The 69,861-nt window shown below is 47.9% G+C and overlaps 6 protein-coding genes, 1 long non-coding RNA gene and 1 pseudogene across 9 annotated transcripts; 5 read left to right on the forward strand and 3 right to left on the reverse strand.

The window, feature by feature from the left end:
• Positions 1 to 17,966: 17,966 nt before the first annotated feature.
• On the reverse strand, positions 17,967 to 20,259 carry LOC117858344 (small ribosomal subunit protein uS13z/uS13y/uS13x). The gene is made up of 4 exons (XM_034741400.2): positions 20,105 to 20,259; positions 19,858 to 20,018; positions 18,555 to 18,743; positions 17,967 to 18,262 (listed from the first exon to the last, which is right to left on the reverse strand). Exons 1-4 carry the CDS (start codon positions 20,105 to 20,107, stop codon positions 18,157 to 18,159), a joined length of 459 nt encoding a protein of 152 aa, XP_034597291.1. The 5' UTR covers positions 20,108 to 20,259; the 3' UTR covers positions 17,967 to 18,156.
• A 14,276-nt stretch (positions 20,260 to 34,535) lies between these two features.
• On the forward strand, positions 34,536 to 36,532 carry LOC117858499 (coniferyl alcohol acyltransferase). Its single transcript, XM_034741573.2, has one exon. The coding sequence runs from the start codon at positions 34,873 to 34,875 to the stop codon at positions 36,301 to 36,303; it is 1,431 nt and encodes a 476-aa protein (XP_034597464.1). The 5' UTR covers positions 34,536 to 34,872; the 3' UTR covers positions 36,304 to 36,532.
• A 9,115-nt stretch (positions 36,533 to 45,647) lies between these two features.
• Positions 45,648 to 48,951, forward strand: LOC117857879 (disease resistance protein RPM1). Of its 2 annotated transcripts, none has more exons than XM_034740776.1 (2): positions 45,648 to 45,801; positions 45,911 to 48,951. In XM_034740776.1, exon 2 carries the CDS (start codon positions 45,943 to 45,945, stop codon positions 48,691 to 48,693), a length of 2,751 nt encoding a protein of 916 aa, XP_034596667.1. In that variant the 5' UTR covers positions 45,648 to 45,801; positions 45,911 to 45,942; the 3' UTR covers positions 48,694 to 48,951. The 2 variants fall into 2 exon arrangements, with proteins under 2 accessions (XP_034596667.1, XP_072150231.1); XM_072294130.1 differs by having other exon boundaries at positions 45,731 to 45,819.
• A 1,616-nt stretch (positions 48,952 to 50,567) lies between these two features.
• On the reverse strand, positions 50,568 to 54,321 carry LOC117857880 (uncharacterized). 2 transcript variants are annotated; one of them, XM_034740777.2, is made up of 9 exons: positions 54,158 to 54,321; positions 53,943 to 54,085; positions 53,712 to 53,804; positions 53,004 to 53,088; positions 52,828 to 52,906; positions 52,312 to 52,351; positions 52,099 to 52,233; positions 51,442 to 51,579; positions 50,568 to 50,966 (listed from the first exon to the last, which is right to left on the reverse strand). In XM_034740777.2, the coding sequence occupies exons 2-9, from the start codon at positions 54,053 to 54,055 to the stop codon at positions 50,696 to 50,698; spliced, it is 954 nt and encodes a 317-aa protein (XP_034596668.1). In that variant the 5' UTR covers positions 54,056 to 54,085; positions 54,158 to 54,321; the 3' UTR covers positions 50,568 to 50,695. The 2 variants fall into 2 exon arrangements, with proteins under 2 accessions (XP_034596668.1, XP_034596669.1); XM_034740778.2 differs by having other exon boundaries at positions 53,004 to 53,082; positions 54,158 to 54,320.
• A 204-nt stretch (positions 54,322 to 54,525) lies between these two features.
• Positions 54,526 to 56,091, reverse strand: LOC140222940 (uncharacterized). Its single transcript, XM_072294131.1, has one exon. It carries the CDS (start codon positions 55,693 to 55,695, stop codon positions 54,691 to 54,693), a length of 1,005 nt encoding a protein of 334 aa, XP_072150232.1. The 5' UTR covers positions 55,696 to 56,091; the 3' UTR covers positions 54,526 to 54,690.
• Positions 56,092 to 60,424: 4,333 nt separating this feature from the next.
• On the forward strand, positions 60,425 to 63,459 carry LOC140222953 (uncharacterized). Its single transcript, XR_011898351.1, has 2 exons — positions 60,425 to 60,768; positions 62,063 to 63,459. It is a non-coding gene; the product is annotated as an uncharacterized lncRNA (long non-coding RNA).
• A 373-nt stretch (positions 63,460 to 63,832) lies between these two features.
• On the forward strand, positions 63,833 to 64,881 carry LOC117854832 (protein STRICTOSIDINE SYNTHASE-LIKE 10). The gene has a single exon (XM_034737084.1). The coding sequence runs from the start codon at positions 63,856 to 63,858 to the stop codon at positions 64,879 to 64,881; it is 1,026 nt and encodes a 341-aa protein (XP_034592975.1). The 5' UTR covers positions 63,833 to 63,855.
• Positions 64,882 to 65,536: 655 nt separating this feature from the next.
• LOC117854836 (coniferyl alcohol acyltransferase-like) lies at positions 65,537 to 67,851 on the forward strand (annotated as a pseudogene).
• Positions 67,852 to 69,861: the final 2,010 nt, after the last annotated feature.

The raw sequence follows: 69,861 nt of genomic DNA on the forward strand, positions 1-69,861 counted from the left end.
AAGTCGGACAGGATCTATGACTTGATCACATGACGTGGGCAGAAATTGAGGTCAAACTCACCGAGCTCCACAGACCACTTGACAACTCGGTCATTGATGTCTCTGTTGTGGAGAATTTCGCCGATGGGGACACCACCCGAATCTTGTGCGCTTGAAAGTAGTGGCGCAGCTTTCTTGATGAGATCAGAACCGTGTAGAGCAATTTCTAAACCTGTGTGTAGTGGATCTTGGAGTCGCTAAGGACTTCACTTACGTAATACACCGGGCGTTGCACCAGGTGAGCATGGCCAGGCTCCTGATGCTCCATAACTAGCATGGTGCTGACAACATGCGCCATTGCAAAGATATAGAGGTACAATATTTCTTGGTCGGCCGGGGCCCTCATGACGGGAGGAGTGGTGAGGAAAACCTTGAGGTCTTCGAGTGTCGTGCTGGCCTCGTCGTCCCACTTGAACTTGTCCTCCTTTTTGAGGAGCTTAAAAAGGGCAGACCTTTTTCTCCAAGTTTGTTGATGAAGCGGATAACGGCCACCATCATGCCAATAAGCTTCATGACGTCCTTCTTGTTAGATGGTTTTACCATATTTCTGATCGCATCCACCTTGACTGGGTTGGCCTCGATGCCTCGCTAGCTGACCATGAAGCCCAAGAGCTTTCCAAACGGGACACCAAAGACACACTTGCCGGGGTTGAGTTTCCAGCAGTAATCCCGGAGGCTGTTGAAGGTCTTTGCGAGGTCGGCTATGAAGTTTTCCTCATCCTTTGTCTTGACAACCACATTGTCGATGTAGGCCTCAATGTTACTTTGCAGCTGTGTCGCGAGGCAACCCTGGATTGCCTTCTGGTAAGTGGCACACCGGCATTTTTCAGCCCAAAGGTCATGGTGTTGTAGCAGTAGATGGCGAAGGAAGTTATGAACGTCATCTTGTCTTGGTTGACAACATTAAGGGCAATCTGGTGATAGCCCGAGTAGCAGTCGAGGAAGCAGAGTAGGATGCTCCCTGCCGTAGAGTCGACGACTTGGTCAATGCATGGAAGAGGGACGGAGTCCTTAGGGCAACGCTTGTTTAGATCGGTGTAATCAATGCACATTTTCCATTCACCGGTTTTCCTTCTTACAAGGACCGGGTTCGCTATATAGTTGGGATGCTTACATTCACAAATGAATTCGGTGGCTAGGAGCTTATTTAATTCTAACCTAATGGCCTCCTTGCGATCTTGCGTGAAGCGACGGAGTTTTTGTTTGACCGGCCGTGCAATTTTGCTCCCGTACAATGCTCAGCCAGCTCCCTAGGGACACCGGGCATATCGGATCGCTTCCACGCAAATATGTCTGAGTTTTCCCGGAGGAAACTGGTGAGCGCGAGTTCCTATTTCTCCGAGAGGTCGGCCCCTATGAGGGTCGTCTTAGTCGGGTCTTCTAGGTCGAGGTAAATCTTTTTGACCCCGGGGTCGGGTTGCATCGTCGTGGGCATCAGCTTCATCTCAGGGATCGTTAACCAGTTCTTGCTCATCTTCTAGGTCTCCACTACCATGGCTATGTCCTTAGCTGATAACTCCGCAGACGGAGAGTACTCCATTTGGGGCCGGCATCTTGAGAACAAGGTAGGTGTGGTACTGGATTGCCATAAACCTCACCAACATGGGCCTACCAAGGATGGCATGGTAGGAAGCCTTGAAGTTCCGACCTCAAATGTGAGGTGCTCCGTGCGGTAGTTGGCCTATGTGCCAAAGGTGACCGGCAAAACAACTTGGCTAATCGGGTAGGACCCTTTGCCAGGGACGATGCCGTAGAAAGGCTCTTCACAGGGCTAAACCCACTCGAAGTCGAAGTCCATGCACTTCAAGGTCTCGGTGAAAATGATGTTGAGGCCGCTACCACCGTTAATCAGCACCTCGGGGAGTAGCGCCCGATCTATGGTCATGCAAACCACTAACGGGTGTGGACCCTGTGATCATACTTGGAGAAGGTTATAGATTGCTCTGACCAGCGCAGATACTGGACTAGCTGCACGCAAACAAAGTGCACCACTCGCTAGCGTAGCTTCTGCTGGCGGTTGCTGCAACAAGCATTGCGTCCACCCACGATGATGTTCAATTGGTGCTCCGATCGCTGGAAATCTCCATTCTAGTTGGCACTGGGCCGTTGGGCACTCCTCTTGATTCTAGTCGCCGCGGTCATCGCACCTGCTGTTGTCACGGTCATCGTTGTAGTGGCTGTCGCAGGGGCGATTGTCGCGGTCGTTGCGGTCATCGCGGTGTCGGTAGTCGCGCCTGTTGTCGTCCCGATGGTAGTCAGTGCGGCAGGGCTGCTTCTATTCCACTGAGGCACTGAGCTCTTTCTTCATGATTGTGCAATCCCGAAGAGTGTGACGTGCATCCTTGTGGAAGGGGCACGGAGCGCTAAGGGTTTTATTGAATTCTTCCTGGTTGAAGGTGGTCGGCCTAACAGGATCGGCCTCAGCAACAAGGACCTCTTAGGCCCTTTTTCGAAGTCAGGACTCTGGACGTACCTGGGATTCGTTATGGATCGGCTGGTCGTAGTCGTTGCCCGGATGGTGCTTGACGTTTTGGAACTGAACTTTCGCTACCTCTTCGATGTATGCTTGCTTGTTAACAATTTCCATCATGTGCCCAACTATCTTGGGGGCAGCCTCATACATCTTGCAGAACATTCTGTGGTTCATCAGGCCGGAACGGAAGTACATAATGATGTCACAATCTTCAACACCGGCCAGCCTATTGCGGTTCTTAAAAAAACAGTTGGCGTACTCCCGGATGGTTTCGCCTATCCTCTAGTAGACTTGGCTGAGTTTCTCCATGTTGCCGGGCTCTAACCCCAACTGTCAATGCTGTTTTGGGATAGATTCTCCAGCCACAGGTGCAGAGCGGGACCCATCACCACCAGGATGTAGGTGGCCATCTGGTCGTAGGTGCTGTTGGCGGCTTTCACCGTGGTATTGTATGTCTTGAGCCAGATGGTGGGGTTGGAGTGACTGTCATACTTTTCGTTGATGGCCGGCTTGAATATGGCCGGCCAGTCAATAGCCCTGAGACGGGGAGAGAAGGCGGCGAAGCCATCGATCGCCGTGTCGTTGTCGTCGTTGAGGTAGTACCGAACTGGTGGAGCCCTGGGGCGTCCGTCATAGTTGCGCATGGGCGGATTGTAAGCATCTTCAGGGGTGTACATGTAGTCGTAGTCGACGCGATGGCGCATCTCATCTTCCTGGCGACGGCGGTCCTCGCGCTCGGTGTTGAGATTGGGCATAGGAGCGCCATAGTCGCGATTATACTTGGTGCGGCGGTGGAGCTCGGCCTCTTCATGCTCATGGTGGCGGTTATTGAGATCGGGGCGGATGTCGCGGTGCTGACGGAGGTCACGCAACTCATCATGGAGATCACGTTGCTATCTTGGTCGGCCACGGTATTCATCGTCGCCTCTCCCACCACGGCGGTGGTTGTTGTTGTCATCGTGCTGGCGGCCGTTGTTGACATTGTTGTTGATAGCAGGGTTGGTGTTGTTGTTGCCGGGTGGGCTAGCATTCTGATCCACCACTTCTTCATGGATTGGCTCCATCTAACCTCCCGCACGGTCGCCTCGTCGGTGGTCGAATCTGCTATGCCCGGATCGGCTCCGAGAGTGTCGGGTAGCTGTGGACCGAGAATGTGCGGGTCGGTTGTTGATTTGCTCCTCGATCTGGGTGTTGGCGACATGGAGTCGCACTTGGATCCGTCGGATTTGGTCCAAATCTAGAAGATTTTCTAGGTCGGAGAAGGCAGCCCCCAGGTTGGCAAGGGAAGTAGCGAAGATGTTGTGGCCGGCCTGCTCGAGGTCGGCTAGTAGATTGCGGGCGCGTACAGGGCGTCTGCGTCTGTCCCGAGCATCGCCTTGGTCGGTATTGTCGCGGTCGTTGCGTGGCTGTTGGCGCTGGTCGCCTGCTACATCTGCATTAGCACCAAGTTGCTGCTGGGCGTTGACTTGCTTCTATTGGCACCATGCTGCATGGTTCTGATTCTTAGTGTTACGGCCTTCTTCTTGAGATTTCGTTTCGCCATCATGGGGTGGCTCATCAGCGGAGACCACAAAAGCTTCGCGATCGGGTATGAAAGTGTTACTCTCATCGTCGCTTCCATATGGATTTGGCGTCAGGACGATGCAAGGTACCTGGAATTCACCATAGTCCGGAAACTGGACGGGTTCGAGCGGGTCACCAGATTGGATCTGGAAAACCTAGTAAAGCTTGGTGGAGTACTCGACGGTCGAATTCTGCAAACCGAAGGGGACACGAAACGGACCCTGCGCCGACCTTGTTGAGTGTAGCACCACCTCAGATAGTTCTATACACTCAGCAATGGTGCTGCTGATGCAATCTAGCCCCGCAATCAGGTCGGATGGTATGGGTGGGCGGGCGATGACGAGTAGATTTGGAACCCTCTCGGAGAGAGAGTCCACTGACTTGCTGGGCAAGCGGCGTGATGATCCTTGTGTGGAGAACTTTTCCCGTCGGGGTAGATTCGACGGAAGCCGAGCTGATGACGGACGCCAAGTCGACGAGAGAAGCGATCGGATCGAAATCCGCCAGCATGGTCCCGAAGCGAATCTGGATCGGGTTGGCGAGGAAGTCCTTTGTGCTCTTGGGAAAAACAACACCGGGGCGGGATGCCATTGAGGTCGCTTAGAGGATCTCGCAACCACCCCTACCTTGCGCGCCAACTGTCGAATTTAGTAGCCCGGCAGTCAAAGAGGAGGTTACCCAAGTGGTTGATTTGTAGGTGAGGACGATTGCGAAACCAAGAACTCGAAGGTGATCACGAGAACACAAAGGGGACACGAGGGTTTTAGACAAGTTCGGACCTCCGGAGAGTAATACCCTACGTCTTGTATGCGTGGATTGTATTGCTCAATGTTTGAGTCGATGGGATGTTGGGATACTCTTGAGGAGTGCCCTTGGCCGCCTTATATAGGCTAACGATCAAGAGTTACAAGTTGGTTTGAATCTAATCTACTCGGTAGTTACATGGAAGGTAATCTGAGCCGAATTACAATACACGTTCCACGATATCTGGGTAGATTTAAACTGTCCGGTTGCCTTGGCGTGTACTCTAAGTATCTTCATATCCTCAACCTGCACGCCCTGGTCGGGCGGACCCACTTATCAGATCCGGCCAGTATCCTGATCGGTAGGGACCCATGGGTACCCGTATCCCTCGTGTGGTGACCCTTAAGGCACTAACAATTGGCACCCCCTAGATCTATCATGATGTCATCTCGTAAAATCAGATGAGGTGCATTTTGTAAAAATGCAAGATGCAAGAAAGTGATGAATCACCCATCGTCTTTTTTAAACCAAACACCGCACAGGTTGCTCGTCCTCTACTCCCTGCTGTCGTTCCCTTACTTCGCTTTGCTTTCATCACGTCGCTCACGCCAACGCACGGAAGTAATGTAATGCTACGGAATTTCACGCGACCCGCCAGCATTACCCATCGAGCAAAAGACAAGATTGTAGCCCGGCTTGCAAGAGTACGTGCTAGTGGTTGCGTGAAATTTAAGGCAGCCAATGGCCATTCGACGATGCGGCAGCTAGGGGCGCCTCGTGATGTGTTGTACTGTTGTCCCTCAATTCATCCATGGTATTGAAGTTAGAGACCAATTGCTGGCACTTCCATTGGGACCTTTTTCTTTATTCCTCAACAGTAAGATCCAGTTTGGATCCACAAATTAAACTTTAGAGCAACTCCAAGAGTATTAAAAAATTCTTCCCCAAAACTATATATTAGAGGTTTTCAAAAAAAAATTTCCCCAAAAACATATCAGTCCACAGCATATCGCTAATAAATAGCCTCTAATATTTCAAACACAGGCCACGTCATCGTATTGGACCCATCGGAAGGGACGCGCGGGCGTGCGGGAATCAGGATTGGGGGAAGAACGCCAAAGCTAAAATATACACGATGGCAGGCTATTTTTTAGCGACGCTAAAAAATTGGGGAAGGTTTAGGTGGATTGTTGGAGTTCATTTTTTCTCTCTTTTTTTCTGAAAAAAGTATTGGGGGTAAGATTAGCAGCCTCTTGAAGTTGCTCTTAGCTGACTAAATTTAGTTGATATGGATTCAAACAGCTTAGCTAAATGAGCACTCTAAGCTCCTCCTAACTAATTGGAGCTAAAGGATTCTTTAGCTGTTTCAATTAGCTAAAGGATTCTTTAGCTGTTTGAACTCAGCTAAACCCAACTAAACCATCGAAAGATCAAAATACCCGCTCATTCATTCACAGTAAATTCCCCACCCGCGAGCCTGTTCCCATCCGATCCTGATCCTCTTCCCACACTACCCCACCGTCGCCACCGTAACGCCGCACCTTAGCCTCGCAGCCGCATGCCACCGGCTTGCTGAGACCTCGCTCCTAGCCCCCTTTGTGCGGCCTCCTCGCCGACGTGAGCCCCGTCACATGGGATCCAGCAGCCGCTCCCAATAACGCTGCTCCTTCGCCCGCGCGGCTCCGAGCTCGCCACTCCGGCCGTGCGGCTTCGAACCGTTGCTCGCCGACATGCTTTCGGTTCCTCGCTCCAGCTTCGAGCCGCTACTCGCAACACGCTGGAAGGGGCGGAGTTGGAGGGAGGCGACAACTAGACGGCACGGCGTCACACCATTTGGACATCGTCACGAGCCGCGCGGAGCCCGACCTCCACCAACGTCGAGGCTTCCGCGTGCGGCTCTTGTTCCTGGTGGTGTGGAGGCGACAGAGATCGGAGAGGAAGGAAATGATCAGCAGTACAATTGAGCATTCAATGAAGGGTAGGATAGTCCAACCAGTACAATGAGGTGGTGGATCCAACGGTGACATTCGGTAGGTTCCGTTAACCTTTTGGACTTCAATTTTTTGCCCCCTCGCAAATCGCGATGCAAGCTGGAGCACGGATGACGGACCACGCACGGCGCGCGACAACTAGTCAACCAATCAAACGCGCGGCCTGACGCACAGGGCACGTGTAGAGTAGTAGGCGGCCAGGTGCAGGGGCAGGCACCGGGCCAGGCCACGACCGCGAGAGACGAGCAGGGGAAGGACCGAAGGAAGGACGCCCGGTCCCCGGCCGGCCGTACCACGGGCGCGCGGCGGGCATAAATGGTGCCCGGCGTAGGCCACGCCTTTCCCGAAAAGCGACGCGAGCTGAGCCGGATCAGCCGAGCACTTTATTTTATAAGTACCGATCGTATGGCTACTCCAGCGCGGCACGTACTACCCCTACTACATGTGTACTACCCCTAATACATGTGCACCTGGCAGCGGCGTCCGGCGACGTTAAATTGCGCTCATCTGATAATCGACTGTCCAGAGAATCTGCTGGATGTATAACCCACGAGTTTGACAACTCTAATTATTTGTAGATGATTATCTATTATAATTGTAAAATGATCTATTTACTCCTGTGACTGATAATAGCTCATTTGATTCATGAGCACGAGTAGAAGATGGTCTTATCAATATTTTTAAAGTTTGTACTCCCTCGTTCCAAATTGTAAGTCATTCCAAGAATCTTGGAGAGTCAAAGTATCTCAAATTTGACCAAATTTATATGATAATATAATAATATTTATGATGTCAACTAAGTATCATTAGATTCTTTATCAATTATATTTTCATAGTATATCTATTTGATATCATAAATCTTTATATTTTTCTCTATAATTTTGGTCAAACTTGAGATGCTTTGACTCTCCAAGATTCTTGGAATGACTTATAATTTGGGACAGAGGGAGTAGAACACAAATTTAATAAATTAATTATTTGTGACCCCACATGTCATCTCTCTATTTTCTTTTTCTTTGTTTATTTTAGTAGAGGCCTATCTTCTTCCTCGGTGCACTAGGCTTCTTCCGTGCGTTCCTCTTCCCTGACCTCAAAACTATCGGCCGCACTAAGCAAAATTCGTCATCTCCGTTAAATCCTAGATCAATTACTCGCAATTGAAGCTTCATTAATGTGTTGTCAACCCATTTTACTACTCATCTGCATAAATCCATGGAGGTACTATGTGGACCGAGGATGGGAAGAAGGAAACAATTGCTGCCTCTCATCCTGCGTCCTGCTGCCGTCCCTCCCACCTGACCTCTGGTATGCCTGCTGCCGAACCTCCCTCCCTCCTACTGCCCACGCTTCCCTCCCTCCCTGCTACCTACCGCACTCCCTCTCTGCCGCGCCTCCCTCCTGCTCTGCTCGCCGCTCGCCGCCACCTTCCCGCCTGATGCGCCAAGCCTCCCTCCCTGGTGGCACCACCGCGCCTGCTCCCTTGCTGGATGCACCATGCCGTGCCGCACCTAGCGCCTGCTTCCTTCTAGTTGCGCCACGCCGCACCACCCGCCCGCTTGTCGCCCAGCCTCCGCAGGCACCGCATCTGGGCAGCGAGAGAGAAGAACGGGAGGGAGAGAGGGTATTGGTGGAAAATCTCATATGATTTCTCATACCGCGGGGGTTCGACCGCGTTTCGTCCGTAGGCAAGTTGCGGTGGGGAGGGACGCTCACGGCGGTACCGCGCGGTCACCGTGTCAGGATAGATCGCCAAGAATTTCACTGTAATCCTACTAGGATTCATACCATAACTCCTACCTTTTAACCGATTAATAATTCTGCCTCCTGGAGTATATAAAGAAGGGCAGGGATACCTAGATTGGTAGACCAACAGAGGCCAAAACCTCATAGAACCACAATAGAGGACCAAATCCTCAACACCAAACAACACTCAAACGCAGGGCGCAATATACAGCACCCCAAACAAGACGTAGGGTATTACGCTACTCTGGCAGCCCGAACATGTATAAATCCGTGTCTTATGTCCTCGCTTTTACCTTCGAGTTCCAGGTCCGACGATCCCCCACCAACCAATCTCCTATCTCGGAATACCCCTCAGTAGGTTGTTGGGTATAAAACACCAACATCTGGCGCGCTAGTCGAGGATGGACGTCATACCATCAACATCCAGTCGGAATTGACTCCGACTAACTTCATCAACAATCGTCGCGGCTTCATCGACAGCCCCCACGGTTTCATCGGCAATCGTCTATGAATCAAACTAAGTCATCTTTTTAATAATTATTTTTTCTCTGGCTTGTTTTCAGCATGGTTGGCCAATGCGCCGACTACTTATTTGTGTACGCCTCTCGACGGGAATTACCCTCCAGAGCTACATTTCACCAACTGCTCCTAGGGTATGTTGACCGATAGCCACGGGCTTGGTACAGCGAATTACGGAGGCTATAGCCACGGGTTTGGTGTACTGAGTTTTGGAGGCTCCGCTACGGGCTTGGTACATCGAATTATGGAGGCTATGACCACGGGTTTGATGCACCGACTGCTGGAGGCTCACAGTGGCTACACCCTATCAACGCACCAATTCTTTGCACGGCAACACACGCTCTTCTCGCTAAAAGGCAGAAAAGTCTCAACGACTACTTTAAGCGCAATCACGCTCTCTTTTTGTCATAATACTGACTACTTATTTTTTATATCTTCTCTTAGTGGTCACTAATCTTCTCAAGCTGAACACGCCTTAATCCGTGAAATTCTCGGATCTTCTGTCATACCTAAACGCTAGAATGTATACATGAGATAAAGATCTCAGACGTGCAAATGGCAGTGCCAATATGCGTACAGAGACAAAGATCTCACACGTAATGGCAACAGCTAAACAAAGACTGAGAGCCTAAACATAACAGGCTAACTACTAGGGAGAAATATGGCCGAAATAGGAGCATGACACACCTCATTTACATTTATATTCATCACTAAATAAATTTCAGTAGTATCTTCAAAATTCTACAAATATACTACATAATGTATGCATCTTTTTGTTCAGGTCAAGCTTTGGAGACGACTCTGTAGGATACTCAGTGTACCTCCAATGGCTTAGCTCAGCTAAGCACCAATTACTACTCAGTGTACCTCCAATGGCTTAGCTCAGCTAAGCACCAATTACTACTCGGAATACCTTCGGTAGCTCCACTAGCTCTCACGCTCAGGCTAAGCGTTAATAACTACAAGACGTGGCTCCTATGGCTCACCTAGCGCATAAGCTTGGGGGCTAGACGCTGCAAAGCTACTCGGATGATGACTTGCGTGAAGACTAAAGACCCTTATATTATTTAATCGTTCGGCTCGAGGGTTAATAAGCTACACCCAACAATTGATTTTTTCAAGATGAAAGAATAAGATTTAAGATTTTATTGACCCTTAGCCTAATTCTTCGATTCAAGCTAAGGCTCGGGAGCTACTTCATATGGAGTGCAACTTTCGCCGCCCTCAATATCACATTCCAAAAATGAAGATTACAAAATCAAGATGATCAAGGGCTTGAGCACACCTTAGTCTCATGGCAGATTTAAAGAACTTTGAAGATTCAGCCAGATAAAGTACTTGAGAAGCACTAAACTACTCGCGAGGATCTGAAAAGTACTCGAAGACTGCTGCATTCGACTATGAAGCGCTTGGGGGCTTGTCGGGGATAGATCCCTAGTACCCGCAAAGAAGGAAAAATGCAAACTCCTACTAGAATTCCCCTGTAATTCTATTAGGGCTCATACCATGTAATTCTACTAAAACTCTTACCTTGTAACCGACTAGTAATCCCGCCCCCTGGAGTATATAAAGGAGGACATGAGCACCTAGATCAGCAGACCAACATAGGTGAAGACCTCATAGAACCACAATAGAGGACCAAATCCTTAACACTAAACAACACCCAAGTGCAGGGCGCAATATAAAACACCACAAATAGGACGTAGGGTATTACAGTACTCTAGCGGTCCGAACCTATATAAATTCGTATCTTGTGTCCTCACTTTTACCTTCGAATTGCAGGTCCGACGATCCCCCACCGCGACCCATTCGGCAGGATTATCTACGGTGCCCCGCCGCAACGCGCGGTGACCGCGGTCCCAAACGGGCCATTGGCTTGGCTTGCCTTCCCGATCGGCCGGGGCCCTAGGATGGAGGCATCATTGCCTTTGCCCCTGAGCGTGGCCCTGCTGGTAGGGGTACGTGGCTACGTGCTGGGGCTCAGGCACGTCGCGTGCGCGGCTCGTCTCGTCTCCGGTTGGTTGCTTGCCTGCTGGATCATATCGCCCCGGGATCTCTCGCTTGGAATTAAACGGGCGGGGATGTGGGCCGGCTACTGCCTACTGTACGTGGCGTACGTGCTTCTTCGGTGCTTGGGCACGTTACAGGCTTACAGCTCTAATGGCTGGGGACGGAATGCGATCGCGAGACTTCATCGTCATCTCAACTGTTCCATCGATCAATATAACCAACCAACCAGCTTTGTGCGTGCAGTGCAGGGTGTGCAATTTGATGATGCCGCTGCCCGGCCCTCATCCTTTGCGTACGTACGAGCCACCACATCACCGATTCACCGTACGGTGAGCACGCCTTTTCCGGCCGCCATGAAAGCGACGGCACGCCGCGTTCTAGTCGTTACCGCGCCCTCTGCCTGTAGTGTACGGCGAGCGTACTACCACGGGCCCACGGCGCAGCAGCACGGCATGGCATCGGTGAGCAGTGATCCTGCGCCATGACTGATCTGCATGCGCGACGACACTAGTCTCAGCACGCGCGCCCCGGGCCGGCGTGTCATTAGGGAGCTCATATATGGCTTCTGTGTGGATGGCTTAGGCCCGTCAAGGATCCATGAACGCCCCAGCTTCTTCTACCTCGCGTCCGGGATCCTCCACTTGCCGCCCCCGCCGTCCACCTCGCCCTTCCTAACCTCGTGGCCTTCCTCGTACCCGCCGCCGGTCACCGCCCACCGGCTGTCCGGCCTGCCCGCTCCCACACCGCCTCGCCTCCGCCGCCAGTCGAACCACCATCACCTCTGGGCCGCCGCCGCCGCCAACCTTCTCCTCTAGGGCCACCGGCCATGGAAGCCCCGAAACTCCGAAACCCTAACCCCGCCGACCTCTACCATCACCCTGCCTGGCGGCGACCTCGCTGCCGGCCGCTCCCCCCACCTCCCGCCCGCTCCACCGAACTGGACTCCTCAACGGCGCGGGAGGAGGCGGCGGCATGAGGGACTCAGCGGCGGCGCGAGAGAGAAGGAAGAGGAGAGGAAGAGAGAAGGACGGATAAGGTGTGCAGCTGGCGCACGAATCTTAAAACGTTTGAAGCCACGGATAGGAATACCGATGTCATTGCCAGGCACCAGCTGGGCCACACACACTTGAACTTGAACCTGTCGGAAAGGAAGATGAAAACAAAATAATAAGACGCCGAATTGGGCCTAACATAGGCCCACTACTAGACTCTAGGCCGGATTCGATCGAGCAAAACGGGCCGAGCTTATTTTGGACGAGCAGTTTTTTTTTTACATCCAACTTTTTTTTCCCGGTGCACGTATCTTTTTCACTGCGAGAAGACTCTTTTTTATTATTTATTATTCATGAGACACACTCCAATCTTTGAGCACTCCATGAAGGAGTTTTTGCTAACCACTAACCGTAACCGGGCGGCCGTGCTGACCGTTTGTATAGCAGACTTTGCTACTCAATGTGCTACGATGAAATGGACACGTTTCTAAAGAAAAAAGCTGTATGTAACGTCAGCCGCCTGAAAATTCGAGTTAGTTCATTCCGTGTGTACACAGAGCTATTAGGTGCGTACAATTATCTATGAATCTAGAAAAGTCAAAATGACCTACAATTTGGGATGGGAGAGTTATTCTTTGAGAAATAAGACTCACTCTAACTATGCCTATCGATGGAACAGGGGAACTTCCCCCGGATTGAGTTGCTTGTTGTCATGGATTTCTGTCATTTGCTCTGCAGTAGCAACGAGCCAACGAGTGTTAGCTAAGTGATGATATCTTGCCCTAATATATTTTTTTAATAAAGGATATCTTGCCCTAATATATAACAGCTCCTATTGATGCTCTTGCTGCTGCAAATTCAGCAACATCACCAAAATTGGAGGTTGAGATGTACGGGGAGGCAGGGAGCAGATATCGGCTTCCCTTGATTGGTTCAGTTCTAGGTGGATCTGTTGTTGGTTTGTTCATTGGATGCGTTTTGACATGTACAAATTTTATGCCCTTGTGATGACTGACGAGAGCTTGATCCAATTCTCTCTCTCTCTCTCTCTCTCTCTCTCTCTCTCTCACACACACACACACACACACACACACACACACTTAAAACTGAGCCCTTGGTGCTTTTCTTTTGCGAAGCATCAAGCATGCCTTGGGATTTCCTACAGAGGAAATACGTGCACGCACTGCTACAGCAGCACAAGCCTGTAAAAGTTGCAACCCAGACAACACACGAAGGTCGTAGCTGCTAATCGTGCGCCAGGAGTTCATGTTGGCCAGAGCCTTTCCACGACCGAGGTTGTTGATCATGTCGATTCTTGGAGTGCCAAGATGACGAGGTGGCCCTCTGCCTCGGCGCCTGCTGGTACATTTTTAGAAAACTTGTGGTACCAACTTCATATTTTTTGAAAATATTTGGTACCACCTTCATATTTTTAAATAGAGTATCAACAAATAGCCTACATTTTTAGAAAAAATTTTGTACCAACTTCATATTTTTTGGATTTGAAATGAATTAGTTATAATTTTTTATTAAATCAAAACTTTTTAAATTTCTAGAAAATGTAAAACCACTCTCGAAACCACTCAAAGGGCAAAATTTTCTTGGTTTTGACAGTTGGATGGGCCTTCTTATCCGGTTTTGTAGTCGTGGGTTGCAAATCAGACTTATGCGATACTTGGAGGTTGAAAATCGAACTTTTCCCTAAAATCAATCCATTTGCTAACTACTGTAGTGTTTTCCCTAAAATCAATCCATTTGCTAACTACTGTAGTGTTTTTTGGATGGAATTCTGGGATGGGTGAAGTCACTCTTTCACTGAAGCCTGGTGGCACCTGATTATGTTGGTAAATTTTACTTGTTTGATACCGCTGACTGATGTTGAGTAGTCGCAGTGTAATGAAACTTCTTGTTGTCCTCTTTCCTTGCGCATTTTATGTTACAAAATCAAACCCAGACCATAGCTATAAGTGAGAGCTTCCAACTTACTAATTTATGGCTTACTGTGACGACAGACCTCGAAATCTTCCGAGTTAGTCTTAATCTGAGCCCCTAATCACCTGCCTTACTTTTCCAAGCCTAAGTGTTCAACTTCCCGACCAGTCCCGACCCCTGAGACCCGACCCCTCTCCGCCGGCATCCAGTTCCGACCCCGCCGACCCCAACCCAACCGTCGGATTCTTCTAAGTCTTCCCCAACACCTTCTTTCAATCTGAACGGTGGACCCACGAGATCTTTTCTCCCTGATCCCCCGCGACAGGCGCACTTGAGTTGCATGCTCACTTCAGAGTTCCCCTGCCGCGTGGCTCAACTCCTCCGACGCCCGCCGCTCCGCCTCGTCTCCGGCCCGCGACCGAATGGATTCTCGCGCCCTCCTCCCCAATCGCAGCGGAAGCCCCTCTGCAACCTTTCTGCAGCACCTCGCCGCCCGCACACATCATCACATCGCCAGATCTCGGCCGCAGAGCCCGATGTCGCCCGTCTTTTCCGTCACTTCGCCACAGTCGCGCCGCCCGGTCGTCACTACCCGACAATTCCTCCTCCGCCAACCCCGACCACGGCAGCGACAGCTCCTTTCCTGCCCTGTCAGAAGCCGCCCCGACAGAGTGTTACATCGCGCTCGCCCGCGCAGCAGCAGCCCGCCTGTCGTCTCACCTGTGCGCCCTCGTTCCTAGCGTCGTTTTCCCGGTCACTTCCATCAGCTCCACCGCACGACGACGCCCGCCTCCGTCAAATCTCAACCACCGGCAAACCCGCGCCTGCGCCGCCCTGACGCCAGTGCCCAATGACCGCCGGCGTCATCCCCGGAGTCCTGCTCCACCGCCCTCGTCGCTCAATCGCCGCCCGGGCAGAGCACTCCATTGCTTCTTCCCCGACCTTCGCGCCGCTCCCCTTCTCACTCCCGCGCCGCTATAAAAGGGAATGCGCAAGCCCCGCCGGAGTTTCCCCTTGCCCTCGCTGCCATCTCTCTTGCTCCCTGTTCAAGCTCACCGCGCCACCACACTAAGTTCCTGAGGAATTCTCCTCTCCGCTCCACACCGCTTTCCCCAATCCACCCAGCCGCTTGCTCCTCCGTGCTGCGTAAGAGCTTACTTGTGATCCACAAGGAGCACCGCCGCCGTCGGAGCACCGCCGGACATCTCTGCCGCAAGTCTTAGTGTTCCAGTTCCTCCGCCCGAACCTGCTCCTTCCCGACCCCAAGCTTTCCCCGTAAGACGAAGGTAAGCTGCCGACCCCTTTTCCGCCTCGTCCGACCCTTCTGTTCGTCCGACCCCTTTTTCCGTCTCGCCGACCCTGTCTGTTCTGCCGACCCTTGTCCGCTTCGCCCGACCCCTCTTATCCGCCCGACCCCGGTTCCGTCTCACCCGACCCTGTCCGCTCCGCCGACCCTTCTCCGCCTCGCCCGAGGGCTCAGCTGTATCTTTTTCGCCGAATCGAGGGTGTATGTGTAAAACTTGGGGGCCTTTCAGCATTGAGTCTGAGGACCCTAGTACATCAAACCCTCTAGTTTAAGGGCCCGATCCTAAGTTCCTTCCTCCAACCCTTACCTCTTGATCTCTATCGAACTCCTTGAACCTCCCCACCCTCCTGTAACTTGTCGCAAGTTTCTGGGCTCATACTTGCAAGTGTTGTTGTTGAAATAACCGTCTATATTAACTAATGCATTGCATTCGTGTAGAGCTACGTCTCGCCGACGGCTACTACGAGCTGCACCCGGCGCCAGAAGAAGGAGTTGTAGCCGAGCTCCTGCCCCCAGAAGCCGACGCCGCCCAAGCAGAAGAGCAGCTTCCTCCTTTCTCGCTTGAAGGCAAGCCCCGGATGCATGAAAACCCTATGTGTTCCCAAACTTGTGCATGCCTTCTTTAACATGCTTGTGCATTTACGTATAGGAGTTGTTTGGAACCATAGATGCATGACTTAGTTTTCCCATGATCTGAACACTAGCTGTTGGACCGAGTAGCTGCTTTGCTTAAATAGGAAGCGGTAAAAGTCGAGTGATTTCCTGTCACTCGCGAGTTGTAGGAGTTGGTTGTCTTCCTCCTGTCACAACTGTAAGGACGATGGACGGGGCAGGGTTTTGGGTAACTCTTTGGTGGTCGGTTGATCGTCCCGTCTGTCTATGAAACTTGCTAAGGCCCGACAGTGGTGGTGTTCGTGATCAAGTGTTTGAAAGTACTAACCTCATACTTAGTATGGGATGAGAAAGCCTAGTACCGGATTGAACCTAGACATGAGCGGTCGCCCCATTGTTCTTGGAACGGAGTTTTCCCTGCTAAGCTGTCGCACGTGGTGGCAAGCGTGGTCACAGAATGGCAGAGGCCGGTTCTGTGGAACCTTGCACCAAAGGAAATGGGCCCGACACGGGTTAGGGGATTGATGGGGAAGGCCGACAAAGGAAGCGACCTCCGGGTGCGCGGATGTCGTGAGGTTAGGTTCACCATGCATGGTTAAGGAACTCGAATCGATTCGTCTACCTCTCACAGTTTGAGACTGCTTGATCACTATGCTACCCTGAGTAAGAAAGAATATGATGATGACATGGTCTTGATGATGTTTATATATATATCTTTGGTTGGTTCTATGATTGCTTAGAATAGGTTGCAAAACTTAGACCGCATAATGAACTAGGACCGGAGCTAAAACTTGAAAATAGGGATCTACATAGTGCTTTTGGCAAACAAACCCTCCAGCCAAAGAGCCTTGCATGTCTAGAAGAGGTGGAGTAGCTTCACTCCTATCGGTTAAGTCTTGTTGAGCTTAGTAGCTCAGCCTTGTTGTGGCTTTTTCTTTTTCAGGTGAAGTTGCTGCTCCCGAGCCTTCTTCCGTTGGCACTTGGCCGCCCCAGCTCCCTCCGGGTTGGACGGTCGAGTGGGATCCCTCCTCGGACGGCGAGGAGAGGGATCAGTGATGTCCCGGTTAGCCTCACCAGGGATGTCCGACCCCGACGTTTAGCTTCCGCTTGTTGTTTTACCTTCTGTTGTTTTTTTTTGAACCTTGTAAAACTCTGATGATTTGTTTTTCTGACCAAACTAAATGGTTAAGTTGTTTAACTCAGTGGACTTGTTGTATTCTCTGGAACCACCCACCTTCGTGTGAGTTTGCTAACTCGATCCGTTCAAGTGGTTAATCGGATGAAATCCGACGGCGCTTCGTGTTAACTTGGCTTAGGCATGGGTATCGCATGTTAGGCAACTTTAACCTACTTAATTAAGCTAACTCGAAGTGGATCCGCCACACTTACCCCAGCCATGCCACATTGTTGCTTAGTTTCTATGCTCCAATATGCTTTTGTAGCCTTACAAAACATTGGTTAGCAAAGGAAACGATGCTGAAAAAGAAATCCGCCCGTGCCGCGACTCCCCGACGCCCCAGCCGCGCAAGCCCATGGCGCCGGCACCTGGTAAGCCCCTGTGTCCTCCAAGGCTCCGACGCGGCATGCTGGAGGCCCTCGACGGCGTCAGCCGCAAGCCCCGACGCCGCTTGGCCCCACGATGCTGTCTGCAGGCTGCAGCCACGACGGCGGCGTGGAAGGGAAACAGAGGGAGGGGAGGAGGAAGAGCAAGCTGCTGTGCTGGTGCAGGAGGACCATCCCCGGCTACGGCAATGGCGGCGGTGCGGTCGCCCATCCAAATTTTGACCACATTTGGTTGGTGCGGTCTCACAGATGCCTACAACGATTTGCTCGATTTGCTCAGGCAGGCGCAAACGGCACTAACTCAAACGATATTACTATATACTCTGACTTAGAGACAGGTGTTACAAGTGCTTGTTTGAGCGGTTTACATCACGAAAGGCATTACAAACACAAACTTTGATCGAGCTCTTACGTTTTCCAACCACAAAACCATCACCAGCTTCAGAATCCTCACAAAATTGGAAGTTTGGAACAAGACGAAACAGAACATAACACTGAATTCAATCCACGCTTGGAACACGGGCGCCAAAAGAGTCGCTACAAGTATTTCATGAACCCAAACAGCTCATCATCTATCCTAGGGATAAACATCCTCGAGTAGAACACAGCACAAAGGTTTGGATACTTAAGACGCAAGCTAGGACAATACGGTGTGCCACGACATGGGGTTTATCTCTTCTTCGACACACCGACAGTCTTTCCACGCCTTCCGGTGGTCTTGGTGTGCTGTCCACGGACACGCAGGCCCCAGTAGTGACGCAGCCCACGGTGGTTCCTGGATAACAAGGGGTTTTTTTGTTACAAGACAGTCATCATATAATGAGAGCTGCAACAGAACTTAGGTATATAAATCATAGGTGAGCATATTCCGTGCAAAAAGTAGCTGGAGGTTTAGAACACAAATGAATAGGCTTTTCATCAGAATTACACGACTAGCTACAACCAAAGGAATTATCTCAGCAACTTTAAAGTAGAAAAAAATGCAGCTAGTATCTCTGACAATGCCGTGATGATGAATCTGTGTGAATGCAAAGCAACATACACAAAAGATGTTTCAAGAGACACACCTGATCTTTTTCAGCCTCTCAAGGTCATCCCTGAGCTTCATGTCAAGGGCGTTGGAAACTACCTGGGAGAACCTACCATCCTTGTAGTCCTTCTTCCTGTTGAGGAACCAGTCAGGGACCTTGAACTGGCGGGGGTTGGCAACCACGGTCATGAGGCGCTCAAGCTCATCTGGGGACAGCTCACCAGCCCTGCACAAAAATATAATTGTTAGAGCTGAACTGAATTAAGAGTAACAACCTACTGACACAATCAGCTAACATCACACATGGATAAATCGATCGTACATCAAAACCTGAGCAAACTAGAAATGTTGCAAAATGCCAAGACTTATGCAATGGTTAATGTCATAGACAGAAGGTATTCTTCAAGAAAAACATTTTCCAATCACTTGACTACATTTTCTCAAATAGCATTCAGAGAATCTAACTAACAATAGCTGCTGAGCTGATGACTGCTACTACTAGTGAACAATCAGTAGATAAATACATCTTCTGCTGCCAAGCTTGCCCAGGGGAAAACCAAATTGATCCATTAGAAGCCACAGTTTCCTAGATTAACTGCACTGATCACCTCAGAGAACAAAAAAAAAGAAAGAAAACTGATACTATTTACAATTTGTCAATTTCTTTCAAATTCAAAATTTAAGTGCATTTTTTGCCAAACTAGACCTGAAAACAAAACAAACCGAAATTCTGGATAACAAAACACATTGAACAGTTTCCTGGTCATGTTTCTCCATTGAATAGAAGTGAATGTGAACAAACATTGTTCACAACTAACTGAAGATTGTAGAGCTACAGTGTGAAGAACTTTCAGTACCTCCAATGAAAGCACTGCTGCCACATGTATACGACACTATAAAGTTAGCAATGGTTTTAATCGACTTGTTAAGTTGGAAAGAAACTTTAGTTTCACAATGACCTACTCTTCAAAGTACAGCAGTTAAATTGGCAAATTAGTTGTGCTAAACTAACAAGTAGTAACTTTGGTGAAGGGAAATTATCATCTAGCACCAAATTATCAACCTATGAATATATTCATCTGCCCAACAGCAGACATTCAATCACTCACACAGCAGCAATTATTCCTCATAAATAGTATCAAACAGGACCTTATTGTCAAAAGCTACCATATAAAAAAGAGACTAGCCTCTAGACTCAAATTCTAACCCAAATGACTTGTTACTCAAACCTACACAATTTAAACTTGGTATAATCACCAACAGACCCACAGCACACCTTACCGCCATGATCCAAAGACTTCCGCTACATGAACCAACGACAAAAGCCATTTACAACTCACCGCTTGTTCATGTCAATGTCGGCCTTCTTGCAGACGATGTTGGAAAAGCGGCGGCCGACACCCTTGATGGAGGTGAGCGCGAACATGATCTTCTGCTTGCCATCCACGTTGGTGTTGAGCAGACGCAGGATGTGCTGGAAGTCCTCCCCCGCGATCAGCGACTGCAAAACCAACCCCGACCGCGCGTCAGACTAAACCACCGACCCTGTGACGGCTCAACGCGGCCGCGAAGGAGGTAGTAGCTTACCATGGCGGCAGCGGCTGGCGGAGCTCGGGCACGCGCCGGAATTCGAGGAAGCGGCGGCGGCGAGGGGGTGCGGCGGCGCGGGGTAGGGTTTCTCCTCTCGGGGCGGCAGCGTCGCAGCGGGGAGAGCTTTATAGTTGGGTGTGGAAGCGCTTGGAAGTAACCCTAGGGGCCGTGGATCGACGGCTAGGATGGATGCGGAGTGGAATCGAGGGGAGTGGGTCCAGTGGGCTTAACGGACTCTTTCGTTTCAGGTTGGGCCGGAACGGGGACGTTAACAACATTGAGCCCATTGAACAGGATTTTTCCTCCTTTTTCCTTTTTCACCCCGGGATCTCCTGCGCCTGCTGCGCGCGTCCCCGATCGACTCACCGCCGTAGCCCTAACAAATTGAGGAAGCGTCGAGTTCCTCCTGCTCTCTAGCGGTTGGCGGCGAAGCCCCGAAGTGGCGGCGGCGCTGGGCCGGGGGCGGCCTTGCGCACGAGTTTCTCACCTACACCTCGGCAAGGAAGGAGAGCGGCAGGGTCTTCTCGTCGACCTTCAGTCAGGTACGAGGTCATCGGCAAGAAGATGGGTGGCGGCGGATCCGCGAGTGCGCGCGGCTCCGTTGTGCTCGGACCGGGCCGCACCTGTCCGCGGTCCGACAACGCCTGGATGGCCGGATAGCCGTACCAGCGCCCGTGGCTCCGACCCTCCGATTTGGATCAAACCGAAGGTACGTGCATGTCCATCAGCCTAGCGTATACGCCCTTTGCCGTAGTTTTGCTTACAATCCCTAACGCTAGTAGATTACGATCGAATTGATATGTGGTAATGTGTGGATGCTTTGATGAATGATGAATTAGTGATTTAATATTGCATGTTCATTGATCCTTGCAAGAGGCACTAATATTAGAAATTATTTACGGATGGATATTATTTGAGTGTAGTTTTGAGATGCTCTTGTAATATTTCTTTGGATAAATTTTAAATTTCAATGTGTTGTTTCGTATATACTATATTATTACCTTGATGTTTATATGCACTGAGAGTGGTAGTTTTATTTTATTGAAAAGATGATATGGCAGTTTTGATAAAACTATGTACTGACTTTCGCATCGGAACCGGCGATCGCACTGGACACTCACACCCATGTGCACGGGGCTCACGTAGCTTAATGATCGGTGTGCAGCTCCCACCGCCTCCAGTCCAGTCCGTTTCTTTTTTCTTTTCCATTTACCTTCTCTTCCTTCCTCCTGCTCAGTTACGTGAACAACTTTTTGCTTGCATAATTTTCTGTTCAGGTTTTGTTGGTATTTTGCCGACAGAATATCGCACTGGACTAGTTAGTTCACATGTCACTATAGGTTGAAACACCTCGTTTATAGAGTGATTATGACTTGGATATCCATTTGGGAATGACGTACTATTACACTATCTCAAAATTGTCTTATTATTTTTGATCCGTATTGGTGCACTGGTAAAGTGGTTACATGCCAATTATCATGATTGTTCGACAAATTTATATTGAGATAGTGTAACAATACATCCTTCTCAAATGGATATCCAAGTCATAATCATCCTATAACTCATGAGATGTTTCAACCTATACTGATATGTGAACTAACTAGTCAAAATATTTATGTTATGTATGAAAATATATTTTTTACATTCACTATACAACATTTATGTTCAATTGGAGAAGTTTGAGACAATTTTGAACTCATTTAGCAAGTATTTAAATTGTTAGAAATTTGCTGAAAACTCTATGCTGGCGCGTGCTTAATGTCACCCGCCAGCACATATCGTTTGTGCTGGCGGGCGCAAATGTCACCCACCAGCACATAGGAGCTATGTTGGCAGGTGGCGTTAGCGTCCGCCAGCACTGATACCTCCCTACAAAGGTCGGGGGAGCGCCTGACAGGCTGCCCGACTCCGACGCGGCCCCCGAGCACCGCCGACCTCCTCTCCAAACGCCGCCTGCTCCCAGCCAGGCCGCTCTCTCCCCGTTGGGCCTTCTCATGCCCGCCGGGCCGCTCTCATCCCCGCTGGCCCTCCTCGTCCCCGCCAGGCCGCCTCCCGAGTACCGCCTCCTCCCCGCCGAGCCGCCTCCCCAAGCACCGCCTCCTCCCCACCGGGCCGCCTCTCATCCCCGCCGGACCACCTCCTTCCCCGAGTGCCGCCTCCTTCACGCCGGGCCACTAGTGCCTCCTCGTGCCGGGCCGCCTCCTCCCCGAGTGTCGCCTCCTCCCCGACCCGCAGTTGTTTTTTTCTTTTTTAAGTAAATTCATTAAGGAAAATAGATTGACTAGACAAACCTTAAATATGTATTTGATTATGAAATTTGATGCTTCTCTATTATCATTTTTAGGACAATAATTGTTTCCTTTTTTATATTTTGTACAATATATATCATTTTTGTGCTCAAGAATATAATTGTTACCTTTCTCTATTTTTATTCCATGCAATTGCAACATGATAATAAATATATTATGATTAGTTATAACAATGTACATGAGATCTAAACCAACAATTGTAAATTCTTCTATTATTTTGAATAATCTTTTATTCTGAGCATTTCGTGAATTAATCAATTTTACGGCGTAATTATCATTGAAGTTGATGTTTGTGGAACCACCTATATCTTATTATAATTTTATTTATATAGTTTGGGCTAACTATGGCAAGTGGAAGTTTTTTTTCCCGTGGTGGCAGTGGTCCTAGAGATGGTAGGGGACACTATATGAGCCACCTTTAACTCGTCATCCAGGATTTCAATTCACTAATGTCGTCTTTAACTTGCCACAAGGCGATCGAAGCAAAGGATTAGTTTGTAATATAGTAATATTCTTTTCTTCATGTAATTAATTTTTTACTACACATGAATAATTTCTAAATTTACTTTACATACAATGTAGCTTATCAACCCAATTAGATGGCTCAAATATGTTATCGAAGATTTAGGTGGTACTTCTCCTGTAGTACAAACCGAGGTTGTTGTTGAACCTCATTTTAAAAGAGTACACATCTCTTTTCAAGTACCTATTCGAGAAACAGATTTCACCTCGATGTCACCAGGAGAGGTCATCCCGATGGTTTCAATTGCCGCAACGGGTCAAATAGCACCAAATAGGGTAACTTTTGAGAGGACCGCCGTGGATGCCTATCTACAGCAGCTTAAGGATCATGGGTACTTTGTGGTAGACTTCTTATAATTTCGAATAAAGTAGCTTGAGGAGAGAGAAAGAAATGTGATTATGACTACTGAGAGGCTTTGTCGGCTTAATTAACATGACATGGTATGAAACATTCTTTTAACTTTAGTTATATTACAGATTTTAACTTTCATCACATTATTATCATCATTTAGGATCTCTTTGGTACTACCAATACGGCAATTAGCTTTCGTGCGATTCTAGCTCAAGTCTTGGATAAGTTGCATTTCACTTACTTCGGTGGAAACCCGATATTCACCAGAGATGGGAAGTTCCAGGCTCATCTCACTTTCTACATGCCACAACAGTTGACCTCTCCATTGTTCGAGATTTATGGTCGTCCATGTGATTGCCAATGTGAAGCGAAGGAGAGTGCATTTATTTGTGCTCTAACCTTTCTTTGATGAAGCTCTAGGCTGGACGATTGGAGACCTTAACTATATTCCATATCTAAGGAAGCGACACGGAGTATGAAATATATAACATGCATTTTCTTATGGATTTGAACTTGTTGTCTCTAAGACCTTAAGTATTGATGTACGAACTTGCATTATTGTCAGAACTGATTATATTGTATTGTGGCATGGATATACCCCTACCCTTTTTCTTATGCTAGCGGTCAGTTACAAGATAATAAAGTCTAATCCACATTAATAAAGTCTTACAAGATAATTAAGAAGTCTTACAACATAACTAATAAGAAATGTTAATTTATCCTTTAACGATTCTTCCTTCACAGTCACTACGTAACCATGGCTTCATGGATTTATCAATGCTTGCTTCAACACGCTTAATTCTTCGTTGATGGTCTTTGAGCAGGTCCAATTCCTCATACTGATTGTAATCTTCAATGTCCACTACACCTTTAACTCCAAGGATCCTTTGTTTTCAAGAGACGGCAATGTGCTTCTTTGCATTCATAGGGTCGGTTGTGTAGAATACCTGTGCGACACGCTCAGCGAGTACCCATGGATCATATTTGCAACCTATGGTCTACAAATGTCAACCCATATTTGTTATCTGTAACGTCATTTGGTTGTTTGATGGAAGTACATAGGCCCTAGTTCAGTTATTTGCTGAACCATGTGGACCATGAGATGTTCCATAATATCAAAAAAAGAACGGAGGGAAGCACATCTCAAGCTGCGCCTAAGTTTCTGACACAAACAGCTGAAGCCTAGCCAACTAGACACAATCGATCACTTTCAGGGAAATCACGTTGAAGAAGTAACACATCCGTGTGATAACCATCTTTACGAATATTGGTTTGATAACCCGGATCGTAATAGCGAGAAAAACTGTGATCATCACATGGCAATCAGAGAGTTATAGACGGCAAACGTCATGTCCTTCAATGAGACTAGTGATCGGATGTTGGATGAGAATCCGGTCGACACTTTCAACCCGCGCAAGCACCTGCACATAGCCAATCTCTCATCTGGTGTTAAGTTGTAGCTAGCCGGGGAAGGTATTGCTTACCATTAGGAAGTTCTTGCAGGTGGAGCTCTGGCCTGATTTGAAGGTCAACTAGATTCTTACGTGATTTTAGTCTGTCGTTTGCCTTGCCTGATAAGCTCAAGAATCTGATGGTGCTATTGAACACATTCTTTTGAAGATGCATCCCATCAATGGCATGGCGCACCGCTAGTTCTCACCGGTATGACAAATACTTATCTTCTTAAACAGCACGTCTACAATGTCTGTAGTTTAAGCTTGCTTCCTTCCCCTTTTCGAATTATTGGCACCACCTAATGACTTTTTACCGAGTTTGAACTTGACCTTCTCACACATTTCAAATACTATTTTACCCATGGCCGGTTTTGGAGCAAAATCATTCTCTTTGGTGCCATCGAAAAAGTCCTTCATCTTGTGGTATTTGTGCGTCTTCAATAAGAAGCGCATGTGCCGCATGAACACTGTCTTCATAGATCCCTTAAGGTACACATATGATGTTTCATCCAAGCAAACTATGCATGTTATCTTACTGTTTACCTAACCTGTCAGGGTAAATAGGGTGGGATAATCATTGATGGTAACAAAGATAATGACCCTTAGTGTGAAGTGCTCCTGTATGTACTCATCCCACATTCGAACCACATCTTCCCAAAGCTTCTGCATATCTACCATCAGTGGCTCAAGGAAAACATCTATGTTGATGTCGGGTTGCTTCGGGCCTTGTACGAGAATGGTTAACAAAACGAACTTTCTCTTATGACATAGCCATAGGGGAAGGTTGTATATGGTCACCAGCACTGGCCATGTGCTGTGCGTGCTGCTTCTTTCACCAAACGGATTCATGCCGTCTGTACTCAACGCGAACCGTACATTCCTTTTTTCATCTGAAAACTCTAGATGATTGGCATTGAAGATCCTCCACTAGCGAGCATCAGGAGGATGTCAAAGCTTTCTGTCAGCCTTTACTGGGCGATCAGCATACCAAGTCGAGCATACCAAGTCATGATTTCAACGGTATTTGGGTTTGAGAACAAATGCTTCAGATGGTCCACCACCGGCGAGTACCATATCACCAAGGTAGGGACTCTGCGCTAAGTCGTCGTGTCAGTATCAATACAGGACTTGTCCTCCACTTGAGCACCAACATTTTTCTTTGCACTCTTCTTCCTCTTATTCCTGATGAAGGAACCGACACGATCCTTATAGAAATTGACATTACTTTTGTAACGGTTAGCATCGCAATTTGGATACTTTTCCTATACTGCGTACTCATCGCGGTACAATATGCAGTGTTCCTGCACGCGTGTATTCTTTGCACACGCATCTTCAATGGATTGATGATCTTCTTTGCTTCGTATGTGTTTTTAGCACAAAGTTAGGCTTCAGGATCAACTTGCTCAGTAGAGTAAGGAGATCATTGAAACTATTGTCTGACCAGCTGAATTTAGCCTTCAGGATCAGAAGATGAAGGATGAAACGCAACACTGTCCACTCCTTCCCACATCCCTCATACATACGGTCCTTTGATTCCTTCTTAAGTGTCTCGAAATTCTCTAACCTTTTAGCCTCCCTAGCAACACTTCCGGTTCAATGTGGCGCAACACGTCCTCCATATCAATATCACGTTCCTCGTCCATCTGTGGTTCCACACGCGCGTCTGTTTGATCACCATTTTGATCTCCACAGTCATAATCATCATCCATCATAACATGATCATTTTCGTTTGCATCATCACCACCCACTTCATCAGAGCCAGTATCAATGTCTGTGTTATTGAAAGTACCTCCTGCCTCACCATGGTGGGATCAAATTGTGTATCCATCCATAAAACCTCGCTTTATCAAATACCTCTTGATGACATCAATATCCTCCTGTATAATATTATTGTTACAGTCAAACACGGACAGCGTATTTGATTTGTCTTGCAAATGCGAGCATGCTTCTCCGCAGCCTCGACAAACTTTATACCTCTAACATGAATATATGCGAATATCTCCGTATGCCATACATCCATACTCTATGATCCATCTTTAACAAGCTATGACAATAATTCTATGTTATATTAACTAATTTAATGAGCTATGGGTTGCAATAATTAATAACTCAATTAAATAATTATGGATATAGTAACTAATAAGTAGGAAGAAATATAATAAACAACAATTCTATATTACCTAAATGAAACTTAATTAAACCATGGATGTAATAATTATGGATGCAATAATTAATAAGTAGAAAAAAATCAAACTTAATTATATATTAAATTCTATCAACCTCATTAATTAAAACTATGGATGTAATTCAATTCTATATTACATTAAAATGGTAAATATAGTATTGTAATGGTTATAATATGATCATAGATTTTTATTTAAAAAAATAATCCATCTCTAATTATTTTCTCTCTTCCCTCCTCTCTCTTCTAGGTCTAGACCTAAATCTAGATGACAACCTAATGAAGCTAGAAATGATAGATAGAAGTTGGAAAGGAAGGTTGGAATGGTACAAACTCACATTTTATAGCCACCTCCTCCAAAGAAAACAAGAGCAAAACCTTTCCCATTAGATTTGGTATTTTTGGAGCTTTTCTCGAGCTCCTCTCGGGCAAGCTCCAAATGGAAGGTTGGCTGGAAAAGAAGTTGTTCGCGGCTTTATCTAGGCGGTATCTGTGTTGGTGGGCGCTTAGATCGCCCGCTAGCCCAGCAGCTCCGATCACCTTTATGCTGGCGGGTACCAATTCCACCCACCAGCACGCTAATTTCAACGTGCCAGCACGCTAATCATTTCTGGCGTATTGTATACTACTCATGAGCTTGGCTCTTCTATACTTCTGCATTTGTTTTGAAATCAGTGGAAATATGGAATCTTTCGTACTCCGCAACCTCACTTGGATTTGGATAGAGATAGACGATCGGGAATGGAATCTTTCGTACTCCGCAACCTCACTTGGATTTGCATAGAGATAGATGATCGGCTGAGTGTTACTACAAGTAATCTCTGCGACTCTGCGGGCTGCGCGGCTAAACTTCAAGTCTTAACTGTTAATAACTCTCTTCCTGAACATGCCGAGACATGACAACCATGATCCTGAGTCCTGACGCTGACACTGTTTTCGGGCTTAAACAGGACCGCGCTCATCAATTCTCCAGCTCAAGGAGGCACAACTCGCTCACAGCACGAAGATGACAGTCACCAGCACTCTGATCGCCTTCAACGGTCGCAGATCCTCCAGAGAGGAGAGATCTAAAAAGGGGCTCAAAAGTAACAGAACAGGGGCTATGCTAAGGTACTCCACCTCCTTGGAGGTAAGATCTCAACTGAATATGAGCCACCAGATTTTTTAGGGATAAATCAATTTATAATGTATAAAAAAAGATTTGCTACTCGTATGCATGCATGCAGATCTACAAATCATGGATGATTCTTGAGGTATATCATTTATCCGTGGTTGACATGCACCATCTAGTTTCTGATAGTGTGTATATGTATCAATTTTTATCAAATGAAATCATCATGTGATCATCTATTGCTCCCATGCTTTCAAGATTGACAAGAAATTAGCAGAACCAGATGTGCATTTGAATGTCATGATATTGATCAATTTATCAATCACGGAATTATAAATCGACATGAATTCCCTTCGTACATCATGTTACGATTACATTCAATTTTTATGTAAAAAAGAGGAACGTGGTAGAGGGGAAATTTTTTTTGAAGCGGACAGCTGGGCCCATAATCACGTACAGACGGGGAAAAAAATGTAGCAGCTATCACGTTCTTCTCCCTATTGTCCTTTTTTTTACTAGTTGGTACATAATCACGGGTGGGGGAAGCAACTGTCACGTTCTCTACAGATGGTCATTATCACGTCAGAGGGGGAAATAGAACTAATCGCATGGCAGTTAGATCCAGTGTAGATATTTTCCTATTTTCATATTTAAAAATATATATAATAAATATCAAACATATTAACTCCTTACAGGTAATATGTCATTAGATTGACGGACCACGGTCATTTAGGAGTACCTTAGCAAAACCCAACAGAATTACTTGAGAACTATTCACTGCATGCAACAATAAATAAATGATGTTTCGGGTTGCATGCCTCAACTAACCATTCTAAACTTTGGCTATAAATTACTTTTTATGTGTTGAATTTAGATATTTGAAAATGATGCAAATAGACTTGTCACAATAGTTCGTTTTGTAAATGTATCACAAACAAAAAAAATAGTAGAAAAAATTTATGTTTTAGGGACCATGTTGATGTCCAGAACATCACTTAATTGTGTGGAGGGAGCATTGAGAGGTCTATTGCCCTAACTGAATTATTGCAACAATTGGGAGATTTTTTCTTTCTTTAGAGCAACTTCAAAAGACTGCAATATTTTTTTTAGGGAGAAAAGGAGAAAAAATGAACTCCAACAGTCCACCCAAACCTTCCCTAATTTTTTAGCGACGCTAAAAAATAGCCTGCCACCGCGTATATTTTAGCGTTGGCGTTCCTCCCCCAATCCTGATTCCCGCACGCCCGCGCGTCCCTTCTGATGGGCCCAATACGATACGTGGTCTGTTTTGAAATATTGGGGGCAATTGAAGCGTCCCCACATAAGTAGAGACTAAATGTGTTGCAAATATCAGTCCCAGGAGGCTGATAGCACATTTATTCAACAGATAATTCAGTTACCGTACAACTCCCGAGGGAGTGGGCGTGAAAGCCACGCAGCGATAAAAAGCAAATAAATAACAGCGGCTAATCAAGCGACTGCCAAAAGACAGCACTCGGGACTACACGGCAGCAGAAGCATCTTGTGAAGGCCAACACCACAGGCAGCATTGGGTGCGGACACAACCTCCTACTCAAACTTCTTGGCGACGAAGTCCGGGTCTTCCTTTGTAGCAACGAAGCAAGGGTGAGTACAAAAGTACTCAACAAGTCCAACCCCATCCACGGAGGGGGATACAATCAAGTATATGCATAGGATATAACAAGGATAGGCTAAGGTTCATTTGCAATAAAGCTAGATTTTCACCACATGCACGGGTTTGTTTTTCAAAAGAGTTTTTGAGTAAAGCTTTTCCTTTAGTAACCGAAACATTGAGTGGGGTTGATCCTACACAAAGGATCCAAATTTTATTGCTATCGGACTTCCCGTCCGCCATAGCTCACGGCACAACTGTTGGACACTTCCAAAACCAACACACACGCCATGAAAACCATTCATTCCCAAGTGCTAGTTATGTGACCAAGCCGTAACTCGTCCAGTGCCGTGGACACGGCTACCCGGATAGGTTTTAACTCTGCAGAGGTTGTACACTTTTCCCACAAGCAGGGTACCGCAGCACGATCACCTTAGTGCTGGTGCAGATCCTAACAAAGCCATTACCCACCTTAGCTAAGACTGACTAGCCAACACGGAAGTACCCAAGGGGTTAATGACCTACCATCGAGGTCTTAACCAGGACCTAAGTCACCAAGAGCTTACTCCTTTTTCCATGGGCTCCCGTTGCTCACCAGCACGCCTGAAGACTAACAGTTTAGCTAGTGGGATTTATGCTAAGCCGTTGCCCATACAACGGTCGAGTGGTTGCACGATGGTTGAATTAGGCAAGATGACACATCAACTCGATCATTAACCATGACAAGATGGATATCTCCCAACCTTGCTCAACCACTAAGGTACGAGCCCAACATTCTGGCATTTCACACAAGAAACACCCATCCATCTCATCTACACATTCCTTGCCTTTGAACCCGGAAACCCATTTTCCCATTTGAACACACTCACGCATTTATTCGCTAAATAAACCGTTGTAGTCATGATTGAAGTTGAGTAACGAGTTCCTAAGCATTCTAGCAGTAATTATCATCTAAACAGAGCAAATCATATTTAGAGATAAATATAGGACAACAAGGAATATTCATAGCAATCAGGGGGTGGCTATCCAACCATGTCTTGCAATAAAACAATATGGCCAATAGGTTGTGTTTGAAAAACTAGGAATTGAATATGCATCAAAGGGTGAGATTGGACTTGTCGTCCTCAAAGCCTTCTGGGAGTTCCGGCTCGTGCTGCTGGTCCTCGGGCTCGGGCTCGCGGTCAAACTCCTCCTCGTGCTCCTCCTTGGGTACTCCGCGATCTACGACACACACAAACGGGCACATAAATAAATAAAAGAAAATAAGGTTTTACCCGTTGAGCTCCGAACAAAGAACGCAAATGAAAAATAGGTAGAATGATTATTTTTTGGGAAATTTGGATATGGATCGGTGGAGGTATACTGGAGGATGACGTGGTCGAATTTGGGATTAATTGGAGGAAGTATGGCGCATGAAATAACGAGTTAAACATGGATTAGGGGCTTAAAAGGAGGTTTAGGACTGATTCGCGAGAAATCAGGGATTTATTTGTAAATATTTTCGTGAGTGGAGGGGTTGATTTGTGAGAAGTTCTTTGAGAGTGGTGGAAGGACTTATTTGCGAATAGGAAGAAGGAGGGGGTTAGATCGAAATTTGGGGAATTTTCTTCTCCTTTCTTGGGCCAGTCAAGAGGTTGGGGAGGGGAGGAGGGCTGGCGGCGAGCCGTGGGGCGGAAGAGGTGGAGGAAGGGGAGAAGATCCCATTTTGGCTCCCTTACCGTGGGTGGCGGCACCGGGGAAGGGGCGGCCGGTGGTGGACTTCGGGCGGCGGCGCACGGCTCTGGTGGCGGTGCTACTGGCGGCGGCGTGATGTGCAGGGGAAGGGCTGAGGTAGTGGGGAGGGCGCGGCTTGGGGTGAGGGGTAGCCGGAATGGCCCCCCTTTTATAGCCGGCGAGGAGCGGCCGGTGACGGGCTTGGGCCGGTGGGCGGCGGATGGTGCGCCGGGCAGCGCGGCAGGGAGGTGGGGGTCGGGCAGGCGCGGGGCTGGGCGGGGCTCAGCGGCCGGCAGGAGGGGCGCGCAGGGCGGTGGGGGACGGGCGCCGGGGGGCGGCGCGCGATAAGCCGCGCCGGCGCCGGGTGCAGCGCGGCTGCCGAGGCGGGAGGGTCAGCGCACTGCGCCGGGCACAGGCGCGGCAGGGGCCCGGGCGCGCAGGGCCGGGGCGGCCAGGCGCCGGAGGGAGCCGGGGGAAATAAATGCGCCGGGGGGGGGCGGCTAGGAAGATGGCACTAGGTGCCAGGAAGAAGAAAGGAGGAGGAAAGAGAAGAAGGAAGGAGGAAGAAGAAGGAAGAAGAAGGAAGGAAAAAGAGAAAGAGAGAAGGAACGAGGAAATAGAGGGGAGTAAAAAGAGAAAAAAGAAAGGGGAAGCCGGCAGCGATTGCGGCACGCGGTCGGAGCACGCGCGACGGTCTGTTGACCGGCACGCGGCGAAAATTACGGGAGAGGATAAAATGATGGCTGTCAGCTTGGGTGCCGGGATGGCGAAATCGCTGGGAAGAGTTTGGATTTTCGGGAGCTCAACGATAAAAAGATTTTGAAAACGATTTTTAGCGGGTGATTTAAGGTAGTGATTTTTGCGAATGTTACAGCAATTTATTAGTGATCTACTGTGGATTGATATGTTTTTCTCCTAAATTCTTTTTTAGGAGAACCCCCAATATATAATTTTGGGGAAGAATTTTTTGGGTACTCTTGGAGTTGCTCTATGCGTGCACGCACGTGTCTGGTCTCATCTGGGTGTGGGTGCGTACATAAGTCTGGTACTCAATTAAATGCCAAATAACACAACTAGAAATTCCATGAAGCAATGAAAACATTGCCCGATTATTTTAGATTAATAAATTCAAGTTATATAGATTAGAAATTTAAATTTCATATGAATTCAAAAGCAAAAGGCTATAAAAGTCCATACAAAACTAATATTTATATATATACACACAAAATTAATTCTAAAATAAAACTTTTTAGAAAAATAAAACATGTAAAAATATTTCAAATTAGAGCCCATGCCAAAAATAAAACTCTTTTCTGCTCCTCCACGAACTGTTGCATCCGCTGCCATTGACGATCTCCCTTCTCTCCTCCGATCTGCTCTCTGCACGTCTGGTTGTCTGGTTCACTCTCTCGCTTGCTCTCTCCCTCACCATCATCCTCCTGCTGAGCACAGCAGTAGCAGCACTGACGTCCATGGAAGCCCCGATCCGCTGATCTTTGCTACGTGCGTGCGGTGGGGACCTGGTGTGGCTCGTCATCGTCTGCGAGTGCGGAGAGGCCGTCGATGGGATGACCGATGGCGCGAACGGGGAATCGTGGACGCGGGACAGAAAATATCTGCGATTGGCAACGGATCGCAGCGCCGTAAATTTGGCTCGTGAGGCCGGCGTTTTTGGGCGTTTGGAAAAAATAGGACGCGGGTTTGGGCACCTGTTGGAGCAGAGGTTATCACGTTAGTTCCCAAAACGAGAATTTTGGATATATTGGACACTCTTGAAGATGCGACGATACTGACGGCTATATCTTTGCCCGAAAAAATAAGTACGTATCAAAAAGTTTAAACTAGTTTAGTTTTCACTTCGATTCATGTAGATTACGATAAAATTGGTTTATCCAAAATTCCAAATAAGCCACAAGCTCCCTATGTGATCTAGTGCTTTTTTTGATAAAGGAAACCGGCCTCAACATTCCCGAATGAGTGTCTACAGCCGATCTGAACTACTTTTTCCGTTCCAAATTGTAGGTGATTTTAATTTTTTTATTCATAATGTATGTCTTAGAAAAATCAAAACGAACTACAATTTGGAACTGTTGTCCTTATCTCTTGCGAATTGCTCGTTATTGGATTGTAGTAGTCGACTGGTGTGCCTGATCGAGTGCGTCGCTGCTTGGAGATCGAGAGGAGCTCTTAGCACGAGCAAGAAAATGTATCAGGAAAATTTATTCTCCTTTTTTTCTTTCGTTTCCTTTTTTTCAAGATTCTGTCCGTCTGGCTGAATTTCAATCGTTCTGAGCTTACTGTAGCTTCGCTCTCGCGCCAGCAAGGGCCTACAGGCTACGTACAGGCCACCAAGACCAGGCCAGGAGCTTCCCGATCTTCTTCAGGGCGCTTGATGCTTGTCACTGTGCAGTGGATGAAGACGTAACCGCGCATAGCATGCGTGGAACGCTTGCCGATTTAAGAAAACCATTATATTCTATAGTGAATCTCTATCGCATTCTCTCACCCAAATATATCTCGTACTCCACAGTCCACACCAACCAGACGCTTTGTACAGTCATTCTCATCTCCCTCGATTTGGTAAGGAAACGATGCATATATGACTTCTTTAACACGTATTTGAATCGTTGGGCTAAAGTTTAGTCTTTGTCACATCGAATATTCGGATGTTAATTAGGAGAATTAAACATGAGCTAATGATAAAACTAATTGTAGAAGCTTTGAGCTAATTCGCGAGACGAATCTATTAAGCCTAATTAATCTATCATTAGCAAGTAGTTACTGTAGCACCACAGTCAAATCATGAATTAATTAGGCTTAATAGATTCGTCTCGCGAATTAGCCTCCATCTATGCAATTAGTTTTGTAATTAGCCTATATTTATACTCCTAATTAATATTAACCATCTGATATGATAGAGGAAAAAAGTTTAACCTCTAGGAAGCAAACACCCCCAAACACCCCTTAGATCCGGTGAAAGTGAATGCTCAGCCACACCAACCGGTTCCATACTTTAGGGCGACGCGCGCAGGGCGCTCGCAGCTACGCACTACTAGGGTCTACTGACCTGCAGGAAAAAGAAGAATAGTGTTCCATGCTTATATTAAACTCTTTCAGTACTGAGCCACAAAAATTAATGGATGGCTTTGGCATCTTCAGGATCGGACATTTGGATGAGAGGTGTGAGTTCTTTTTGTTGCAAATTATGCAATCGAGGTCTGCTCTGCACTCCTCGTTAGAATGGCCACTGCATTTGCATCTCCAGCAGTATCCACACCTGTGTTTTTTGTTGCTGTTGAGTACCATGTGCAGCTCCTTGCTGGCTTGATTCAGCTCCACTGCCCCCGACATTAAACCTGGTGATGAAAGTGAATTCTCAACCACACCAACCGGTGCTGTGCTTATAATAAGTGGCGACGCGCGCGCCCTGCTCGCAGCCACGCACTACTACTGTCTACTGACCTGCAGGAACCAGGAAGAAGAAGAAGAATGGCTAGCGTTAATGGCGGCGGCGATTTGCAGCTCCGAGTAGTCAGCCGGCGCCTGGTGAAGGCCTTCGACTCCTCCATCAAGCCGCACGTCCTCTCCCTCTCCAACCTCGACCTCCTCAATCAATCCATACAGGCTTCCACGTTCTGCATCTACCCCAAGCCGTCCACCGGCGCCGGCGGCGGCTTCGACGCCGTCGTCGCGGCCTTCGAGTCCGGCCTGCCGTCCTTCCTGAACCACTTCTTCCCGTTCGCCGGCCGCATCGCGACAGACCCGGGCTCCGGACTCCCAGAGCTGCGCTGCGGCAACCAGGGCGCCGAGCTCGTGGTGGGGGAGGCCGGCGTGGCGCTGGCGACCCTGGACTACGGCGCCGTGGGTGCCGCCGTGCGGAGGTTCCAGCTGCCATACGCCGAGGACGTGCCGCTGTCAGTGCAGGTGGTGTCGTTCGCCTGCGGCGGCTTCACCGTCGCGTGGTGCACCCACCACGTGCTCTTGGACGGCAAGTCCCTGAGCTTCCTCGTCAACGCCTGGTCCGAGCTCGCGCGCTCGGGGGAAACGCTCGCCGCGGGATCCCGGCCGAACCACGACCGCTCCGTGTTCCGTCCTCGCGAGCCGCCGAGTTACTCCGCCACGCTGGACGAGGCGTTCACGCCGCTGGACACGAAGCACCAGATCAACGTCCTGACAGCCAACCAGAGCTTCGTCGAGCGCCTGTACTACATCGACGCCTCTGACATCGAGCGGCTGCGGCGCGCGGCGAGCCGGAACGATGGCTACCAGCGCGCGACGCGCGTGCAGGCGGTCTCGGCCTACCTCTGGAAGGCCCTCGCGGGCGTCGTGGCCGGCACGGCCGAGGCGCGCTGCCGCATGGGGTGGAGGGTGGACGGGCGCAGGAGGATCGCGGACCCGGAGCGCCGCGCCGCGATGCGCAACTACGTCGGCAACTTCATCACCTACGCCGTCGGGGAGGCGAGCGTGGCGGAGGTCCTGCGGATGCCGCTGCCGGACGTGGCGGCGATGGTGCGGGAGGCGATCGCGGCGCCGGCGCCGTACGAGGAGCGGCTCCAGGAGCTGGTGGACTGGGTGGAGGAGCACAAGACCCGGGCGTACGTGGAGACGGCGATCCTGGGCGTGGGGAGCCCGATCCTGAGCGTCACGACGCTGTCCTCGTTCCGGACCGACACGGACTTCGGCTTCGGCCACGCCGCGATGGCGGTGCCGACGGCCACGGCGGCCGCGAGGCTGTGCTCGGGGTACGTCCAGGTGTTCTCGCGGCCCGGGGATGAGGGGACGTGGTTCGTCAACGCGCTGGTGTGGCCGGAGCTCGCTGCGGCGCTGGAGGCCGACGAGCCGCGCGTCCTCAGGCCTGTGACGGCGGAGTACCTTGGTTTGTCGCTAGCTTCTCATCAAGTCCAGCGATGCCGGCTCTGAATCTCTGATAGATACACGAACTTGTCATGTGATGTTTAAGTCTTGTTTGAGAATCTATATATGGTCCATAGGTACGGTGTGCGTTAGTTCACAAGTGTACCCGATCTGAGAGAGAGAGGACGTACATGCACGCTGCAAAACAGCAGTGCGTCTTCGACTCTTCACTGGTTCGGACACGTAAAGAGTAAGCACACTGGTGATAGCTACTCTAATCCATTTACATTGCTCCTCCCATCGTCCATCGACGGACTCGGCGGCGCCGCCGTGCGACAGAGCATCAAGTTGCAGCAACGGCATTAGTGATGCATCACGAGCATCCACTATCTGAAGTCTGAACAAGGTAAACAATCATGGGCATCACCACGTTGCGGCTAATCGGTGTGACCCTAGTTGCATAGCGTTATCATTTCAAGTTTCAGCTAAACATCCACAACCTCCAAAGCTAGAGCAGATGAAAACTACAACGACATGATGATCCAAACTGCAGAGAAACCTTTCGAATTCCTAAGCCACATCTGCCATCGGCGCCGAGAACACCCGAAGGATCGGTCGGGTTCATTTCAGGCCAGCCGAAAGCCTCCACCACCGGCACCGGGCAGGGGCGCGGTTTACCTCGGGTTGCACCCTAGGGCCCGGTTCACATCGTAGAAGTCTATTTTTCTCCGATTTTTCATCGGTTTTACATGATGTACGAAAGTTTGAGGGCAGAACTTTGCTTACTTTATTAATAGATAATGATTGTTCGGAGAATGTGGACTTATTTGTTCCTTTTGCTCAGTTTCTACCTTTTGTCCTACGCAAGTAACTGTTCATGATTTCAACTTTTTTTCATGATATATTATTATATATTGTTCGTTATGTTTTTTCATTTGTTCGATTGTATGCCATTAAAAAATGTTCGCTAAAAATATCATCCAGCTAAGCGTGGGATGTCGTTTCAAAGATTTTATTGTAAAAAATATAATGGTACGATCAGAATTTAATTTTAATGGCCCTTTTAAGATTCATGGTTTTATTTGGCATTTGGGTTCGAATTTGATACACATGGGATGACTTGAGCGTTTTTGTCTTTTAAGAATGGATGAAGGTCTTTTTATTACTTCTTTTTTATCACTTTCCTTTCTTTTTTCTCTTTCCTTCCATTCTTTTTTCCCTTTCTTATTACCTGTCCGTCCCTTTTTTTTCTTATTTTCTTTAGCGGCGTGTGCTTTATCGCCTTCGGCTCTTCTGCTCCTACCGTGGTCTGTTTTCTTTTTTCCCCCTTTTTGCCGGTGCCTCATCTTCTTTGTACGCAGGCTCGCGTTGCTCCACGTCCGCTCGTCGACCTCGTGTCCTTGTGATCGTCCGCTGAGGAAATAGCGCGGCCGATCGCCTTAGAACCTCGCGTCGCTCGTGGCTCGCGTCGCCTGGGAAGCAGACTCCGCCCAGCTCCGTCTCGCGCCAATGCGCCTCCGCTCCGCTCGCTGTCCAGCGCACCTCCGCTCGTTGGTCCGCCTTGCAAGGCTCCGCCCGTCCGCCGGGGAGGATCAGGTGCGCCGCTGTCGTGAGAGTGTGAGAGGGCGCCGAGGCAAAATCGTTGATATTTTTGCAAAAGATAGGGGCGCATGCGTCTTTTAGGCTTTGGGGTGGAGGTGGAGGAATAAGCGATTTTTTATTGGCAATTCCTATTTAACACGAGAAAAATGACCTGTTTCTTATTTGATCCCAAAGTTTCTTCCTTCCTTATTTAGTACTGACTTCAACGTTCATCCCTAAAATGACACCACAGCTAGTTCCGTTAGCCACCAACGTTAGACACTTCTTGGAGACATGTCATTTTTTTTATGGGTGGACAAAAATACCCCTAGCTAGTCAGACTAAATCGATTCGTTTTCTTCCCCAATCGTCTGTGTCACCCTTAGACCCTAGACAGAGTTCCGGCGGCAGCATATGGAAGGCAAAGACGGAGTTTCGACGAACGGGGCCCCCGAAGGCCAAGTGGCTGCAGCGGCTGCAGCGTCCGTAGGCCTCGATGGCCGGGCGGATGCGGTGGCCACTGGCCCCGTCGCGTGTGCTGAGTCGGCGGCCGCGACCTTGTAACATGTCTAGTTTAAGTTAAGCTTTGCAAGGGTAATTCAAGTGTTAAGCACCCAAATCACACTTAAACTCTAAAGTTTTGCCACTTGTACTTTCAAATGCCATTCAACTTCATAAAAATACCACAAAGGGCAAAAGAAAGCAAAATAGGGCCAACCAAGAAGTTAAATAGGAAAAACTAGCAAATTAGTTTGGAAAGGTAGAAAACACACCTAAAGTTCGAATCCAAACTTTTGAAAACCTTTCAAATTCACCGAGAGTTGGAAAATACCTCCAAAGCACTAAAAAGTGTAAGAGTGGAAAATCAAATTTCATATAACAACTCAATTTTTGGCTAATATAAAAGTTGTAGAAAAATAGGAAAAATGTGATTCTCGTTTTGCTAGGTTGCTGGTGATGTCTAGTTTCTTTTAAAAATACTCATATGCATGTTGCTGATCTGTATTAAGCACTAGATTTTATTTTGTGTATAAGCTAATAAATTCACTAAAAATCATAGAAAAATGATAAAAATGTGAAATCACTTTTGTTAGTTCACTTGTGATATACATGTTCAAGATCTGAAACTTGTGCTACTGATCTAGGTGATGTTCATGTGGTTTTAGATTTAAAATGCTTGAATGCTAGTTGAATCTTGTTATTTACACTATAAATGGAAGAAAATAGATAAAAGTGCAAGATTACTTTTGTTGAGTTCCTGGTACAGATGTTTCTCTAGGAAAAATACTAGTTGCTGATGGATACGTGTTTTGTCTAGCTTAAATAAGTGCATGATGTTTAATACACTTAAACTAGGATAAATAGTTAACATGCTCAATAAATCTTGAAAAATTTACAGTAGCCTCTTTTAGGACTTGGTAACCTCCTGTAGAAATTTCAGATCCAGATGGTCTCTAGAACTTGAGATAAAAATAGATCTATGAAATCTACCATAGGGTACTGTTTTAATGTTAATAATTTTTGTAGAAGTCAAAAGAGTCCCAAAACTTTTTACAATAGATCACTTGTGTGATTATGAAGATTTAGTAAAAATTTCAGCACCATATCTTATTAGATGCTACCAGGAACTTTTATTCAAGTTTAATAGCTGATTAAATGCATATAACAATTGCTAGTTAGAAAGGGTAAAGTAGTGAATGTTTAGTAATGTTGTTTAAAAGTTAGAAACAAGATAACTTTCTAAATGAATGATGAACAATACCAAAATGACTACCACATTTCTTTTGTGAATTCTAAGTTATTAAAACCTTATATGTGTACATAATCACCATCCAAATAAAAGCCATGTTTTATTTCATACCAAACTTGTTGTGCGAAGAAAAGAAATGTTTGTACGTCCGTCTAAGTGAATGTGTTCGAAGTGCACCATGAGCTTTTACACTGTTTATGAAATGCAACCTACATCATGAACACTTATAAATAAAATCTTATGCATATGCATCTTGTGTAGAAGCTAACCTCGCTGATGGAACGTACGAGCTCAGCCTGGAACGCGAAGAAGGATATCCTCTTGCTGAGCTGGATGTAATCAAGACAAACCAAGGCCCGAACCAAGTTCGGAAGAGCCCAAGGCTAACTTAGAGCAAGAAGGCAAGCCCCGGAGTATAACCCTGGTTTCTAAATTTTTTCCACAACTTATGCTAGTTATGTTTATGCATTAAGTTTATAGGAGTTGCTTGAAACCTTAGTTGCATGATTCTAGGTACCTATGTGCTGAATACTAGTATGATAGGTTGAGTAGCTGCAATGCTAAATAGGGACTTTGGTAAAAGTCGAGTGAATTCCTGTCACTTGCGAGTTATAGGAGTTGTCTGTTTACTTATGCTGGAACCATAAGGATGACAAGCGGGGCTGGACTATATGTTCGGAATTGGCGGATTGCCACATCTGTCTAGTGGAAAAATATGTTAAGGTCGAACTGTGACGGTGATTGTGGTCAAGTGTTTGAAAGTACTAAGCTCATACCTGGTATGGGATGGGGAAGTCTAATACCTGATTGAATCAGCGTGAACCTTTCTCCTGCTGTCTCTAGAACCGAGTTCCCATGAGGTCTCATGTGGGTACAAGTGCAGCCTCGGTACGACGTCGTTCCGGGACCGTTGGGGCATTGTATGCCAAGGGAAGTGGGATCTGGATAAATGCCGCGAATTGATGGGAACCGCTAGATATATGCGAAACCATCACGACAGTAGCATATGTCGTGGGAGGTCCACCATGCGAGGTTAAGAAACTCGATTCGAATCGTCTACCTCTCACAGTTTGAGACTGCTTGATCACTATGCTACACTGAGTAAGAAGTGGAACAAAGGATGATGAATAATACTGATGCTTGGATTAATTGCTTGTTCATCATGCTTGCATAGAATAGGTGCTTACCTAGAATGGTTAATCAACTAGAACTTGATGCTAAAACTTGAAAGTAAGGACCTACTGTAGATGCTTTTTTGGTAGTCCAAACCTCTCAGCCAAAAAGCCTTACATGTCTAGGAATTGGTGGAGTAGTTACCACCTGACGGGTAAGCCTTGTTGAGTATTAGTATACTCAGCCTTGCTTGTGGCTATCTTTTTCAGGTATTGTTGTTGACTTAGTTGCCAGTATGACTTAACCGTCCCAACTCCCTCCGGGTTAGACTATTGAGTGGGACTCATCCTCGATCGGTGAGGATCGTGGTAACTGATGTCATGGCAGGCTTCACCATGGCATTGCTGTATCGACGCTAGACTTCCGCTTTATTTTCCGTTGCTTGATCTCTGAAAACTTTACTTATATGCATTTCAAACTCTTGTGATGTAATAATTGAAGTTGGGACCTATATTAATCTACTTGGATTGGATTGTTGTAATCTCTGGACTCGTCTTCATGTGAGTATGCTTTGTTTCGATCCGAGATAAGTAGTTTATCGGGTGAAATCTGATAGACTACCAGGCTAACTTGATTAAAGTGTCGGTTCACATATGAGCCAAAGTTAAGTACACTTTAACCAGGTTAATTTGGGTTGTTCTGCCACAGGCCCCGACGGACAGGCTGAGTCAGCAGCCGCGGGCCTCGTCACGTGGGCTGAGTTGGCGCCTGCTGCGTGCACAACATCTGTGAACGCGCCGGCGATGCCGTCGACCCCGACAACGCCTTCCAGATCTTCGACGATGACATGGTCACCGACAACCCTGTGCGCTGGCAGCCCGCCGTCACCATGCGCGACCAGATCGCCCACAACCTCCTCCACAGCAACAGCGCCACCGGCCCCGGCTTCCTCTTGAAATTAAGAAGAGGAAATGCAAGTAGCTTCATTTCTCGTCCGGATTGGTGAAGAAGACGCCGCAAGGCTGAACAAGCACAGCTTTTTTTTTTCCATCTTAAGAGTTTAGCTGTTTCGGTCTTGGTAAATTCGTCGGATGGAGGACAGAGGGCAATTCTTTCCCATTTCTTTTGTGTGGTGTCGGTCTATATTGCACATGATGTATCTGTGACCATGTTTCTAGCTGTAATAGAGCACTGCTGTGACCATAGAACATGTGTTTCCAGCTGTTTCAAATTGGCTCATGATGTATCCGTGACCATGTTTGTGACCATGTTTCTAGCAGTTACAATTAACTTTGTGTATGTGTTATTATCATGTTGTTGTATTTTGGTAAACTTTATTGTAAATGATGCAGAAAAAATGATGCAGATTTACTCATCACTATGCTAAACTATGGAGCAAAAATTAAAGAAATAGTGCTATCAGTTAAAATTTTGTTATACAACTACATGAGGGGCAAAAGCATCTTTTCAACTAGCACGTAACGCTGTTAGCTAACGAAAGTGATTGTGGCGTCATTTTAGGGATGAAAGTTGAAATCAATGTCAACTAAGGAAGGAAGAAATTTTAAAGGCAAAGTGTTAAATAGAGAATCAAATACCGTTTCAACTCTACTGTTTGGTACAGCTCGGGCAAAAGCCGGTGAAGAAACTGAGGTAAAAGCCCTACCAAGGACCCTTGACTGCCCACAGCGTAGGAGGATCAGTCAAAAAAAAAATCACGTGCAACAATCCCCCCTCCTGGTTTTTTTAGGGGTGTTTGGAAAGGGGTGCTAAACTTTAGCACCCCACTTTTTAGCACATTTTAGCACTTGGGCTTCCAAATAGGAGTGCTAAAAGGGGTGTGCTAAAGTTTAGCACCTCCATTTTCTTTAGCACACCCAAGGGGTGCTAAAAGGTGCTAATGGGTGCTAAAAGTGGTACCAAGCCTATTTTCCCCCTAGTGCCCCCCTCTCCTCTCCTCTCTCTCCTCCCCGCCACCTGCCTCTTCCGCCTGCCCCGCTGCCTCCGCCGGCTGTGCCTTCGCCGCCCGCCCCCGCTCCCTCCGCCGGCGTGCCACGCCGCCTCCGCCGACCCCGCCTCCTCCGCCCGGCCCGCCGCCACCACCTCACGGGCAGCCGCCAGCCCGGGATCCGACCGGCGCCGCCTCGCCCTCTCCGCCACCTGCCTCCTCCGGGCGCCCCTGCTACCTCCACCGACCGTGCCTCCTCCAGCTGCCCCCACTGCCTTCGCCGGCCCCGCCGCCAATGCTGGGCCCCGCCGCCAATGCCGGGCACAACCGCCGTCGCCGCCTCCGCCGGGCACAGCCGCTGCCTCTGCCAGGCCCCGCCGCCGCCGTCCGGGCCCCGCCTCCGTTGGCCCCACCTCCAATGCCCGCCTCCGCCTAGCCCCACCTCCTCCGCCCGGCGCACGGATCTGGAGGGGGCGCGAGGGAGGAATGGGGAGGGAGGCGGCGGCGGTGGTGGCGGGAGGAAAGGGAGGCGGTGGTGGCAGGAGGGAAGGGAGGCGGTGGTGGCGGGGAGGGAGGCGGCCTCCTCCGCCAACTCCCGAGCCCGCCTCCTCCGCCGGGCCCGGCCGCCTCTGCCGGCCACGCCGCCTCCTCCGTCGGGCGTCGGGCGCCTCTTCGGTGGCGGGGGCAGTGGAGGCGGCGGATGGGGTGCGGGGGGTGGTGCTGGGGAGGAGAAATTTGGAGCTTGCTTGGATTTCTTGAGTGGATTACAAGAGCAGAGGGGTATAATTGTCTTTTGCAAACTAATGTGCTAAAGTTTAGCACACTATCCAAACAGCCTTAAGTGTTAAACTTTAGCACTACATTTGAGGGTGCTAAACTTTAGCACTGTGCTAAAGTTTAGCACTTGCTATCCAAACAGGGCCTTAATCTCAGTGTCACAACCTTGCAATGGCTTGCCTCGATGCTTGAAGAAGAGAGAGAAGATTTGACCATAGGTTTTGACCTACGCTACGGATGGTGTTATATTAGGGTCTCTCTAATTCGTGGTCCTATATTTTTCAACCAGATCCTACACATTGCGAGGACGACTTTATATAGAATCAGGTTCCATACATAAAACCAGATCTTATGGAGTAAAGGAGGGCAATGCACTATTGATGTACGGCTCTCAACACAAACAACCTCGCATGGATCCCGCGTATGGATCCAAGCCCAATTCTATACATTGAAGCTATTTTAACAGATAACAACACATCAACTGTAGATCCTATCTAAAAACCGGGGTCGATTTCATACTTTGGAGACGCTAAGTATCTCCCTGTACTAGTTAGGAGATTGAGAAAACCCATTTTGAAAGCAGTGATCCCGTCTCTATTCCCCTTTCTTTCACTGCCATGCGGGCCCCACTGTCAGTGACAGAATATTTTTCCTTCTCCTCCCTTCTCTCTGGCATCTCGCGGCAGACGGGGTTGTGCCATCGGGCACGGCGGGGCGCCGGTGCGGCAGGACGGGCGGCGGCGCCGAAGATGACCTTCGGCGGCCGGCGTCGAAGAATGGCGGCGCGGGAGGACGGGGCCGCCGCCGGAGATGAGCTTCGGCGGTCGGCGGGCCAGTAGCACGCGGCTTGTGGGCGGCGGCGATGCGAGCAGGCCCGCCGGCGCGGAGGGCGGCGGGTTAGGCGGCGCCGGGGTAGCAGGACAGGGCGTGCGCTGCAGCAGGGCGGCGGGTCAGGCGCGGCACGGTGTGGTAGCGCTGCACGCGCCGATGCGATGGCAGGCGGCAAGCTGGAGGAGGCGCGATGCGGCAGAGAAGGAGGGCGGCGCGGTGCGGCAGGCCGTATGAGGAGCGGGCGGCACAGCAGAGGAGGACCGAGCGGCGCAGCGCAGCAGGCCGGAGGAGCGGCAGCGCAAGGTCGTCGGGCACGCAGGAGATCCTGCGGCCAGGAGCGCTCACTGTATGCAGATCGTGCGGGGGAGAGAGATGGAAAGTAAGGGGAGAAGGAGAGGGGAGACTGGAGAGGGTGGATTCCCCTTTCTAAATAAAGAGGAGAGGGGTAGTTTTTCTCAATTGAGGAAAAAATATAGGAAAAAGTGGATTGTTTTCTCACTGTTGGATTGGTTTTCTCAATCAGCTAAAGGCCTTGTTTACTTCCCAATTTGGGAGTGGCAAAATTAGTACTTTGCCATAAATGCACAACTGTAGCATTTCGTTTGTATTTGTGAATTATTGTCCAAACATTGACTAATTAGGCTTAAAAGATTCGTCTCGCAAAGTACAACAAAACTGTGCAATTAGTTTTTGATTTCATCTACATTTAGTACTCCATGCATGTACCACAAGTTTGATGTGACGGGGAATCTTCTTTTTGCATAGTGTCAAAGTTGGGATTTTGGAGGGAAGTAAACAAGGGCAAAGTTGCTCTTGCATCCATAGATACCTGTCGGCTATGGATGGTAATGGGCACAAATTACCCGCGTGCTCGCGGGTAAAAATCCAGTAGGGCGAGAATGCAGGTTCTATTTTGTGTCCACGGGCACGGGTGCGGGTTTGAGTTTGTACCTGCGGGTAAAAAATTAGCAGGCATAAAAATATCTTGCCCATGCCCGCAAACCCGCTACATAATGCCTGACATGTGGATCCTATACAATTATATATGAGATTTCTAGGGTTCCTCCTATGCTCCCAGCGACCCAACCGCACGTCCGCACCCGAGTCCGCACCCGCAGTCCCGCACACCACGTGGTAGGCGCCCAGACGTCCACGCCGTCCATCCTCGCTCGCCTCCCCACCGGCCGCCGCTCGAGTCCCTGCCGCCACCTCCCCGCTGCTGCCCGAGTCCCAATAGGTAACGGACGCGGGCACAACTTTTTGCCCGTGACAGACGGTGGACGCGGGCACAGGATTTGCCTCACGGGCACATGCCTGTAAACCCTCGGCCCGCAGGTAATGTGCCCGTTGCCACCGTCGGTGGGGCTTAAAATTGATAAAATTAACACAAGCACCTCCTAATTGATGTGCAAGTTGGTACCCATTAAAAGAAGAATTGGTAACCGCGTCCGTGAGAGTGAAAAGAACATCACAAACAGCTGGCACGCACTAACAGAGCATGTGGTGGGGATTGAACTCCAATGGTGAGCGGCAACACTAGTTCCGGCGACTTCGTTTCAGGAGGGTATGGCCAATGTTCTTGGTGACGTTTGATCCATTTTTTAGTCTCCGTTTGTTTCGTGCTACTGATCAGATCCGATAGACTCACTAAGAACTTCTGTTTTTTCAAGCAGCCAAGTAAAAGATCACACAGCCAGTTGCTACCATGGCTGAGGGTGTTGTGGCAGTGCAGATTGGCAAGCTTGGTGCTGCATTGTTGAAAGAGGCAGCAACCTTGGGCGCATCTCTGATCTGGAAGGAAGCATCTGCCCTTAAGGATCTATTTGGTGAGATCCGTGATGTCAAGGAAGAGCTGGAGAGCATGCACGCCTACCTGCAAGGGGCAGAGAGATTCAAGAACACTGACGAGACCACCGGGATCTTTGTCAAGAAGATTCGTGGCCTAGCTTTTGAGATCGAGGATGTCGTTGACGAGTTCACCTACAAGCTTGAGGACAAGCATGGAGGATTTGCTACCAAGGTAAAGAAGAGAATCAGTAATGTCAGCACGTGGCGCCGTCTTTCATGCAAGCTGCGAGCTATTAAGACCAGCCTGGAAGGTGCTGATAAGAGAAAGGTTCGGTACGACATGAGGGAAAGTCGGAGAGATGGGCGTAGTGACGGGCAGTCTAGATCTGCATATCAGTCTTTGCACCTCGCAAGGGAGGAGGAGCCTGTGGGGATTAAAAAGAACAAGGATTTGCTGTTGCAGTGGCTCACAAGTGATTTTGGAAAACAGAGGATGATTTCTGCAGTTTGGGGGATGGGAGGTGTGGGCAAGACCACTCTGGTTGCTCATGTGTACAACAGCGTGAAATTGAGCTTTGATACTTCTGCATGGATAACGGTGTCAAACAGCTTCCATGTTGAGACTTTGTTGAAGGACATCGCTAGAGGATTCGGCCTTGGCGTCGCCAACGGCGAAAGGTTCTGCCTAGTTGAGAGCATCCATAACTACCTGCAAGGTAAAAGGTATATCATAGTTCTGGATGATGTTTGGGGCGTGGATGTCTGGTTTAACATAAGGGATGCCTTTCCTACTAATTCTGTCAGTCGATTCATTATAACATCAAGAATTCTTGAAGTAGCATTGTTAGCAACTGCAAATTGTTTAGTTCAGTTGGTACCTCTTGAAGAACATTTTTCATGGGAGCTATTTTGCAAAGAAGCATTTTGGCAAAATGATGATAAAATGTGCCCACCAGAGCTTATTCATTTGGCTCAAAAGTTTGTCTGGAGGTGTAATGGCTTGCCCATTGCTATTGCATGCATAGGTCGCCTACTCTCTTCCAAACAACGCACTTATGCTGAATGGGAAAAGATATACAAGGATTTAGAGTTACGGCTTACTGATAATGTCATCCTCGATGTCAACACAATTCTAAAAGTCAGCTTAGAGGATTTACCATTTGATCTGAAAAATTGTTTTATGCATTGTGCGATATTTCCGGAGGACTATTTAATAAAAAGGAAGACAGTGATCAGGCACTGGATGACTGCTGGATTCATCCAGGAAAAAGAGAACAAAACGATGGAGGAAGTGGCAGAGGAATACCTTCATGAACTTATTAACCGAAGCCTATTACAAGTAGTGCAGAGGAATATAAGCGGACGAGTGAGAAGATGTCGGCTGCATGATATTATACGTGTTCTTCTGCTCACCAAAGCAAATGAGGAGTGTTTCTGTAAGGCATACAATGGATCTGGGACATTTTCTGCAGAGGGCACACGGTGCTTATCAATCCAGAGTGCAAATATTGAACCACTGCATCGATCTGTTGTAGCAAATCTCCGTGGACTCTACGTCTTTGAGAGAAACATCAATATTGATTTACTGAAGACTGTCCTTACAACTTCAAATTTGCTGTCATCATTGGATCTGCAGGATGCTCGTATCAAGTCTCTGCCCAATGAAGTTTTTGGTTTGTTTAACCTGCGTTTTCTGGGCCTTCGAAATACTGGTATTGAATACCTACCAGAAGCAATAGGAAGATTACAGAACTTGATAGTGTTGGATTGTTTCAATGCCAAGCTATCAACTTTACCAAAGGGCATAGCTAAACTTAAAAGGATGAGGTACTTGTATGCTTGTACACTTCCTAGCAGTGATGAAATTGCACCAGCTGAAGGAATAAATGTGCCTAAAGGCATAAGACACCTGACAGGATTGCAAGCTCTCCAGTGTGTTAAAGCTAGCTTAGAGACCTTGAGCAACGTCGGAGCTTTGACAGACTTAAGGACATTTTCGGTCTCTGAAGTAAGAAGTGAACACTGTGATTACCTGTGCAATGCAGTAAGTAACTTGAGTTGCCTTCTTCATCTAGAAATTATTGCTCAAAATGAGGAGGAGCTGCAGCTGCAAGGACTCCATTTACCTCAAACCCTTTCCTGGCTTGGTTTTGAGGGACGTTTAGAAGCAGCATCCATGCTTCAGGTTATGTCATCGTTATTACATCTTCAGAACCTAACTCGGCTGCAGTTGGTCTTATCCAGACTGGATGAAGAATCATTTTCCCGCCTGTTAGTATTACAAAGATTATGCTCTCTTCAGCTCACTAATGCTTTTGAAGGGAAGAAGCTACACTTCCGAGCAATGTCATTTCCCAAGCTCCGATATCTACATATATTTGGTGCCCCTCATGTCGCCCAAATCCAAATAGAGGAAAGTGCATTGTCTAGTCTTGTTGAGCTAAGGCTCGAGAATTTTCCTGAATTATTTATCCTCCCTGATGGAATCGAGCACCTTACAGCCCTTTACAGATTATATATAGAAGATGCTTGCACAGAGGTTACAGAGAAGCTTAGTTTACGAGGACCAAGACCAATCGAATGCAGCGAATATCTTGAGAAGATTAACCATATTCCAATGGTCGTCGTCCGAATGAGGCAGAAGAACGTATGGGAAAGGATCCCATGACTTGTTAGTAACATTCTTGTATAAGCAAACAGGAATGCCGCAGTGCCCTTTTCCTGAAGCAATTCTCATGTTTTTACATCAAAAAGGAGCTGTAGATTTTTTGAAGTTTTTATATATGTAGACTGATATCCAGACTAGTTGTGCACTATCACTCTTAGTAATAATTTATGTGCTTTTGCCCTAAAAAAAGGAATGGCTACTTCTTGTGCTGATTTGGGTTGGTCGGTACATGTGAAAGAGATACTATGTTACAATGTTTCAGTCTGAAACTTTTGGAGTTGGTTCTTTTCATTTCAGCGTAGTTACCTCTCCACATTGGCGCTGGAGCTTGTTCTTCAACAGCTGTAAGCATCGGCCGTTGGCCAGCTTTGCCATCCCGTGAGCAAGCGAGTGCAGTATCTCACTATGTCAAAAATGTCAATGTAAACAGTTAAAAAAACTGCATATAGGATGGGACGCGAGGAGCTACTAGTCTACTACTCCCTCCATATCGATATATTTATCGCTACGGAGCTAATCAACAGCGACAAATATTTCGATACGTACGTAGTACAACGTTTGTCCGGTGAGAAGCGGAACTGCGCTCGCCATCCTGCTTATATGTTCTCACCGAGAAGTTGAAGAGGAGCAAGCCCCTGAAGTAGATCAAAGTGGAACCAATGGGAACGGGCGCCTCCCAGCTTCTTTGCGCGCCATGCCGATGCCGACACATTCATCAAGCTCAAGTCTGGCTCATAACTCCGACTTCCACTGACGACAGCAGCACGATGGATCATGGAGGCCGTCGTGTACGGGAACTGGCCGGTGACATATGCTGGATGATGCACTGGAGCATGGTAGTAACCAAGACGGCCACATGACGAGGCCAGATCATGCCCGTGGCAAAAAGCTAACGTTCATTGCATAGGAGTTATCGGAGATGAAGTGCAAGCACAAGGACTTGGACTGTGACCCGCCTTTGATGTCTCTAACCCAAAGCACGGTTGGTCAGAGCATCGGCCACAGCACGAGAATTCCTGGTACGAGTCGGCACAGCTGCAGAGCAGGTTCGGACTTCGGAGCAAAGAACAAGCCCACCATGGATACTAGATGCTAAACTTTAACAGTGTCACATCAGATGTTCATATGCTAATTAGGAGGATTAAACATGAGCTAATTATAAAACTAATTGTAGAACCTCTGTGCTAATTCATGAGACAAATCTATTAAACCTAATTAATCCATCATTAGCAAATGGTTACGGTAGCACCACATTGTCAATCATGGACTAATTAGGCTTAATAGATTCGTCTCGCGAATTAGACTCCAGCTGTGCAATTAGTTTTGTAATTAGTCTATGTTTAATACTCCTAATTAGCATCAAATATCCGATGTGACAGGTGCTAAACTTTAGCACGGGATATCGAAACACCCTTAAATCTAATAATGTACTGTACTCCATATAGGCACCATGCTTGGGGTTGGGGTTTTGTGATTTATGATGGAACGAGAACGGAGGAAAGGGGAAGCAGGGAGGCGGCGAAAGAGCTGGGCCAGGAGAGCTCTCGTTTTCGCGCCTCGACAAATGACAGCGCCAGAGCGAGCACGGCCACGGGGCCAGCATTCCTGCAGATGCTGCATTTGCGATTCAGATACAGATCACGGTGCTGGAACAGAACAACAGGTCCGTGACTCGCGGGCATTTTTAGCAGAATTCTTCTTAGTGACAAGATCCTTTGCATCAGTTTATTCTGGCAAATAGGCTTAATCTCATCTCGTGCCTGTTCGTTCAAAAAAAAAGTTTATTCTGGCAAGGACCCTCCTGACATCAGCAGCGTTGATGGGGACCTCATGATCGTTCGTCGATGCATAGCACAGAACCATTCTGCAGAGTGTGGCCGCAGCTAGCTCCCCATTAAGTTATCTAAACCAAATCCAGGAAAGATACACGCACATACAAAAAGGAAAAACTTAGTACCTGTATGCATACCAAAACTTAACATTACAGATTTCTACCAGGAAGTTAAGATTCAGCCTGCCAAGAATCAAGGATACTCTGCAGACCAGATCTGTAAGTTGGGTGAAGCAGCTTAACACCAAGTTCTTTCTTAAGCCGAGCATTAGAGACCCTTTTCTCAGCAGGCACAATTCTCTCTTGGAAACCTGATTCCGTAGAACCAACATCAGGAGATTCAGCTATCAGATCTGGGTATCTCATCTCTATCAAGCTCCTGGCAAATGCAAAAACTTCAGCTCTAGGGGCAGGGTCATCATCCACCACGTTGAATATTTTCCTGGAACAGAAAAACTGAAAATGAGAAGTGAACCATCTCCTAACAAGGTACCTCAACTTCCATTAGGTCACTACAAAAGAATCAGACGTGACTAAAAAACCAAAATACTACATTACTTGGTAGTTGGAATTGATTCAGTTGAAGATTATATTTCATAATGGTCAAAAAATGCAATAGTGCAAATATTGAATCCAGAGGGATTAAAATTTTATGGTAGCATTCATAAATTGCATCGCACAAAAATGGGAAACTCCCACGGTCCCACCCTATTAGTTACCCCAAGAAACTTCATGATGCTACGGGATATTGCCACGCAAGATGTCTTCTAACTAAAACAGAGATACAGCCTAAGTAAAAATCTTTTGGCCGTGCATTCCCACATGCAATGTGACACAGAAATTAAAATCCAGTCTGAAATAATCTTAAAGACATCACAAATAACTGAAGAGGCAACAAAAGCATCAGAAAAGGATACCTTGCACATCTCATGCTCATGCTGGCCAAGACAGCCTGGTAGATGTCAGCCACATGGATTCGTGCAGTGTACTGCTTAGATTCTCTCAATTTCTGTCTTTGTGATAAAGATTTGCTCTTAGCTAAGGTGTCCAAAGCACTGCAATAAACAACAAATGGCCAATGAAATAGGTAAAGAAGAAGAATTATCAAACTAAGACTTTCAGAAAAAAAAATTATCAGCGGGATTAAAGAGAGTTTCCCATAAGTGTCATTATTCCATTGTTTGTGTTGGAGTATAAGTGAATTGCCCCACCTTTCCTCATAAGCTTAAGCTTTTGATTAAATAAAATAATTGCAGCCCACTCCAATTTCCACGTATGCGGCTTGAGGGAGCCGGCACGTGAGGGGGAGTGTTGGAGTATAAGTGAATTGCCCACCTTTCCTCATCAGCTTAAGCTTTTGGGTTGAACTGGTTGGTGCATGTAACTCAATAGTTTGGCCATCTTTGTTTTTCACTAAGTACAAACTTGGCATGATAAATATGTTGGAGTTCTTATAATCTTTACACACCGCTACTTATCAGCATGCCAGCAATTAAATATTCCATTTCTGGAATCAAACTGAATTATTAGAAAATAAAATGCTGAAACGGAATAAAGGTTAGGGAGGTCAAAACCTTCTTCCAGGTCCATATATTCCGCCTAAACGAAATATAAAAGCTGACAGATTTAGATCATCTACAAGATTGAGCCATCCTTTTTCTGCTTTATATCTTAACTTGGCAGACTCGCTCTTCGGATTTACCATGTGACTGCAAGCACAGCAGTTTCTTCAGATATCTATTAAATATGTATTTTGTGAACAAGAAGAGAGCCAATAAGTCCCTTACTCCTCATCAACCAATGCACCACCACAATCACCATATACACCTGAAAGTAAGAAAGTGTTACAAATTAGCTCTACTATGGAAAGTCTCTTAGAGGATGCATTGCACATAGTATGATAAGTTCTTCCCGCTAACTCATCCTGCAAAATTCAACTTCAGTGCTTGACAAGTGCAAATAATATGATAAGTTCTTCTCCCTAACTTCATTGCATATGGTATTGTGGCTACTGCAATAGCTGCACCTTGCAAATCATGTAAGGATCTTCGGATGCAGTGATTCAGTACACAATGCTATTACCAATTTGTGTATAGAAAATGGTTAACATCACATATTTAGTAGGGTAATTCCCCTCACACATTATAGCAATTCTCTTGACTAACCATAATTAAACTTGACAACTTTGACAGTAGGTGAGCAACTTCAGCCCAAAGTAGCATATAATTTACAAACAGTGAACAGTTTAAATGAAAATTCCATGTAATTAATGAAGAGTGGGCATTAAAAATTTGAGAGCTTACTTGTTGTTGAAAGGTAGCATAACCATTCAAGATTACCATGGCTGAGTATTCTCCTAAGATCTTCATTTAAATTAAGTAGCTGTTGAGGTATGAAAAGCAAATAACCATAAAGTCAAATTCAGTTAACATTCAAGCCTGATGAAAATGACACAAGCAATGATTGACTTACAACTTACAGGATCACCGATTCCGGGGATGGGTGGGATGGAGATGAGCAAGTGAGTTGCTTGTTGCAAACTGTGGACATTTTCCAGGCTGAAACTGACATAAGAGTAATCACTAAAAATTCAACAATACACTGAGGGATTAATGTACAGAAGCACATTATCATCACACCCGTTAACATAAGCAAGGGATGCTAGACATCAATGCAGCATAGTGAAGTGTACAAGATGAAGACCGATACAAAATTGATCTAATGGTAATGACAAATAAAATTACTTCTACTAACTAGCCAAACTGCTGTGTTTCAAGAATGAAAAGTGCATCTATCCTGTAAAGAGTTGCCTAGTGCAAGCTCTGTGTTTCAAGAATGAGAAGTGCATATATCTTGTACAAAGCCAAACCAACCGACTAGTTAAGCTTAAGTAAACACCCTTGTTAACACTATCTGCTGCATGCTTTCACAAGAAATTGTTATAGTACCTGTCTCTATGTTATTTGCAAGTAAAATATGTCAGTGGGTTTCCTACCAAAGGAAACATTCAGTGGGCTATAGGAGGGGCTTTCCTAGACGTGAATTGAGCAGGAGCAGCTCATAATTTGATTCATTATTTACTAATACTTCTGGCCGATGAACCATCAATGTTTAAGCATAAACGAAGAAGTCTATAAACAAGTGCGAGAATGAAAAGGGGGGCAAGAGCAGCAGCAATAATACATACTTGCTCTCGATGGCATCGAAGACAGAAGCATTCATGCCCAGCATCTCGAGCTCCCTCTTCTTGGCTGGACTTGTGCACGTCCCGGAGACCTGCCTGCAAATTCATCCACTCCCAAAATCAGGATTCAGGAATCACGCTGAGGCGGGGAATTGGAAAATAGGAAGGGGCAGGTGCGTCGACGCCAGCAGCGAAGCAACGGAAGGGAGGAAGAAGGGGCGCGGGGTAACCAACCAGCCCTGCGCGAGGAGGCGCTCCGAAACGTAGCGGCCGACGAAGCCCGCTCCGAACACGAACATGTGCCGAGGCTGAGGCGCCGCCGGCTTCGGGGTGATTCCTGGAATCATCGGGGTTCGGGACCCTAGCCCGGAACATTCCTGCGGGGACAATTAACTGGATCACAAATTGACAGTTCACAGTCGCAAGATTGAGCGACTCAGTTCACTTACAAGAACTTCGGCGTGGGTGGTCCTGTGCTCGACGTAGGCCGCAGCAGGCAGGGGCAGCCTGCCTCCCCACGCTCCCCCGCCTTTTTGAGAGCCCCTGGCCGCTGCAGCCTCCCGGCTCCCAGCACTCGGCCCCGTCGCCCGCCGGACCAGCGCGCCGGGAAGAGGCGCACACGACGAGAATCTGACTGAGCTAGCGAGAAACAGAGAGACCGGATTCCGGAACGAGTCACTTTTATGTGTCCGTTATTCTTTCTATTCGGCCTGCTAATCCTACGAGTGGGCCTTAGGGTCCCGAACCCCCGATGAATGAGCTGTTAGGACAATTTGGCCCATTTACAGTACAAAGTACACACTGGATTGTTAGAGGGAAAAAATGTATTATTCTACCGGGGATTTCAGGACCTCCTCTCGTATAATCCTTACAAATGCACCTGCAGATTTGCCATCCATGTATAAATGAAGCTATATTTTTGCTATTTTTGATAACGTGGCGCGCCAACTCATCGTGCCAACGATGGATCTCGGATGTGGAATCACCGAGTTACCCCCGCCTCTCTGCTCTTGCTCGCCTCGGTGAGCAGGCAGGCAGAGACCAGCACCACCGACGACCTGATCCGCCTCATACTGCGCGAGGCCCCGGCGCCCACAGCCGCGCCATCCCGGGTGACCGCCTGACCGCCGCCGACGTCGTGGAGCTCGACGCCCTCATAGCGCGCTGCGAGCGCCGCACCATGCGCGCGTTCGCCGACGGCGTCGCGGGCCTCCTGGACGCGGCCGGCGACGGTGATGACCGCCGGCCCGCCAAGAGCCTCCGCTCGTCGTCTCGGTGCCCCTGCTGCCGGCGCCAGCGTCCCCTGCCCTGGTACCGGCATGGCACCTGCGGCTGCTGCGCGGGGATGACGCGTCCGTGTTCGCGGTGGCCGCAGGCCCGCTGGGCGGCGACGCGGCGGTGTCAGTGGTGTGCCGCCGCCTGCATGACTCACTCCGCCGCGTTCCTCGCGTTGTTGGCCGCCTCTCCACCCATGCACCCCATTCGCGTGGCCCAAGGCCGAGCTGCCTATCCCGCCACCCGCCGTCCGCTCCCCGGCCGCACCATAACCCAGTCCTCGCCGGTCCCGCCGTGCGCCTGCTGCCGACCATGGCTGCGCCGCCGCCACCCAGCCACCTGCTGCACCGAGCCGCCACGGACCGCCGCCTGCACCTGCACCCTCCCCCAGCTGAACCATGGCACTGGCAAGGCCCGCAGGCAAGCGCCGCCGTTGGCCATAGCAGGACACCCGCACCCCGTGGTCTCCACCGGGGCCAACTCCCCCGCACACCTGCGGTTCGCGTGCATGTTCTGCGCGAAGCCGCCCCCGGAGTCGGCGGTGGGCCTCGAGGAGCGGAACTGCTGCTTCTTCGCGACTGTGCCGGTGAGGAGCAGAGCGCGCTGGCCGACGGCGTCGCATCGGAGAAGGAGCTCTACTTCGCCGTGGCCTAGGAGATGCTGTGTGAGGGCAGCAGGGAGCTGCTCGTCTCCGTCCGCATCGATCGGTCATGCGGGCCTGAACCTAAAGATTACAAAATGATCACCCAAAACTCATCGCTAAGTAGCAGCATCGGATTTGTTACTGGATCAGAGAGGGGATCGAGTGGAGAGAGAGAAGGAAGGCAAGCAGCTTGCTTGTTCTTGCGGTGGAACCGTAGAAGGAAGAAGAGAAACAGAGAATGTTTCGGTGAGAAGAAAGAAAGAGCGTAGCGGCGATAGGGAGATGAGAGGAGAGAGAAGTGGAGAGGGGGATCAGATAAGGTGGGGGCAGCTTGGTCATTTCACGTCTCGGATCCATATTGACATAATGAGTTGGCACGCCACGTTGTTAAAAATGGCAAAAATGTTGCTTCTTTTGTAAAGGATGGTAAATCTGTAGGTGCATTGAAGGAGTGCCATCCGTAAGGATAGCAAATAGTTAAATATCCCTAAAATTTGCAATGCTCTTAGAGCATATTTGTTTGACATGCAGCTTTTGAGATTTTCTAGAAAAGCTGATGCTGTCTTTTGGCTTTTTTGTTCTGAAAAGCCAATACTAACTTTTAGAAGAGGTGTTTAGCTTTCTAAGCTCAAAAAGCTACGAAAAGCTAATAAAATTGAGCTTTCCAGCTATCCATATAAATTTAACTTTTTTGGGCTTCCAGCTTCTTGAAAGTTGCACAAGAGTTTGTTGTTTGTTTGAGTTTCTGACTTTTCACGTTGAGAAACTGCTAGGAAGCTCAAACAAGCAGAACTTTAACAGAGTGATAAAACCACAAGCTAATCATCAAAGAAAAGTATTCTTGATGTGTACTTACCGGTTACTGCCGTCTTCTTGCTTTCATTTTTTTAATTTACATATTGATCATGGCCTCATTTATACCCTACGTATTGAGAGGGAATTTTCTCCACACACGTCCATTGTATTATGTTATATTTGAAGGGAAACGCGAGGGAATTTTCTCCACACACGTCCATTGTATTATGTTATATTTGAAGGGAAACGGGAGTAAGTTACTCTAGCAATAACAATTATATCTATCACTTCACCCAGAAACCTTGCGAGTAGAGGAGTCATGGATCGTTAGCACTAGACACGCAGCGCAGCAGAACAAGAGTTGGAACAGCCGATCCAACGTAAATGCACGTCGGTGTAGAGGAAGTAGTCGATCGGATCATCTCCTCCTCGTCCTCAGCTTCAGCAGCCGCCTCGCGCCGCCGTAGCCGATCAACACAACAGCAACAGCAGTAGCGCCTCCACGGAGTCTACACGTACGGGGAAGGAACGCCGTGCGCTGGTGTGCTAGCACCGCGCGCGGCAGGGTCTCGAGCTCAGGCCGAGAGGAAGCGGCGGCTACGGTTGCGAAATGGTGGGATGGTATGCCCCTAGCCCCACTCCTTGTATTTATAGAGCACACTAATAAGATTCCAGGCTGAAGGCCCATTAGTTACTAATCCCGGATTAATTATCTCATTGACCTTTAGTCCGAATTGTTATGATTACCTCTTGGGCACATTACGAACAATATTTTACCCGCATTAGGATCTAGCATCGCCTTCTAGCCAATCGTGTATTTGGTGTGTGCAAGAGAGAGGGGCACAAGACATAAATTTTGATAGCTAGGAGTAGTGGCTAGTGGAGTGTTAGCCGAGAACCATTTTGTATGCGCTCTGTTAGATGAAGTTGGATTTTAGGTTTTTAACACATCTACCCTCTACGCATTTATAATCCTAACGCTATGTTGGTTTTCATTTATGAGTTTTGCTATTTATCTGTCGATAGATTTATGAAAGAAAATTTATCAAATTTTTTAATGTTGCAAATGTCGTCATTTGATGTTGCAAACATTATTCTTCGATGTTTCAAAATATTTTGTGATTTTAAGGGAAGAAATGTGACAGATTCTCCTGATGTTACACGTGCTATTCACTATGTTTCAATGTATTGTTCTCACATGTTGCAAAGTACTTCCACTACTTGAAAACTGAGCAGGATGTCTTTTCGTCTGGTACTAATGCGCGGCGCTAGTACCGGTTGTCACGCACAATACTACCTGAACTCCTGTAGTACTGGTTTGGAGCCTCAGCCGGTACTAAATAGCGGCATGGGGACCGGGTGGCTAACGGCTAGATTCCCCTGGAAGCCATTTAGTATCGGCTGGTAGCTTCAGCTGGTACTAAATGGTGTTCACGCATGTGTGTACCGGCTGTTAGGTTCAGCCGGTACTAAATGTCACAATTTAGTACCTGCTAGAGCCACCAGTACTAACATACAAATTATAAAATAACAAATTATAAAATAAGCTCCTTCTTCCTCCCCGAGCCCGAGCTCAACCATTTGACTAAAAGCTTGGGCTTCTTCACTCCCATGGGGACCTGGGGAGGTGCTGCCCATTTTTCCCACGATTCGGGGGGATTTCACTCTTCCAATTTCACTCTTCCAATTGTTCTAAAGGTTAGGAACTTGATCTTCCCTCCTCTCATAATTAGTATTCTAAATTTTATGCTTTGTAGCTAGAAAAATTTATACTTTTTTAGAGTAAGGATGAATGGAGAGTTTTTCAATTTGTACATGCATGTAGAATGTAGAGTTTTTACTTATGAAAGTCTGTTCAATATTGAGAAATTCGTATTGGATGTTGACAAATATGTGTTGTGTTAATTACTTTTATTGCTTTACATAAATAACATAAGTACAATGTTAAAATAAAAATAATTAACTAATTTTGTTGATTTACATAAACAACATAGTTGAGCTCAAGCTAACGACGATTCGGGACAAAGGGAGTTGCTGCCGAAATTCTTCATAAAATTTGTAGGGATTTAATTTGCTCATCGAAAGTGGTCCATTTATAAAAGATCAGCAATATTTTTCAGAAAGTTTTTTTTTACATTCGTTGTTTTACAAAGGGAGAAGTAAATTATTTTTTTTTGCAAATGGACCGGCAATGGATGTACGACGACCAGTGCTCCATGACGTTCATGAATGGCCTAAAAACTTTTCTCGAAGCTGTAAAGGCCAACAAGTCACCGAAGATTTTCATGTGTTGTCCATGTAGAATGTGCAAAAATAACATGGATTACTCTAATAGAAAAACTCTACACGGCCACATATTTCATTTGAGTTTCATGAATAACTATATTCTTTGGACAAGTACGACAAAAGAGGACTTGTAATGGAAGACGGTGAAGAAGACGATGATGATAACAACATTCCAGCTGACTGGGTTGAAGGTGGTGCCTTTGCAGATTTTGAAATGGACGAGGCTGAAAAAGATTTTGTAGAAGATGAACTAGCTAACGAACTAGGTCAGGTGTTGCTAAATGCAAAGAAAGACTCCGAAAATGCGAAGGAGACAAAGAAATTTGAGAAGTTGTTATACCCCAATTGCAAACAGGGTCAAAAAAAGTTAAGTGCCACGCTGGAATTGATATAGTGGAAGGCAGCAAATGGTATGACCGATAAAGGATTTGGAGAGCTATTGAGAATCCTGAACACAATTCATACCAATTCTTCGAGAGCTTGCTGGTCAACGCGTGGTCCGAGCTCGCGAGGTCGGGGACACTCGCCGCAGGAGCTCGACCGAACCATGACCGCGCAATCCTCCGTCCTCGCTCGGCGCCATCTTACAGCGCCTCTCGAAGAAGGGTTCTCGCCATTGGACACCCAACGCCAAGTCATCGTCCTAACAGCCGACGAGAGCTTTGTCCGGAGCGTCTACTGCATCGAGGCGACGGACATCGCGCGGCTGCGCGAAGCGGCGAGCCAGGGCGGCCAGCGCCCTACGCGCATGCAGGCGGTGTCGGCCTTCCTCGGCCTACCTCTGGAAGGCCCTCGCCGGCGTCGTGGGCACGGCCGACACGCACTGCCGGATGGGATGGTGGGTGAACGGGCGCCCGCGGATCACAGCCCCGGAGCTCCAAGCCACCGTGCGCTACTACGTCGGCAACTTCACCACCTTCACGACCAGGGAGGCCACTGTGCAGGAGGTCCTGGGGATGCCGCTGTCTGGCGTGGCGGCCATGCATATGGTGCGCGAGGCGATCACGGCGCCGGCGTATGGCGAGCACTTCCAGGATCCGGTGGACTGGGTGGAGGAGCACAACACCCTAGATGTAACACCTCTAGTGTTTAGGCATTTTCATTAGCGTTAATCTTCCACAAGGCTTAATTATGGGGAACGTTTCTTTGTGTTCAAAAGTATTTGGAAATGCCAAGTGAATCATGTTCATGCTTAAATACTGGAAATCCTACACTTCTGTATGTTTGGCTGAAAAATTTAGCTGTGGAGTGATATCATTTAGCAATGTTTGGTGGTAATTTGAATGCCATTTTGACTATAAACCTCTTCTTGGCCGGCATGAAAGTTGAAGTATAACTTTTATACTTTCCCAAAGCCTGGTTGGTTAGCCAAATGATTGAAGTTTAGACCTTCCAAATTTCAGTCAAAATCAGGTCAAACTGAGGTTTGACCTCACTTGCTCCCGTCCTCTTCCTCGTGAGCACGCGACGCGCGGCGACCGGCCGCCGGCGAATAGGGCCATCGCCACACGCCGGTTTTCGCGGTGAGCTTGGCACGGCCCTGCACGCGCCAACGCGCCACCCGGCGTCCTTGCTCCGCCTGCCCATTCCTCCGACGTCTGCGCCAGCGCCATCCTCGCTCGCCCGCCTCACTGCTGCGGCGTCCTTGCGCCGTACTTGGGCCCTGCTCCTAGTCCGTGCCCTCTGGCCGGCAGGGCATGGGCGACGTCCTCCGCGATCTTATCCTCTCCTCATCGCCGGCCTCATCTGCCCCTCCATTCCATTTCTCTCCCATCTTCTTCCTCCGGCCGGGCCAACAAAAACAGAGCCGAGCCGAGGTCTCGCTGCCCGCCGACCAAATCCTCCCTACTACCTCCACTAAAATCAAATCACCTCCACCCGCAACTCCCTCAATTACCTAGATCCACCCTCAGCCTCTCCTTACCTCCGGCCATGGCTCCTGAGGTCGGGGATTGAAGTTTCCCCGCCCACCGTGCGCCGCGAGCCGCCGCCGGCCACCCACACGTCGACAACACCCTCCGGCCTTCCTCGTCCTCAAAAAACTACACAAAACGAACCATGGTCAGGTCCTGGTGCTTGTGCTCTCATTCTTGCGCTGTCTTAGTCAACTTTCCACGCTCGATTTTGTGCTCGCCACCGGCCGTGCGCCGCCACTCACCGTGGATAGGTCTAGGGTTGGGTTTCGCGGAGATAGGAGAGGGAGTAGGTGCGCTTAGGTGTGGGGAACATTCTGGGGTAGTCTCCGGGGTGGGGCCCGCAGCCTTTGCGCTGGCGTGGCCACGCCACCGTCGCCGCCAGGCATGCTCGGACCGGCCCAAGGAAGAAGAAAGGGGCAGGGGTCGTCTTGCGAGGAAATAGAAAGTACAGTGGGTTATGGGTAAAATTTTGGGTTTAAGTGCGGGGTGAGTTTTTCTCCAGGGTCTTAAGAGCAAATAATAGAGGGCTGTTTTGCGAGGAAAAGGTTAGATATGTTAGTAAAGAATATTTATAGGGTCTCAGTGTAAATATAGTTTAGTTATTTTGTCTTCAAATCGGCTGAAACTTTAGAAATGTATATCAAATCGTAGAAAATGAGAAAAATATAAACTAAACTTTGTTAGCTTCCCGTTGATGTCTACTTTCTTTTAAAAATGACTTTGAGCATGTCATTGTTGTTTTTTTTAATCCTATAATTTATCTTGTTCTGAACTTGTTTAATGCATAGTAAATTATAGGTTGCTCCAAAAATTGTGAAACTAATTTTGTTATCTTCCTTGAGTCATTTAGATTTCATATATGTAACTTATACATGTGATATATGTGGTTCTCATTCTGTTTTGGAGCTATCTTTCGTTTGCTATATGAATCTTACTAATCGCATAATAAATGGTAGAAAAATGATAAAATGATCAGACCACTTTTGTTGGTCTTGTTATGGTCTGCATCAAGTATGAAGAATGTTAGATCCAGTGATATGGCTATTCTACACTTAGTAAGAATCAGAACACAAATAAAATAGTTTAATGTACATAAATAAATGCGGTAACCCAAAAATGATGGTAAATTCCTGTAAAATCCTTCATCAATGATTTTATCAGTTGCAACTTGTTCCACACCAGATTGCATACATAAATCAATTTAGTGAATTTTCTTGTTCCTAGCTATAGTTAACTTTGATCATAATAAAACAGGTTTGGATGTGCTTTTTGTTTTTTTTAATTCCTGTAAAGTGCACCTTGCATTGTAATGCTAACAACTCAGATTTAGATATGTGAGTTGATAGAAAGAATGGTTGTCTCCTTCTATTCTATGTTAATGTTCTTCTTTTTGTAATATGTGCATCATCTAATCTTGCATCGCATGTGCATTCATGTAGAAAACGCGGCTAGTGACATGGTGTACGAGCTGGTGGTTGAACAACAGGAGGAGCAGGAAGCAACAGAGCCACAGAGGACACTAGAGGAGCAGCAAGACCCGGCCCAAGGTTTGGAAGAGCAAATCGCTGAGCAGCAGGAAGGCAAGCTCTGGAGCATGCCCCTATTTCAACTTATGCAATTAATGTTTATCTATATATTTGTGCATTTAAGTTTCTAGGAGTTTAATGAAGCTGTAGATGCATGATCCATAGGTTCCCATGTGTTATACTAGTATGTGTAGGTCGTTAATACTGCCATGCTTAATTAAGTTCGGTAGAAGTCGAGTGATTTCCTATCACTCGCGAGATATAAGGCCACTTGATACTTATGTTGAGTTCGGGAAATGATTCACATGGTAAAGATGACAACCAGGTGGAGATGATAATGTTTATGTTATGATAGGGTTTTTGTATAGCTCCGCAGTTAAGGGTTGTTGGTCCTGCTGATCAAGTTTGAACAGTACTAATCACATGCTGAGAGTTGGAGGTAGTCGAAACTAGTAAACCTAGTACTTGATCCGCTCCGGAGTTTGAACTCCTACCCATCCTCTAGGGCAAGTCAAGTGGCCGCGGAGAATTGGGTATGTATTTTTTTTAGGTGGTCTCTCGTAGGGCTCAGCTGCTGGCGGGGTAGTTCAGACTTTCAATGGTGAAGATGGGAACGGATGCCATGTGCGGCTCGACGACGCATGCATGTGTCGTGTGGTTAGGTTTTCCTTGCAAGGATTTAATCAAATCGATTTGCTGCCACTCTCGGATAAGAGGATCTTGATCACTGAGTCACATCGTAGTAAAGGAGTGGAACAAGGATAATGATAATTATTGTTGTTTGCTTAATGCATTGCTTTCCACAATAAATTGTTGTCTTTATGCAAACCTAGAAAATACGTACTCTCATTTTAACTCGACTAAAATATTGAAAGTAAGGATTCACTCTTAGTTATTTTTTGGCAAACAAATCTCAGAGCTAAAAGTCCTGCATTCTAGGAGTCGACAAAGTATATACCACTAGTCAGGAAAGCCTTGCTGAGTTCTAGTTGCTCAGGGTTCGTTGCTTAATTTATTTCAGGTCCTGATGACATAGATTTCTATCCTTACTGTGTTAAGTTTATTCGCCATGATGCCGATGGTTGGGAAGTTGCTGGATCGGGTGCTTAGTCGCTTGTTATCCTTAGATTACACACTTGTGGGCTGAAGTGTGTGATCTACCATACACACTTCGTAGTTTCAGTTTTAAATAATGGCAGATTTATTTTAATTCTAGTTAAACTCTACAACTATTTATGTATTCGAACTTGGCTTGTAAAACTTAATGTACCGTATTTTGATTTGTAATCGTATGTGTATAAACTTCGTCATGTATGAACTATCTGTGCTCACCTTCGCGTCAGACTTCTGGTGTTTATTTCGATCGGCATATTAGTAAATGCGGGCTGTCAAATTAAACCATTAAGTTAATGCGTGTGATGCATTCAAATAATGACCATTACGCTTACTTAGAGTTTTAATTTGGCGGTTCAGCCAAACTAGACCCACATTCAGAATCCGTTTCCATCTTCGATCTTTTCCTTTGGAAAGGGAGGCAAGAGACTCCGAGGCCGATTACTGTGTCCAGTGCGGAGGCCGATTCGGACTCCATACTTTCGGACCTCCCAATAAAAAGGGAGGCAGGGTACACCCTCTCCATCAATCCAAGCGCTCAGCCAACAACAGCAAAACAACCACCGCGTATCGTACTCGACGTAACAGCAACCATGGAGAAGACGTCGACGCTGCCTCTGGTCGCGATCTTGCTCGCCGTGTTGCTGCTCCTACCGTCTGCTGCCTTGGCCGCCGTAGCCAAGGCCATCGACGCGAGCAAGACCCAGCGCCTGCAGCTGCCCGACGATCTGATCGGACCTGAGAGCGTCGCGTTCGACGCGCACGGCGCCGGCCCATACGTCAGCATCTCGGACGGCCGCGTCCTCAAGTATGATGGCGAAGGTGCCGGATGGAAGACGTTCGCGTACAGTCCCAGCTACACCAAGAATAAGTGCGACGAGTTCTCTGAGCTCCCGGCAGTCGCCACGGAGAGCTCTTGCGGCCGACCGCTTGGTCTCCGGTTCCACAACAACTCCGGCAATCTCTACATAGCCGATGCGTACATGGGGCTGATGCGTGTCGGGCCCAACGGCGGAGAGGCGACTGTGCTCGCGACGGAGGCCGGTGGTGCGCCATTGCGCTTCACCAACGGCGTGGACATCGATCAGGTCACCGGTGACGTCTACTTTACCGACAGTAGTAAGACATATACACGGGCACAACATCAGATGGTCACCACGTCTGGAGACTCGACCGGACGCATCATGAAATACGATCCACAGACTAATCAAGTCACCGTTCTCCAGTCCGGCGTCACGTATCCCAATGGTATCGCCATCAGCGCTGATAGGACCCACCTTATCATCGCCCTTACGGGACCATGCAAGCTAATGAGGTATTGGATTCGAGGGCCTAAGACCAACACATCTGAGCCGTTTGCTGATCTCCCGGGATACCCTGACAATGTGAGGCCCGATGGAAAGGAAGGGTACTGGGTGGCGCTGCATCGGGAGAAGTTCGAGCTTCCGTTTGGTTTGGATAGACATTTACTTGCCGTTAGAATTGGTGCTGAAGGTGAAAAGCTGCAAGAGATGAAGGGACCCAAGAACGTAAGGCCGACTGAGGTGGTGGAGCGAGATGGTGGCAAAATATATCTAGGTTCCGTGGAGTTGTCATACGTCGGCATCGTTAGCACGTAGAAGTATAGCAGTTTAGGATATTAGTAATTTATAGTATTTGGTCTTCTCAATATGTCGCACTAGTATTTTGTATTTTTTTTGTTGGTCTTCAATTAATAAAAGTTTTCTGTTCTAGGAATATGAAATATGATATGTTCATGAGCTTTAATTGGTTGACTGGTGTTTCTGAAGGAACTTGTTTGCAAAATTAGTACTCCTGTACAATTATCGCAGTACAAGAACATAGATCGATTACAGTATATAATTGTAGTTCCAAAACTGCAGCGTACATACACATCCAATTAGGCCCAGTCCAAAACACAGATTTTCGCTTAATGCAGAAAAATGATCCAAATCTGGAACGTGTTAATGGCTTAATAGCAGAAAAATGTAGAAAATGCAGAATGGCGAAAGCTTCCTTTTTCTGAAGAAAATAAAGTAAGTAGTAGAAGTAGGGAAAATAGAGTAAGTACTATAAGTAGTACATGTGGGATTCTTGTGCATGGATGCTGAATCGAGTCCTCTTTCTCATACGACAAAGAAAATACAAATCGGAAAGAAAAATATTTGTTGGAGTTAAAATAGGAAGGACTAAAGTGGTTTGCGTGGAGTTCTTGATCCTGTGTGCGTACATATATTCTCATGCGAATAGAGTATGAAAGAAGTGGTATGCGTGGGAATTTAAATGCAAGCGGAATCCTAATTATTCAAAGCAAAAGAAATCAGCGAGCCGGATTGGGAAGGACGACGCAGACGAACGGAAGAAATATTCGTCTCTTTTAATAACGACGACGAGATGATTGGTGGTTTAAGCAGAGATAGCATGTATCCTTCCGATCCCATGCCTTATGAATACTGCAATCTTGTGACAACGAGAGTACAGCCGTACAGCAGGACCCAAGCCACCGTGCACGAAGAAGAATGGACGGCCAGGACGGCGGTGGCGACTTGCATGTCCGGGTCGTGAGCCGGAGCTTCGTGAGGGCCTCCTCCGCCTCCATCGTGCCACACGTCCTCGCCGTTTCCAACCTCGACCTCGTCCCGCAACCCATCCGGTCTCCATGTTCTGCGTTTACGCCAAGCCGCCGGGCGCCGGCTTCGCCGCCGCCGTCGCTGCATTCGAGGCCGGCTTGCCTTCCTTGCTGAACTAATACCTCCCGCTCGCCGGCCGCATCGCCGCCAACCCGTGCTCCGGCCTCCCAGAGGCCATCCGCTGCGGCAACCAGGGCGCGGAGTTCGTGGTCGGCGAGGCCAGCGTGGCGCTGGCGAGCCTGGCCCTGGACCACGGCGCATCCTTGCGGAGGATCCAGCTGCCGTACGGCGAGGAACTTGCGCTGTCGGTGCAGGTGGTCTCGTTCGCGTGCGGCGGCTTCACCGTCGCGTGGCGCACCAACCACGTCATGGTGGATGGGAGCGCGCTCAGCCGCCTCGTTAGCTCGTGGTCCGAGCTCGCCCGGTCGGGGACGCTCCCGGCGGGAGCCCGTCCGAGCCACGACCGCCGGGAACTCACGCCCGAGCCACGACGAGCTCACGCCGCTGGACGCCCGGTGCCAGATCAACGCCTTGACGACCGAGCAGAGCTTCGTCCGGCGCCTGTACTTAATCGAGGCCTCCGACATGGAACGGCTGCGCCACGCAGCGAGCTGCCCCGGGACCGGGCACCGGATGGGATGGTGGGTGAACAGGCGCCAGCGGATCGCAGCTCCGGCGCTCCGTGCCGCTGTGCGCAACTACGCCGGCAACTTCACCACCTTCACGGCCCGGCCCACATTTTTTTTCCTTTTTTTTAAGATTCTTACAACTAGGCTTCCGACGGAAACATTTCGGAAAATGGACCTTGAGCTTGACGTCAGCATTTCGAAAATTGCTGGCGCCAAGCTTACACGCCTCGGTGCTAGAGCCACCGGCGTCTAGATCCTTACGCAGCTGCTAACCTGAATACTGACATGACGTCAAGCTTGGATGGGGTTAGCTGGGAATAGCTAACGGCAAAAACGAAACTTGGGCCGGTCCTGTGTAAGCGAGCTTGGTGCCATCCTTCCTGGCACTAAGCTTGGCGCCATGTCAGCATCCAGGTCAGCAGTTGCGCAAGGATCTAGGCGCCAGCAGCTGCGCAAGGATCTAGGCGCCAGCAACTCTGGCACTGAGGCGTGTATGCTAGCTCAGGATTTATTTTCCGAAATGTTTCCGCAGGAGACTATTTGTGAGAATCTTTTAAAACAAGAGCCAAAAAAATAAAAAAATCAGACGGCCCGGGAGGTCATCGTGGAGGAGGTCCTGGGGTTGCCGCTGCGAGACGTAGCGGCCATGGTGTGCGAGGCGATCACGGCGCCGGACTATGACGAGCACTTGCAGGAGCTGGTTGACTGGGTGGAGGAGCACAAGACCTAGCGTTACATCGAGACGGCATCCGCCACCCGTCGGGCTGGGCAGTCCGGTGCTGATAATTACTTCCTCCGTTCCAAATTATAAATTATTTTAATTGTTTTGGAGAGTCAAAGCATCTCAATTTTAACCCAATTTATACAATAAAATACTGACATTCATGATATCAAAGTACCATTAGTTTTTTCATTAAATATATTTTTATAGTATATCTATTCGGTGCCTATATGATCTTCTCTATCATTTGATTAAATATAAAATAATTTGATTTTTAAAAAAGTCATTTAGAATGACTGTTAATTTGGAACGGATGGAGTTTCGTTCGCGTCGTTCCCGATCGACACGGACTTCGGCTTCGGCCGCGCCGTGATAGCGCTGCCGGTGTCCGTGCCGACCGCGAGGCTGTGCTCTGGGTACGTAGAAATCATCGCGAGGCCCGGAGGCGACGGGTCATGGATCGCCAGCGCTTTCTTGTGGCCGCGGCTCGCGGCGTCGCTCGAGGCCGACGAGCAGCGCGTCTTCAGACCTGTCACGGCGGAGACCTTGGTCTGGTTGCTCCTGGAGTCCTTCGCGGTCGACTGTAAAAGATGTTGCGCACATTATTAGCTTTATTATTATTAAAAAACACCAATTCTTTGCTAAATCTACGATACATGTACAAGTACAGTGTATTCATCTATAGTTATGTACTGGTTTGCTGCAACAGAATCATCTGGTCTCGTGTCTAGTATTCCGTTCCTGTACTTGACTAAGAAAAACAAAAATTATTGATTCAACCTGCGGTTGAATCGAAGGGCTAGTTTGGCAGGGTTCCGACTATGGTTAAAACGGTTCCAGCTGTGTCTCCTCCAGTGAAGCAGCTTCTCTGCTAGAGCTAAAATTGTTTTAGAATTTCTCTTGTGTTTTTAGAAATGAGATGGAAGGTTAAATGTCCAGTATGTCCATGACTATTTAAATTGAGCGCTGGAGTCCAGCGCGGTCGATTGTAAAAGATATTGCACACATTAGCTTTAAACACCAATTCTTTGGTGAAATCTACGATAAATGTATAATTTAGGTCCTGTTTGGCACGGCTCCACTCCTAAACTCCAGCAACTCCATCAAAAAATTCAGCCAAACACCCTAACTCCAAAACTCCATGGAGTTGCCAACTCCATGGAGCTGTAGTGCAAGTGGAGGTGGAGTTTTGGAGCACCTCTTTTGCTGCTCCAGAAACCTCTCTTTTGAACCTCCTCGTGGAGTTGGTGGGTAATTACCCACCAATGCCACTGGTTACAAAAAAATGTTTCATTCTATTCTCTCTTCTATTCTCTCGAGCCCCACTCGCCGCCGTCGCCGCCCCCGTGGCCGGCCAGCCTCGCCGCCCGCCGCCCGTCGCCGCCCGTCGCCACGCCCGCCGCCCGTCGCCGCTCGCCGCCTGTCGTCGCCCGTCGCCGCGCCCGCCGCCTGTCGTCACCCGTCGCCGCGCCCGCCGCTCGCCGCCGCCTGCCGCCGCGCCCGTCGCCCGTCGCCGCCTATCGTCGCCCGTCGTCGCCCGTCGCCGCCCGCCGCCTCCCGTCGCCGCACCCGTCGCCCGTCGCCGCACCCGTCGCCCGTCGCCGCCCGCCGCCGCACCCGTCGCCCGTCGCCCGTCGCCGCCCGCCGCCTGTCGTCGCCCGTCGCCCGTCGCCGCCCGCCGCCTGTCGTCGCCCGTCGCCACCCGCCGCCCGCCGTCGAGCCCGCCGCCCACCCCGCCGCCCAGCCCGCCACCCACCCCGCCGCCCGTGGATGGTCTCCCGTGTGCAGCACAGTGCAGTGGAAAAAGGGGAAGAAGAAGATGGGATAGAGAGGATGACAAGTGGGGCCTTAATTAGGGGGCAACAATGGCAATCCACACTGAAATCGATCTTTTTTGGAGCTGAGAGCACCATCTAGCCAAACACCCCATTTTTGTTCTGGAGTTTTGGAGCGGAGCTGGCTCCATGTGGAGTTCAGGAGTGGAGCAGCTCCACCCGGAGTTGGAGTCATGCCAAACAGGGTCTTATTCATCTGTAGTTCTGTACTGCGTTACGGCAATTCAATCATTTGGTTACGTGTGTTGTATTCTGTTCCTATATTTGACTAAGAAAAATAAAAAGAATTGATTCAGCCAGAATCCCAGTTGAATCGAAGTATGTTACCAGCACTCATTATCTGCACAGTTTCAACATTTAGAACTACATAAAAGAATTGAATAGTCAAATATTTCAATTTTATTGAATAAAATCATTTTTCACGTATTTAAACAATCACCGGAATATAAAAAAAATTCTCGACCACGGGAGAGACTCCAACTCATTTTTCAACTAAGGTAGAGGAGTATCAAACTAGTTCTAGGTGGCTGTCCGATCAAGTGGAGGCACTAACCAATAGTGAGTGAAAAGAATAAAAAACCTATAATCCTTTAAATCATTGCTCCATCCATCCTAAAAAGAATGCAACTCGCTTCTCGAAGAGTTAAATAGTTTTAAATTTGACAAAATTTATAAAAAAAAATACTAACATTCACGTCTCCAAATAGATTTAGTATGAACATATATTACATGATTAATCTATTGATATTTATTTTGTACCATAAATGTTAGTATTATTTTGTAT

This window comes from Setaria viridis, chromosome 5 (genome assembly GCF_005286985.2).
Source record: "Setaria viridis chromosome 5, Setaria_viridis_v4.0, whole genome shotgun sequence".
Taxonomy (NCBI): domain Eukaryota; kingdom Viridiplantae; phylum Streptophyta; class Magnoliopsida; order Poales; family Poaceae; genus Setaria; species Setaria viridis.

Excerpts from the sequence above, each read along its gene's own strand:
- LOC117854832 (XM_034737084.1), top strand. The coding sequence starts at position 63,856 with ATGGAGAAGACGTCGACGCTGCCTCTGGTCGCGATCTTGCTCGCCGTG.
- LOC117857879 (XM_034740776.1), top strand. The coding sequence starts at position 45,943 with ATGGCTGAGGGTGTTGTGGCAGTGCAGATTGGCAAGCTTGGTGCTGCA.
- LOC117858344 (XM_034741400.2), bottom strand. Across the intron at positions 18,744-19,857 it reads GACATTGACATGAACAAGCG|GGCTGGTGAGCTGTCCCCAG; the intron begins GTGAGTTGTAAA and ends ATTTTTGTGCAG. Across the intron at positions 18,263-18,554 it reads GAGAGGCTGAAAAAGATCAG|GAACCACCGTGGGCTGCGTC; the intron begins GTGTGTCTCTTG and ends CTTGTTATCCAG.
- LOC117858499 (XM_034741573.2), top strand. The coding sequence starts at position 34,873 with ATGGCTAGCGTTAATGGCGGCGGCGATTTGCAGCTCCGAGTAGTCAGC.
- LOC140222940 (XM_072294131.1), bottom strand. The coding sequence starts at position 55,695 with ATGACCGATCGATGCGGACGGAGACGAGCAGCTCCCTGCTGCCCTCAC.
- LOC117857880 (XM_034740777.2), bottom strand. The coding sequence starts at position 54,055 with ATGATTCCAGGAATCACCCCGAAGCCGGCGGCGCCTCAGCCTCGGCAC. Across the intron at positions 53,805-53,942 it reads CGCCTCCTCGCGCAGGGCTG|GCAGGTCTCCGGGACGTGCA; the intron begins GTTGGTTACCCC and ends ATGAATTTGCAG. Across the intron at positions 52,352-52,827 it reads ATGCTACCTTTCAACAACAA|GTGTATATGGTGATTGTGGT; the intron begins GTAAGCTCTCAA and ends TCTTACTTTCAG.